Consider the following 72089-nt stretch of genomic DNA (forward strand, 5'->3'; position numbering starts at 1 on the left):
CACCTGACTATGTAGAGGCCACCTTTCATCTCTGGCTCACACTTCAGGTACCTGGAAACCTTACATTTCGTTCACATAGCCCCAGCTTGCTTCTCGTCATTCATCCCAAGGACTGACTCTTCCCTAGGTTTTATATTCTCCCGGGGTCAAAAATTGACAAAGGGCATCTGCATTTTTTCTTCTATCATGGTAGTGGTTTACACCCAATTAGCTAATTCTTGACTATATTATAGAATTTTTAGTTTATAATTCCTGTTAGACTAAAATAAGTCTTCCTTGCAGGGTGGGATAGGCAGTTTCACTGTGGCTTATATACTAGCCTACTTTCAGGGACACTGGAGGAATGCCAGTCTGTTGTTAAGAGTAAATATTGGTCTAGTCCCTTGGGTATCAATGAAGGCTGTCCATTTCTTCCTTGCTTTGCCTTCTACTCATGAGAGCCCCCTTTGTCTCTGCACAATTTACCACAAGTATTCTCCAAAGAAGAAGGAGATAAATAGGTCACGAGGGGCTAGGTTCAGAGATAAAGTGTAAACATCTACCTGTCCATGTTGTGGCGTCTCAACTAGCAGTCTTGTTGCTTGTCTACAAGCTCTCTTTTATTTCTGACAATGTTATCTATGGTCACCTTCAAATCAGTACCCTCTTGTGTGATATTGATCTTTGATGTCAAGTAAACAAGGCTATTTGTTGTGCTGGATTTTGAATCTACTTGAGACATGGTATTTATTTATGTTACCCAGATGTCAAGGAGAGAAACATACCCGAGGGTCTTGCATTATCAATAAGAGAAAATCTGCACAATGTACACAAAATGGATCTCAATAAAACCCATCAATTACAAATTAAGTGAGCAAATACAACCAAGATTCCAGCAGAGGGCAAGTCAATGACGCTTCTAGCAAAATGTTTATATTGAATAGCTCAGGAAGTACCAGTGACTATCTTGGCAAGCAATTCAGCTTTACTGCAGAAACTCCTGTGTAAAATTTACTTTTTAATAAAAATTATCCCTATGTGTTTGGCTTTTTTGTTTCTTGGGACACCATGGACATCAGCATGCAAATAACCTGTAAGAGCAGCAATCTCCTATATGACACCATTTTTTTCTTTGATGACTAGTTTAGCATTTTTAAGGTGTCTGGTCTGGCAAGACTCCTCTGTGAACATTTTCTCAGTTATCATTATCACCTATAGTTCTTTAAATATCAGTCAGTGATGAATTATAATAGTTTTAGGTTTGTGGTTTCTGCTTCCACATTCAGTGTTTCTTCTTCCCACCTATCCATTTTTCATTCTCTATTTCAAGGACTTTTCACCATTTTGATCCACCATATCTTGTTTGTTTGTTCTTCTCCAGCGTGATTCCAGACTGATTTAAAATTGTAGATGTCCTGTATACAATTTATGTGATTTGGAGCAGAAAAGAGTGCCTGTAGCAAATGTGCAATTCTCCTGACATCTTCTGACTGTAGGAGCTTCTGAAAGTACCTGATCTCCCTTGCAGATGCTGATGCCGTAGGTCTGGGGTGGGGTTCAAGTACCTGCCTTTTGTTAAACTTTCTAGGGTATATTTATGAAAAAGCATATTTGGAAAACATGATTGTAATGAATAAAAATCCAATTCAAATTAGGAAACTTGGGTTTCAGTTCAAGCTCAATCACTTAAAGCAAGACACTTACCATCCTTGAACCTCAGTGACTTTTTCTGTAGATGATTCCTACCATCACTCCTAATCATGACAAATAAAATTGATAATGTCTGTGAAGTCAATTACAGCATTACTGAGTATTAATGTCATGTAAATATGAGTTCCCTCTCTTTCCTGAGCCACTCAGATAAAAAGAATCCATTCAGAGAAACACGTAGAAATATTGCCGGTATGAGATCATCTAATCTTAAGTCTTATATAACCCTGCCCTGCCATTGTCACCTAGACAAACATAATTGTCTGCAGTTACATTAATTTTCCCTGATTTGTCTAGTACTTTCTGGGTAGTATACTGCATTAATTTGGATTTCTCTAATTCTGATATGTGATGAGGATTCCATTGTTGTGCTAGGGACACATCTGTCATGCAGCTTCAGACCACACCCATCATGCCTAGACTTGTAGAGGGGAAGTCACCATTTGGAAAACACCAAAAACCAAGACAGACTGAGGTAAACATGGCTCCAGCTCTAACTTAATTTTATTTTTTAAATGTATTTTATTTATTTACTTATTATTTTTTAATGTTTATTTTATTTTATTATTATTATTTTTTTTTTTTGAGAGAGAGAGAGAGAGAGAGAGAGTGAGAGAGAGAGACAGAATCCAAAGCAGACTCCAGGCTCTGAGCTGTCAGCGCAAAGCCTGATAAAGGGCTCGAACGCAAAGACTGCAACATCATGACCTGAGCTGAAGTTGGACGCTTAACCAAGTGAGCCACCCAGGCACCCCATATTTTATTTTATATCTTTATTTTATTTTAATAGAGAGCCAGAAGGGAAACTGTAGTTTCACTTTAAAAGTAAGATTTTGGAAGAGTTCTGATTTTTACCTCGTGTAGTTTTTTGTGTGTGTTTTTTTCAATAATCATTGTGATTCGCCACTATTCAGTTTGCTAAAGTCCTCAATGCTTATTATACATCTTAAGTTTTTATAAGTAAGCCTTTCAAGTTTGTCATAGGTAGGTAATCTGGTGACTATAGAAACTGAATATTTGAAAATCATGTATATACACACATATATGCATACATAACTAAAACACTGGAAGATATAATTGTATCTACCCCAGTGATCTGAATATACAAGACTCACATCCATATATCATATTGTAGCTTTACTCCTCAGGTATTTAAACTCAGTAACTATGTTAATCATCACTTAACTCTGTATTAATATAATTAAATACCAATACTAAATTGATTAATTTGGAACTTTTGTATTTTAAAACTGAGTAATTCTATTTCAGCCTCTCTTTTGTGAAACAAACCTTTTAATTCACTTAAAAAAATCACTAAAGCTATTAATGATATTCATTTGCAACACATCACAAATTGCACTTGTAGAAATAATGTATTTTCTGGCATTTTCTTCTAATTTAAATTAATAGCTAAGCGTATAATCAAGTACTGAGTATAAGGCCTCTATAATAGTTGCTATGGAAAATTCAACTTTGAAAAAAGGATTATTTAGAGTGCTCTAATTAAAAGCTAATGAAGATTAAAATGTTCTTAATTCTTAAATCTATTTGAAGGTCATCCTCCTTCAGAGAGAAGATGAATAAATATCAAAATCAAGCTGCCATTTTAAATAGTAGAGTCATTAAAAAGCAGAGCAAAGCAAAGCAACAAAATTTTTAAGACACTGAAATAGTTTATAATCTGAAAAGTGGAAAAATTAGACTGAATTTCTATGTTGGAGGTATGATAAACATAAAAATATGGCAGATAATTTATTTTTATGAGTAATTAAATTATAAACATATTTTTTTCAAAGCATAAATCAGTCCAGGCTATGGATATAATTATGCTAATAATTATGGAGTTTAAATGTAACTCCAGGAGGATATTTTCTGGAGCTACACTTTCAAATTAATTTATATTATGGGAAAAAATAAATCATATACAGATTCAAATTTTTTCAAATAAAAAGTACTTTATTTCCCAATATTTATGCATTCTTATGTATTAAAGATACATTCATTTAATAAATACATACATACATATATATATATATATATTACTGCTTACATTGTAAGTTAAAGACTGAGTATTAATGTATTCTGTGATACATTTATGTAATACCAATTAGAACCTATACATCATTCAACAGGCTTGAAAAATGGAAACCTGAACAAGGCAAATGGTCTCACAGCAAGGACCCACTGAATTGATGCAGATCGGTTCATTAGCTACCCACCTTGAAAGAGCCATAGGCCCTAACGTGCCAGTTACAACCAGGCACAATTCCGAAGATTACCAAAAATGGGAAAATTCCGTATGTTCCCATACTCCCTCACTCTGCCCTGTAACTATGGCCCCTCACCACTGCCTCATCACCTACATGCTCTCCTTTGCTGTCCTGCCTACCGCTCCCTTGTGGAATATATTCAATAAACTTCTATCTTTTTTGTTCTGCCTTGGGTGAATTATTACACCTCTCACACCACCAACCCCCACCTGATGGGGTTCCCCCACATTCTGTCAATAAAAATTAATTGGAACAAAAATCAGTTCGGTGATTGAAATGAAAAGATTCAAATGAAAATGTACTGCAATTTAGTGGAAACTTGCCTTAGTAGAAATGGAGATTTAAAATTCCAGTGGGTTGGGGCTATTAGGTGGGTCAGTTGGTTAAGCATCTGACTTTGGCTCAGATCGTGATCTCATGGTTCATGAGTTCAAGCCCCATGTCGAGCTCTGTGCTAACAGCTCAGACCCTGGAACCTGCTTCAGATTCTGTGTCTCCCTCTCTCTCTGCTCCTCCGCTGCTCATGCTCTGTCTCCTTCTCTCTCTCTCAAAAATAAATAAACACTAAAAATAATAAAAATCTCTGTTAGGGTAAAATAGAGCTATTGGTAATGTCAGCAAGACATTTTCCCACTATACCCATATCAGCTGCCCATTTCTCCTTTAAATTTTCTGTGCTTATGAGCTTGTGAGCTCTGTCCTTAGAGAATCTACTGTAAAATAAGTTTCTGCTTTTCTTTCAAATCTTTGTGTTCAGTTGTGTTGGCTAGAGGAAGACATGAAGAAAGGGAGTTTCCCTGTCACTTTCTTTAGCCATCATCTGTCTCTTTTTTCCTGAATGTCCCTGTAAACTGTATTACTCTTAACCAGTTGTGGACTTCCTGTTCTCTCTGGAAGATCTCACTTCTTTCTTTACTCAGATCATTTAAGCCATCGGAGATGTAATCAGATGAGTTTGTTTCCTCTTCTTAAAACATCAAAAATAACAATAATGACATCCCTTCCTCTTCCCATTTAGGATTCAGGGTAATAGCTTTCCAATTTACTGTGATGACTTCCTTTTCCCTTCCTGATCCTGAGGGATCTAGCTTTGTCAATTACCTCTGAATTAACTTCATTTTCTTCCTCTTAACTGTCCCTACTCTGCCTCAGCCCAGAACTCAGTTCTTCAGTTTGGCCAAGATTGAATTCAGAGCTAAACTCTCTAGTAGGCAGAAGTTTAACAGCAGCTAAAGAGAGAAGTACACTCTGAAGAGAGAGTGGGCGGGCCCTGGGGTGTCAACTGCTCTGGGGTTAGAGGTGTCTTTTCCTTCTACCTTTGCACAGGTTTTAGGTCATACTAGGGTGGTCTCTGACTGAGGTTGCCTCCAATCATCTAAGGAACACTTCCTACCAGTCTGGAGGGTCAGGAAGGGTCAAAACTGCAATGTAAATGTATTATAATGAAGAAATAAGTTGCTGTAGGGTGGAGGTTATAGCAAAGAATGCATAGGTCCCACTCTCTGGTCTTTTGCTGCTGTTTGGAACTTGGTTTCCGCCCTTTTTATCTTGTTGGCAAGCATTTGTTCCCTGCACATACCTAGCTAGCTGCCTGTTCTATCATAACTCCTCCCAAAACCTATAAATATTTTCAAGCCTCTTTATAAATACAAAAAAAGTAAAAAATGCTTCCTTCTATCCTCCAGTTACTAACTGGCCTCCCTTCATTTTATCTCAGGCAAATTTCTTAGGCGGGATGCTATGGTGTGTTTTCTGACATCAGCTAATTCCCTGACATCAGCTGTCAACAACTCAATTGTGTAGCTAACTGCCTGGAGTTAACAGATCCCTCAGGTCCAGGGCTCAGTCTCACAAGGCTGCCCAGTTTTAGACACCAGTCCCAACCCTTGGGCTGCTCATCACAACATACTTCTGACTGGTATCTTGAGGGGTTTCCACAACCCTCTCCTCGGATTTGATAGTTTAATGGAATGGCTCACAGAGTACAGGAAGGCACTTTGTTTACATTGACTGGTTTATTATAAAGGATGCAAATGAACAGCCAGATGAAGAGATACATAGGGGTGAGGTCTGGAAAGGTCTATCCTACAAGAACTTCTGTCCCTGTGGAGTTAGGGTAAATCACCAACCCCGGTCTCCAAACATCTTGTTCAAGAGTTTTTATAGCCAAATGTCCAGCCCTCCTCCTCTCCCTTGAGGTTGGAGTAGGGGTTGAGAATTCACATTCTCCAGTCTCAATGTGTTTGGTGTTTTCTGATGACCAGCACTATCCAGAGACTAGCTAAGGACTCCACCCTGAGGCAACTCATCCAATAAACTCAAGTGTGATCTGAAAGAACTCCATATGAATAACAAAAGACATTCTTATCAGTCAGGAAATCCTAAGAATTTTAGGAGATTTACAGCAGGAACCAGGGACAAAGATCAAATATGTTTTTTATTATACCACAGATATTTTGCACTTCCTGCAAATTTTTACTTCCTCTTGATTTCTTATTGTAGTAGTTTCTACCCCTCCCATTTCACTGAAACTAGTTAATGGATTTCTTATTCAACAAATTTGGTAGATATTTTTAAATTCTTGTTTTATTGGACCTCCTTCCTACATTTGATGTTATGGATCATCTTCTCCTCATGTGAAGTTTTTTCTTTCTTCCGTAATTTCATGGTCTTTTCCTCCCTTCTCTATCTCTGCATTTCTTGCCTCAGTTGGCTTTCTGGACTTCTTTCCCTCCAGTCCTCCCTTTCTTCTCTAAAATCAGTGATTCTCAGTGCCATTTTGGCATGATTGTGTATCTTATTTAGTTCTAATTTGTTTATTAGTCATATAGTATTACTTTTAATTATGTTACTTGTAGTTGCCAGCATCGTTTTTATACAAAACATTTCAAACATACAAAAAAAGTACATGGAGTAATGTGACAAATGCCATGACTCCCTGACTGAATCAAATACACATTTATCATTTTAAATTATTTACTTCATACAGTAATATCACACTGAAATAGTGCTTCTAAGCTTCATCGTTTTCTTTCTTGTCCTACCAAAATAAAAATAATAATCTAAAGTATATAACCCTTATTCATGCTATTTTTAACTACATATCCATAAATAACATATATTAATTTGCTTACTTTAAAAATTTATTTATTTATTTATTTTTTTATATATGAAATTTATTGTCAAATTGGTTTCCATACAACACCCAGTGCTCATCCCAAAAGGTGCCCTCCTCAACACCCATCACCCACCCTCCCCTCCCTCCCACCCCCTATCAACCCTCATTTTGTTCTCAGTTTTTAACAGTCTCTTATGCTTTGGCTGTCTCCCACTCTAACCTCTTTTTTTTTTTTTCCTTCCCCCCAAAAAATTTAAATAAACTATACTCTGCAGCTGACATTTATATTCAACCTTGTCTTAACAAGATTTAACCTCGGTGAAACATGGAAGTATGGCTACTGCTTTTAGCTGCTGTATGGCATTTCATCATAGGAATAGCTGCAATTTGTATCCATTTTCTTATTCAAAGTCTCTTAAGGCATTTCAGATTTGTAATTATTGTCAAAATTTTGCAACAAACATCCTGGGTAGGTCTCCTTATGAAAACTAATATGTACTGATTTAGGATTTCTAGGTCATACATAGTATGTGCACACCTCCTTCACGTTTATTGAATATTACCAAAATGTTTTCCGTAGTGGTCACATGCACTGTACTACCTCTTCCAGTGTCTACAATAGCCCTTTTTCTCCATCTACACTGACATTTGATATTGGCAGTATAGAGAGAGGGTAAGAGCATATGAAGTTCGAATCTTGGCTCTGACACTTATGAACAATGGGACATTGGCAGGAATCTAACGTCTCTTCCTCTGTTTCTTCTTAAAACGGGAATGGTATAATACTTATCTCATAGAACTACTCTGATGATTACATAATCTAATAAATGTAAAAGGGTTGGGAGGGTACATGGAAAATTGCTGATTAAAGATTAACCATTTTGTTGTTGTTATTGTTGTCAGATAATTTAGGTGAAGAGATTAAATTCTCAAGGTTGTATTCCAAAGTAGTTTGACTTCCAGCTCCAACACTTATTCATTTTAACCTGAGCTTCAATGTTCTTATCTGTAAAAGGGGATTATAATAATCTGAATTCATAGTTTGTGATGATCTAATGAATTAATCTATGAACAAGCATGAAACATCACTTGATGCCTAGTGAGCACTCAATAATCACAACTGGTCGTATTCAATTGATGGAATGATAGGTGTGAAACGGTGTCTTATTTTAATTTGTATTCCCTACCCATAAAGTTGAACATCTTTGCATGCAACTATTGACAGTTTAGGTTTCCTTTTATATGAACTACCCATTGCAGGGAGAATCATATACTTGATCTAAGGACTTGCTGTCATTTCTTCCAGAAATATCTGATTTGATAGTACTCAGTTTAGAAATAAGGAAGGATGTAGGAAAATGCAAGTTATGGCTGAAGATTTTGTTCGTATCTGAATGCACTATATGCTTCTGTGCTACTGTGTACTATACAGAGAGATGTATGTGACCCAGTGAGGTGGCTTCTGTCATACATCAAGATAAGGCCACATGGAGAACTGGTCAAATAAGTAAAACTTACTTGCATTACTCAAAGTATTCTATGATGATTTTAACTCAATTCATTCCTAATAATGACATACATCATTACAGATTCTGTACAGATCAATAGATTCTGTACCTATTTATCATCTTTGCACGTTTCTGTGGGATTATTAGTCTATTTATTTGTAGGAATTATTTACATATTTTGAACAATAGTTATTTGTTATATGCATCTTTCATAGTCTGAGGTTTGTATTTATCTGTCTTCTACCTTAGAAAATATTCAACTTTAATACAGCCAAACTGATCAGGAATGTTGAGAGCTTATCATTTTTCCACCTGGATCTGGATTTCCTTTACTCTATTGATGGTATAAAGATGTCCTCTGGGTTGTTTAATATAATTTTAAAATTTGCCTTCACACTTGTATTACCATTATATGATGGTTTTAAAATTAAATGACACAGCATGCCCAGCACGTATAGGTCCTATGGAACCATAAGCTGGAAGTAGAAGTTGTTACAGCAGATGCTGTCAGGGTTCCTCCTCCACATGCCCCAAAATTTCAGTGTGTTCAAGTTAACTTCTAACTGCAGGTGTCTGCATCTCCGTGCCTACAGGCAAATTTTACTAAATTTGTGGAGTGCCAGTCACAGGGTGTGGCAGGCCCAAAAAACTAGGGACCTAACACCTTCTAGGAGAAGCCCTCTAAAATATGACTCTGAGCAGTGTATTTCTGACTCTCAAGCCTTTAGTTATTTCACTGCCAACCCACACAAGATGGACCAAAGTTTCCTGGCTCCCCTGCCTTTTAAGAGTAGCCTTTTGCCTTTTGTGTAAATCTTCAGTTTCTTGTCCAGCAGCTAGAATAACCATATTTTAGGAATTCATTAGAAGCTACAAATTATCACTCGCCACTCTATTTCTCCTCTACAATATTTTCCTCTCAAATCATGCTCTACTCAGCAGCTGTCCTATGCCTTCAACCACATGATACGAAACTTTATGTGACTTTCCAGTTATCCACAGCAGTTACACTATCTGTAATAATCCACACCACCATAGTCAGAAGCAGAGGCTCCGATGGTTTTTTATTTGTATTCTGTTACTTGAGTCAAATGATATGGGTTGCATACTGCTGGTTCTTAGTTATTTGCTGAAACTTTGTAAAATTATACTGAGTTTTGAAAATAAATATTATATGTTTACTTAATAAAGAAAATGTATTCTCTTCATTTCTTTCTTTTTCTACTGTGTAGCTTAAATATGTATTTGAACTACCCAGTTCTAAGAATGGTCAACTTTTTGCTATGATTGTGGCTTTTTCAATGTTGCCTATGAATTCAGCCATTTTGACTTTATCCATATTTTAAGATAATTTGTTATGCCCAGGCAGGTTGGGGATTGCTATTTTCTCGTTGTTTTTTTTTTTTTTTTTTTTTAAATCAAGGAGTAATGATATATTTATACTTATTAAAAACTAGTAATCATTTTTCCATCTATTCTATTTTCCTTGTATTAATATAGTTCTACCTTGTTCTGGTGTTTTATACTCTTTGGGTTATATATTTTATTATGTCTTTACTTTTACTCTTTCTTTTTCAGTTATGTTGTTGTTGACTCATTCAAAATTACATAGTGACCCTTGCACGTATATTAATTTTTTACTGAAGTCTGAAAGGCATTGTCTCATAACTGGCAGTTAGGTACGTTTATCATTATTCTGATTACGATACATTTGGAATTATTCATAATATTTTTTGTGGGCTTTCCAGTCCATGACTTTTCTTTCCATTTTTCTCTTTTATTTAAATTTATTTAGACTCCCTTGTGTTATTTATTATGTTCTTTCCTTTTCCCTCCTAGTATGACTACTGATATCACTCAGTATCTTTTATTTTTCTCTGTCCCTCTTGCTTTAGAATTGTATTCACATTGATTCGTGCAGTAATTTCCCTGAAAAATGAGTTTAAATTTCCTGCTAATTTTATTTCCCTTTTCTATTAAATCTCAATATAAAAATGCTTTAACTCTCCTGCTTCATCCCAATCCTTCTTTCTTGTTTTTCCATTGACTGTATAGTTTGCATTTGGTTTTAAAGTATTTCTTTGTTCCTGGCACCGGAAGGTTTTTTATGCCATCTTTAAACCTCTTAAATGTGTTGTTAGTCATTGGTATTGCTAAATTATGTAGACTATATAAATTATGTATGTATTTATGGAGACAAATATGCAGAGGCTCTATTTTATCACTGTATCTGACGTGGGATGTGAGCCTCTCTTTTCCTCATTATACTCTTCCATATTGCAAAAAAATATCAATTTAAGAAGTAAATTAGAGAGAACTTAAGGGTACCACGTTAGTGTCATTCTCATTCACTTGAATTCCTAAATGCACTTGAGAAATGTCATCGGTAGTCTAGCTTTACTCAGCAACTAGGGATGGCACATAATCTGAAACCAATTTAATTGTGCCATAATCAACAGGGATCCACACTGCCCTGGGTCCGTTATTAATGGTGCTGGTTCTTCCTATCTCCACACATCTTTGGAACATTTCAGTAAAATCGAGGCATGAGTTTCATGTACAAATGTTTTTTCTCATGTGTATTAGTGTGGAGAATGTTTGGGAATTGTTTTTCTCAGATATTGTTTTTACCTGATTTCATCCTTGGCCCACTTTTCTTCTCTTCCCGCACTCTAATGACCCCCCTGGTATGTGTGATTCACGCTCGTAGTTGTAATCCCATTTCATGGGTTACCCACATAGCTGATCTTCACACTGACAGGTATTTCCACTCGAATATGCCCCGGGTACCTCCGACTAATTAAGGCGCAGATTGAGCAGTTCATCTCTGCACGAAATGCTTTGCCCTTCATAGTTTTTCCATCTTGTCGGTTCCCCAGTCATTATTTGTAAATACCATGTTTGAATTCATGAGCTCTAATTCTGTAATGAAAAATTATATCAAAATACTTTATTTATTTATTTATTTATTTATTTTTTTAAATTTTTTTTTTCAACGTTTATTTATTTTTGGGACAGAGAGAGACAGAGCATGAACGGGGGAGGGGCAGAGAGAGAGGGAGACACAGAATCGGAAACAGGCTCCAGGCTCCGCGCCATCAGCCCAGAGCCCGACGCGGGGCTCGAACTCACGGACCGCGAGATCGTGACCTGGCTGAAGTCGGACGCTTAGCCGACTGCGCCACCCAGGCGCCCCATATCAAAATACTTTAATACTTTGCGTATAGCCAAACCATTATTCAGGGCAGATTTATTTCTTTTGATCTCCTCTTATATTTGTGGATCAAGAAAAACATGTCTTTTTCTCACCTCTTACTAGGTAATGGTAGTGATTGATTTTCCATCCGTTTTTTAAAATTTTAATTTCAATATAGTTAACATACAGTGTTATATTAGTTTCAGGTGTACAATATGGTGACTCGACTATTTCATACACAACCCATTCCATCCTTTTTGTTTGTTTGTTTTTTGAGAGTAGAATAGTGAATTCAAGGGGTCTTCTCATTTTTAACTAGGAACTTAGGAAAAAGAAGACACAGGAAATATATTAAAAGGATGCAAAAACACACCTAAGTTGTTTAACCGTAACTGCAGATATATGAACTAAAATTTGGTAATTTAAAGTATTACTGGGTGGAGTCTGTTTTTGGAGTGTACTTAATTTCCCAATTAGGAATCCCAGATGTTGATCAATGCCATAGTTTAAACTAAATAAAGACAAATTATATCTACGTATGTATGCAGGTAGGTAGGTAGATAGGTATTTATGAGAGAGCACACGCTCGAGCAGGGCAGAGGGAGAGAGAGCATTTTAAGCAGACTCCACACTCAGCACACAGCCGACATGGGGCTCAATCTCGTGACTGTGAGATCACGAGCTGAGCTGAAATCAAGAGTAGCATGCTTAACCCCCTGAGCCACCCAGGTGCTCCACACGTTACATTTCTTGACCGTATTTTTGGATGTTCTGATGGATTTTCATATTATCCTTGGATATAACAGAAACTGAAAAGCAAAATACTTCTTAGAAAAGTATTCTTTCAGAGTCTCTCACTTGTGGTCTCAGCAAACAGATTTGCGTACAACAAATACATATTCAATTATAATGTAAATATGCACTGGGGTGCAGTAGGAATACAGATATACTGCATTTATTATAATAACTGCTCTGTATGTAGCGGTTTGTACAATATGAGCTTTTAAAAGGACTAGTGCTCCTTTCTATGTTCTCTGCAGGGAAAATTTACAGAATGATGCCAGGCAGAGTAATACAAAAGGAAACAGGAAAAAAAAAATGTATTTTAACTAATCGTTTTCCATTGTTTGGATTAAATCAAAAAACTAGGGGGGAGCTTTTTTTTGGGATATAGTTCAGTAAACGTACTGTCTTTCCTTTCCTTGATTTTTCTCATATTTTCTCTCTAATCATACACATCTAAGAATCTGCCCACTGTGTCACCTTTTTAACAAAGCCAACATTTGTCTTAAACTATGTATCCACTTTTGAGCCTAAAGTAATGTTTCAAATTCACTCAATATTTGTTTGAAAAATACATGTTAAACACCTAATGTGTACTAAGGATGGGAACGTGGCAACAGAGATGACAGAGTCCTGGCTTCAGGGAACTCATACAAAAGCTATTAATGGGTAATATGTACCTGGGTAAGAATGTGAAGCCATGATAGATTGGCCAGGAGACTCTTCACAAAAGAGATGACTTTTAAGCCATTCTGAGGGACAAGTGCCATGCACAGAGGAGACATGGCATGTGCTAAGCACTGAGTTGGGACAGACATGTTTATGAAACATGTTACAGTTTTAATAGACAAGCCATTAGAGAAATTCTTTTAAGGACATAAACTAAAAAATTAGCGGTTTGTGTGATTAAAGTCTTATTTTTTGTTTCATCATTTAAAATATTAGATTGATCATAAAAAAAAAAAAACAACCACACTGCTTCAAAATTAAACATGGTCAGTATGTTTCAGAATGAACTGTTTATAGCAGTCCCTTGAAAATGCACGTTGAGCTATGATGATGCATGAGAAAGTGTATTTCAGAGTGGGACTGGATTCATGCAGCGAAGAAAAACAGGACTAGTTATGACAACCGGGTATATGAGGCAAGACACAGAAAGTTACTTCTCAGTGGGCATGTGGGCTGCCTTGGTACGCTTAAAACTTAAAGCAGGGGCGCCTGGGTGGCGCAGTCGGTTAAGCGTCGGACTTCAGCCAGGTCACGATCTCGCGGTCCGTGAGTTCGAGCCCCGCGTCAGGCTCTGGGCTGATGGCTCAGAGCCTGGAGCCTGTTTCCGATTCTGTGCCTCCCTCTCTCTCTGCCCCTCCCCCGTTCATGCTCTGTCTCTCTCTGTCCCAAAAATAAATAAACGTTGGAAAAAAAAAAATTTAAAAAAAAAACTTAAAGCAAAAGTGAGATAACGACACTAATTCTAGGCTCCAACTAGGTGTCAGAAAGGGGTTGTTAAATTTATGTAGCAACCTGGGCAAGACAGACTCAAATGCAGCCAGAAAGGTGAATGACAATATAAGGATAGGATTAGAAAACCAACAGAACTGACGGTATTCGAATCACCAAGCTACGTGATTTCGCAGTGGTGTGGTTTTTGATCTACTGAACTTTTTTGCTCATGCTGTTTCCTTTTCTTGAATGTTCATATAAAAACACCCTGTGTCCCTCAAAGTCAATTCAAATATTGCTTCTCTAGGATCTTTACCAAATCATCACCCTCTCCTCACATTCAAGTGTACATGAAAACAAGCATTTTCATTTTTATCTCTTCCAAAGGAATACACACACACACACACACACACACACACACACACACACACACATATATATTTCCTATGTTAAAAGTTATCATACTATTGGTTATTTAGGGGTAGGAGCATACTCTTTTGAAAATACTGATTTTAGATGAATAAAGTTGATGTGATTATAAAGTTTACTTAAAATTATGAAGGACTTTTAGTAGAAACAATTTAGAATGGAGTAACTAAAAGGGGAATACATGTGTACATATGACTATCAATGTTTCTTTAAAATGATCATGTTCTTGGGGCGCCTGGGTGGCGCAGTCGGTTGGGCGTCCGACTTCAGCCAGGTCACGATCTCACGGTCCGTGAGTTCGAGCCCCGCATCAGGCTCTGGGCTGATGGCTCAGAGCCTGGAGCCTGTTTCCGATTCTGTGTCTCCCTCTCTCTCTGCTCCTCCCCCGTTCATGCTCTGTCTCTCTCTGTCCCAAAAATAAAAAAAAATAAAAATAAAAACGTTGAAAAAAAAATTAAAAAAAAATAAAAAAATAAAAATAAAAATAAAATGATCATGTTCTTTCAGGTAATGTTCTCTTACATTAGATGATATGGCTTAGCTTTAGCTACTGTGTGAGACATGAAGAATCATAACTGATTGAATATTGCTGTCTCTAATTCTGAATCTGTATTATTAATAACCATGCATGTATATAGTTTCTATTCTTTAGAAACATTCATTTATTATCTCAGGACTAAAATTTCTTTTTTGTTTATATAACATTTAATAAGTTATTATACCCCCGTCTCATTGTCGATACTTATCTTCATTTCCTCATTTTATTTTAAAAAAGCTAGCAAGTGGTGGCCCTTTTCGCCACTGTGCAAGGTTTAGGCTACACCTTGCACAGTGAATGATTATATTTAATGATGAGAATGCCAATGACCTGATAGTCACTTACAATTCTTTCTGGTTCGTAACAGAAAAACTTTAAAAGAAGTAAGGATAATTATATCTTTCCCACAGTGTTTGTATTCCTGCATTTAGCATGGCATCTCTGAATTTGACCACATTTTGTTTTATGGCAGTATATTTTTCCAGACTTAAATGGCACATGCTCCTTTTCTCCCTCTGAATTTCCTTAGGTGGCATTTTATAACCATATCTTATAAAATTAACGTACCCATTCATTGATCATGTCACTGACACACAATACTGACTGCAGAGAACTTTTTTAGTTAAGATTAACTTGGATTCTGACCTACCATATCGTTCAGATTTCATGGAGCTAAAAGCACAAGACTCCTCACACACATAATATTTTGATCCTTGTGCACCATGGATCACATCTGAAAGAATATCGTACAACAATGACCTCTTTGTGGATTTAAAGGTCCATTAGCCTAACAGCTATAATTACTCATTTTTATAACTCAGATGATTAGTTAAGGCTGTGAAGGGCACATTGCTTCTAGAGCTAATTAACAGTAATATGATTTCTATCAGGACTGTATCTCTCTAAGATATATGAACAGGGCACACTTTTTATTCTATACTAACAACAACCATTTATCATAGCATTGGTAGAATGTATTATATTAGTATGGTTATACCTGTTGTTTTTATTCTTTGATTCTAATGAAGCATGCATTTATATTATTACTACCTTTGCTAGTATTTTTTTTTGTGCTTTTCCAGTGTGTGTGTGTGTGTGTGTGTGTGTGTGTGTGAGAGAGAGAGAGAGAGAGAGAGACAGAGAGAGACAGAGAGAGAAAGACAGACAGAGAAAGAGAGAGAACTTTCTGAATGTTTTATACCTGAAGTTAGGCAAGTAAGGTGATATTTAGGGAACAAGTGCCAGAACCTAGGATATCTTATATCATGTTTGTTATGCTTTATAACAAACATGCTTTATGGCTTTTAGTAAGTCATTTCAACTCTCTGAAAATAGGTAAAATTAAATGAAAAAAAATGTAGCTTGGGAAAAACAACCCATCCAGATATAGTAATTCACATACTTTCCTTCTGAAAGGGTAAAAGAGGATGGCAAGGAGTGTAAAGATGTCAGAGATGCAGAGCAAATCTGAGACAAAAGAATATAGAGATTGCGATTAGCTTGAAGGAAAAGACCATCATCTTAACTCTACTTACATTCGTAATTGTCACCAAGGTCTATGCCCACAGTAGCTCCACAGGCTGACCACTTTATTATTTTGTGCGGTGAGTCATATTTGTAAACGGTAAATTCCTAGGTAGCAAGATTGTAATAGTTTATAGATTATATTTATTTCTAATTATGCTTAGGAATACAAACCACATTGTTTTGTTTTTTTTTTGTAATTTACAGAGAAACTCATGCATAGTTTCTGTCATTAGAAATAGCAGAAAAGCCTTCCTTTGTAACATTTCTAGAACAATAGGAATTGTAAAAGGCACATAAAAGTATAGTAATCCTTGATGTTGCTAATATATATTTCTATTGTTCTGCAGAGTTAAAGAGATCATTTTGTAAATAGTGTTTGATAGTGCCTTTTGAACAAACCTACAAACTCTACAGAATGTTAAGTAGGTATGATCAGACGGACTTATAAGGAAAAAAAAACCTTTCTCGGTGTATCTGGTATTTCATGCTCTTTTTCAAAACTGAGCCCATTGATATTCCTCCCAAGGATTTTTTTTTCCCTATTCTAAATTCAGTGTAAAGATCAACTGGCTACATTTATGTTTTCTTTTAATCATAATAATTATGTCATTACTTCCTGAAGCCATTCACTCACACACACACACACACACACACACACACACACACACACACACACGCAAACTCATCTAGCTCAGTAGTGTGTGCCTCTGACATAAATAGAATATTCTTGAGTTGTAAATAGTCATACTTTTGTTATCCTTGAATAATTGCATATGCTTCTGAGTCAAAATAGCTAATTCCAGTAAGTGAGGTTCTGGGTGGAAAGCTGTTTAGCAGAACATGAAGGAGAACAACTTAAAAGACCTCATTTAGCACATCATTTAACGTATCTCAACTGGATCAAACCAAACATTTTTCTTGCAAATAACTGACCGAGATCAGTTACATTGTTTATATTGATTATATTGTTGTTGCAGACATGATTTAAGTAAAGTTCTAGTATTCCTTTGTCAACAAAACACTTGGCAGTTATGTGCCATCCTCTGCTATAGTCACGCGTGATACAGTACAAACCCTCCACAGATTCTTATCTTTAGGAATCATACAGTTAAATGATATGAGAGAAAATGCTAAATTTCTGTATTTGTGACAACAGAAAGTATCATGTCCTAACAAGATCTATTATTTTATAGCAAGTTTCTGACAAATAAAACTAGAATAAAGAAAGAAATGTTTTCCCCAGTTTTCAAAAACGTTGCCATAAGGGCTAATGGCAGCCTTATCCACACTCAACTTTTCATTGTATGAAATAATGAGAACAAAGTCATGAATTTGATTCTTTTGTGAATCTATTACTGCCCTTTGATTGCCTTGGGCTTTGGGCAGCTTGGTGTTCTCTACTTTGGATTGCTTTCCCTAACATTTTTAACTTCTGTCTACCGCCAAAGGGCAGCTGTGGCTGACGGTGCCATCCATGGTAAATTCTCACCCAGACTAGTATGTGGACCCTAATAGTGGATTCTCCCCCTCAGGTCACTCTTTGACCTTTTACCCCATGTGGTGAGTTAACAAGATGCCTCTAGGAGCTCTGCAAGTCACTTCTACGGGTCCTCTTAGGCACCTCAATCAGACTCCAGTTTTTGGATGACGACTTGATGAGTAGGTCCCTCCCATGGACTGGGATGGTATTTTTTTGATAGGATCAAGAGATAATAGGCTACCAAAGTAGTGCTGTAATGCTGATTTTGGGGTGACTGATAATTGTTTATATAGACAGGAGCCCTACACAAATAGTTTCCTAAGACCCTGCATATTCTAGCAGGATCTTGATTACTCTAGGGTGCGACCCTGTATGAACCAATTAGGTTTTCACCATTTTTGAACGAGGAATATAATACCAATTTTCTTATAAATAGGTTCTACTAATAGCTCACCACATGTTCTCTTCTTTATTGTAGTATTATTTCTCTTAACTTGCTGTATTATGGTTTATATTGAGTTCTCAGGAGGTGGAAAAAATATATGTGCTTATTTTGCATCTTCAATGAAAAATTACCCCTTTATTCTAGCAATAAAATTATGCTTTTCGCTTAAGTGATTTTTCAGCAAGTTTTTTAACTTTATTTTATTTTATTTTATTTTTTTTGAGAGAGAGAGAGAGAGAACACATGTGCATGCGAACAGAGTTGGGGAGGGTCAGAGGGAGAGGGAGAGACAATCTTGAGCAGTCTCTACATCCTGTGGGGAGCCTGGAGTGGGATTCGATTTCATGCCCTGAATCGAAATCAAGAGTCGGATGCTCTAGTGACTGAGACACCCAGGCACCCCTAGTTTTTATTACCTTCAACAACAACAAAAACATGCCTGATTGTCAGGCTTAAAATGTAAGAAATTAGCAAATTTATTGTGTTTTTTTACAAAGTTTAGTTGTGTTCTCAGAGTCGATTATAACTCAGAGTGAGACACACATTCCAACAGCTAGGTTATCATGGGAATCAGAGCCTGAAATAGTTAAGGTTGTATACGGAAAGAGTGAAACAGGAGGCTGGAGAAAATATATACGTCATATAGTAGACTGTCCCCGCCTTGTATAGAGTGAACTGCAATCCATGTGAAAATATTTGTGGATAGCAAACAAGAAATCAGACGTTGAAGAGGAGTTAAGAAGGGGGAAAAGGACAAAGAAACAAATGGAATCTTCGTGGTGTGTATTTATTATCTCCTAGCTAGATGGAGGATATAGATGACACATCCACAGTACATTTTCATGTGATTCCTTGGACAAGGGGCAGTTTGATGAGATTTGGTCTTTTGAATACCCATATGAATATTAATGTAAGAAATTCATGTGTATTTTGTATTTAAACAGGATGTTTTAGAAATTATTTAATGGTTTTGGTAACATGATTTGAACTGCTGAACTTGACCTAATATTCAATAGGACAAGAATTGCAAGTTACTGGAAGTTTAGATGAAGGTGAGCCTCACATGTTAGAAACTATTATAGTCAAAGGCGAGGAATAAAATATAGTTTAGGAAATAACATTACAAGTGTTTTGTCAAGATAGGATTGTTTCAATGCCAAAGATTTTAAAAAGAGGAACCCTGGAAAATGGTGGAAGGAGCTTAAAAATAAAATGTCAGCAATACAAACACAAATGGGACCAAGCAGGTGATATTTATATAGATACATGTTTTCAACAACTGTCTTTTGGAGGATTCATTGTGCCAAACACTGTGCTAAGCCTGGCAATACAACTATGATGAAGGCAGATCAGATCCTGGCCTAAGGAAATCTACTATCTAGTGAATACATTTCTGGGGCCAAGTAAATTCCAGCATCCCCAAAAAGCTCCATGTTCCTCTTCAGTTCCATATGGGAACATATGTCCTGGATTTCTATCTACCCTATTCAGAACCCTTTTCCTAGTAACACCATGGCATTCTAAAGATAACAAATTTATGATGAGAATAAAACCCGCTCAGGGGAACGCTTGATCCTCGTTATTGGAGTCTATATCTGAGAATTTGCCTATTGGCTAAAATATATTTGTAACTCCCCAATCAATATCTGTGACACTTAAATGGTCATTTGCAGACATGCACAAGCACAGAGAGGTGAACGATGGAGTCTCCCCGGGCTCACATGGGCAGGTGATGTTGAACAAAATGATAATCTTCTTGTTTCAGTTCTCACATCACAACCAAGAATCCTTTTTGCTGTTTAGTGCCATGTTTGTTGTTGTTGTTTGTTTGTTTGTTTTTTGCATTTTTGTGGTTTTTTTTTTCGGTGATTTTGCCGCTAAAATGGCCCCTAAACAGTGCTGAAGTGCTATTTTTTTGTTCTTTTTTCTTAAAATGTTTATTTATTTATTTTGAGAGAGATAGGGAGAGGAAAGGAAGAGAGGGAGAGAGAGAATTCCAAGCAGGCTCCCTCGGTCAGCGCAGAGCCTAATCCCACAAACCACGAGATCATGACCTGAGCTGAAATCAAGAATTGGATGCTCAACTGACTAAGCCACCCAGGCACCCCTGTTTATTGTTCTTTAGCCCAAGAAGGCTGTGATGTGCTTTGCAGAGAGAATGCAACAGGTGTGTTCGATAAGCTTTGTTCAGGCATGAATTATAGTGCTGTCGGCTGTGAGTTCAAGGTTAATGAATCAATATATATTAAGTTTCTTTAAACAGAAACACTCATAAAATCAAGTTATGTATTGGTCATTTGATGGTAGGCTGGCAAGATTCTAACTCTATTTCCCCTAAGAACAATGATTTGGTATGAACTAATTAGTGTTCCTAGTGACTTTAAAGAACATAACTACCACAAATCAATGACATATTGAGTTTTCTTACAGTTCAGATAACTAATATGCAATCACACAATAATTGTATTTGGTACTAATTTATAAGCCCGATTAAATGTTGGTGACATTATTAAGCTTGCTCCCACCGGCAAACTCCCTGCGCAGGGCTATCTGATCCTATTTGAGGCCCTTTCTTCTTTTATCACGATAACTTCTTGACACTTACTTTATCCACACTTTCTGATCTATCTGCTTTCCACATTTTGCCCCCTGTCCCACCCCACTATGGCTGCTTCCTGACAGTGGAAGTAATTCAATTATTGCAGAGACCTTTGGATTTCTCTTTCAGCAGTAGCTCTTTATTTAGTTGTTAAAGTAGTGACTTTCTGCTTCAATTACACAGATTTTATCAACTGTATTTCTATTACTGTCACTATTTCTCTTCTTAATTGCCCTGGCAAAAATCCATGCAAATACTGAAAGTCAGGAATAGCAGGGGTTTCTTCTTTTCTTTTCTTTTCTTTTCTTTTCTTTTGTATACAAACTCACTCCATCAGGGTGCTTTGCAAACACATCTCTGAATATCCACTTTCATTCACGGGAGGGATTTTATAGATCATTTAAAATGGTGGCAAAGGGGGGAAAAAAGGTTATCCGGGTTGTAGTCTAGATGATCTTGTGTCATTATTACTTAAAAACTCTTTATTCTAAGATCGTTTCTTGTCTCTTCCTATAAAACAGCTTGTGGAGATTCTGTAAAACAAAGACATAATTCTATTTAAAAAAAAAAAAAAAAAACAGCTGGAAAAGCCTACAACCCAGAATAAACTGCAGATCATGTAAAACTTTAGGCAACCAAAACAACAAGTTTATAAATTTTGTTTATTTTAAGCTAAGGAGTCATCTGAATATTTGAGAGAAATATAGAACATTTTCTTCCTCTGTTTACTCAGTTTTTTAAAAAAAGTATTTTAGCTTGTAAAGAATATTTTTTTTGTTTTTGTTTTAAGTTAAGAAGAAATTGAAGTCAAAGATACTCAAAATGAAAGTCAGAAAACTGAATGCCTTTAAAATGGTGAACACTCAGATCCAGGCATATTATTTCAAGTACTGGACAATATCGGATATAGTCATGGAACTACATGCCAAGACTCAAGGTCTGACTATACTTTTGAAGAAGTGAAAGGCTGATTGTAGAATATACAGCATAGAAAAACATGTAATAAATTCTCATACAATTCTATAAAATTATCAAATTAAGTGCTGTTTAAGAACTTAGATATGGAAGCCAAAGTTACAAAATTCAACATTCATTAATTTTTGGTAGATTTTAATGAGGCGTTTTTAAGCCTTCTCACTAAATTTAGCAAACTGATACTTACCATTAGCTTAATATATTTGTATTATAACATAGCCTTGTAAGTATACCATATATTGACAGCCTAAGATCCTAAAAGTGGATCCATGATTTTAAAGTTTGGAGAATAGAAGCTTGATTGAAGTATCTCAAAGATGCTGTGGCATACACCCTAATGAATCTCATGGTCTAGAGCAGGGACTGTCAAACTATGGCTACAGACTGAATTCAGCCTATAGCTAGTTTTTGTATACTCTATGAACTAAGAATGTTTTTTACATTTTAAAGAGTTGTAAAGAGAGACACCTGGGTGGCTCAGTCGGTTAAGCACCCAATTCTTGATTTCCACTCGGTTATGATTTCAGGGTTGGTGAGTTCGAGCCCCATGTCATTTTCTGTGATGACAGCATGAAACCTGCTTGGGATTCTCTCTCTCTCTCTCTCTCTCTCTCTCTCTCTCTCTCTGAAAAATAAATAAACATTAAAAAAAAGTTGTAAGGAAAACACATGACAAATATCAGACAGAGATTGTATGTTACTCACAAAGACTAAAATATTTATTATCTGCATCTGACCTTTGACAGAAGAGGATTGCTAACTTCTGGACTAGAAGACAGTTTCTGCTTCTGTGTTTTCAAGAGTCGGTACTTGAACCAGTAGCGTTCTCCTCAATAATATGAAGAAATCTGCAGAGGTATGCTCACTAAATGAGTGGATGGTAAAACCTAGGAGGGCTAGCTTAAAAAAAGAGCAGACCTTAACTTCCACAAACATATACACGCAAGTATACTCACATACCAGCTAGAACAAACACCTACAGTATGGAATTTATTGGCTATTCATATATTAATGAAACATATTAGTAGTTTAAGTGAAAATAGCTTGATGGTTATAAACTTGGATATACTTGGATAGGATAATTTGAAACATTATGCTGTTTGGCTCTCTATCTATCTATCTATCTATTATCTATCAATCTATCTATCTATCTATCATCTATCTGCCAACTAGAATCTAATGATCCATGTGGACAAGAATAATACCATATTAATAATGTATATCTCACATTTTAGCTAGTATACAACCTGGAATATTATTGACATGCAATACTTAGTCATTAAATACATGAATAAATCGGGGCGCCTGGGTGGCGCAGTCGGTTCAGCGTCCGACTTCAGCCAGGTCACGATCTCGCGCTCCGTGAGTTCGAGCCCCGCGTCAGGCTCTGGGCTGATGGCTCAGAGCCTGGAGCCTGTTTCCGATTCTGTGTCTCCCTCTCTCTCTGCCCCTTCCCCGTTCATGCTCTGTCTCTCTCTGTCCCAAAAATAAATAAACGTTGAAAAAAAAATACATGAATAAAGGAGCGAGTATATTAAGGATTCATCTAGCACCATGCCTTATTTAACAAATGCCCAAGATCAAGGGAGTAATGAATAGTCCAATAAGATAAATTGCTGTTTTACTGTATTATGAAAATTATGTGCCTTGCACAAAGCATTATTCCGGAATAAATAAAATTTAAAGTATTTTATTCAGTTAAGGGAAACTCATTATTTGAAGTCATTGATTAACTTGACTTTCCAGAAAGATCTGGGAAGTCCAGGATATGAAAGCAATGGAGGCTATTTATCATATTACTTCAGCTTGAATTCTCTCTAGCATTTTTTGTGAATAGAGGTACTGACACATTTCCAGTTTTTATTAGCCTGGAAAGACTTTATTTTTCCTTCATATTTGAAAGGTACAGAATTCTTGTTTAACAGTTTTGTTCTCTCAGCCCCTTAAACATATTGCCCCATTGCCTTGCAGCCAGCATTGTTTCTAATGAGACAACCACTATTATTTCCTTTTTCTCTGTAGGTAGTGTATGTTTCTACTCATGCTGACTTTAAGACTGTTTAAAATTTTCTTTTGTTTTTAGTAGCTGAAAATAATATACTTCTGTGTATATGTGTGTGTTTTCTATACGCCTTTTTTAGTCTTCTCAGAATACTTGGGTGGGTGGTTTTGTGTCTGTGGTCAATTCAACTAATTTTTAAATTAGAGAATTTCAAGGAAGAGGCTCCTGGGTGACTCAGTTGGTTAAGCATCCGACTTCGGCTCAGGTCATGATCTCGTGGGTTCGTGGGTTCGTGGGTTCGTGGGTTCAAGCCCCGTGTCAGACTCTGTGCTGACAGCTCAGAGCCTGGAGCCTGCTTCAGATTCTGTGTCTCCCTCTTTCTCTACCCCTCGTCCACTTGCACTCTGTCTTTCTCTGTCTCTCAAAAATGAATAAATGTTAAAAAAACCTAAAAATAAAATTTCAAGTAACATTTATGTTATCATATACAGCAAAAAGTATACAGACCATCAATGACTTTTCTCAAAACAAATTCACCTGTATAACTGGGATGCAGATTGGAAAATACAACATTTCTTGCAGGTCAGGAACTCGCTTTATGCCCTTCTGAGGCATTATTCCCCCAAAATTACACTCTACACTCAATTCTTACACCACAGACTTACCTGTTTATGAAGTTTTCATACTTTATATACCTGAAATTGAACTCTTGTTTGTTCACTCTTTTGCTTTACATCATTACTTTTTGTGTATGAAATATTCACGTGTTTTTGCATGTGGCAACATAAAAATTAATATTTTTATTGTAGCACAGTATTACATTTTATGAATACTTTACTACAAATTATTTACCTATTCTTCTGCTACATAGCATTTAGGTTGTGTCCAGTTTTTGACGATTTTATAGTGCTATGTACAGAATGCATGTCTTAGGTATATATCTACATCTATATCGATATCAACATAGGTATTGATATCGCTATAGATATAAATATATACTCAATTCTGTTGACTATCAAGGATTGGAATTGCTGGATCGCAGGTATGCATATGATTTATTTTAGTAGGTATTATCAAATGATTTCCCAGAGTCTTTTCACCAATTTATGTTCATCAGCAGTGTGTGATAATTCTATTTGCTTCATATGCTTCATTTTGAGCTATTTATGTAGATTTATAGTAGTGTCTTGTGATAACCTTAATTTGTTTTGCCCTAAAGTCCAAAAAAAGTTAAACATTTTTTATACGTGTGTCTTTGCCAAATGAGTTCTTTTTCTCTTGTGAAGTGTCTGTCACTCTTTTTTTCCCATTTCCTGTTTTTCTCCTTTTCTAAAAACAAATCAAATTTACATATGTATATAATGTTTTGCCACTAAGTAGTTGAATGTTGTCTTTCTTAAGAGTATATTTTTGAGTAACAGAAAGTTTGAATTTAGTGTAGCCCAATTTATTATTGTTTTTCCCCTCTTGTTTCTAACAATTTTTGTCTACTGATTAAGGATGTTTTGCTACTGCAGCTACAGAAAAACATTTTCCTACATAGTCTTATAGGTTATTGTTTAATTGTTTACATTTAGATTGACAGTCCACCTGAAATTGATGTTTGTAAATATCCAACTGACCTCACCTGATTAACTTCAAGTATTATTCTCCCTTCACTGCCTTGTTGCCTGTGTCATAAGTGACAATGGCCATGAATGGATAGATTTCTTTCTTAACTCTGTTAAGTCTATTGGCCTGCCTTTTTATCCTTACACCAGTTCTACACTTTCTTAACTATAATGGCTTTGTATTTACGATCTTAGTTTGTGTAAAGTGCTTGAAGTTTGTTCTTGGTTACGAAGGTTTAGAAAAACACTACGTATGCATTAAAAATTTTTTTCTTTAATGTTTACTTATTTTTGAGAGAGAGACAGTGTGAGATGGGGAAGGGCAGAGAGAGAGGGAGACACAGAATCTGCAACAGGCTCCAGGCTCTGAGCTCTCAGCACAGAGCCTGATGCGGGGCTGGAACTCACAAACCACATGATCATGACCTGAGCAGAAGTCTGTTGTTTAACCAACTGAGCCACCCAGGCACCCCTACCTATGCATTTTTTGGATCAAGGTGTTTTAAGTCAATGGCAGTCAAATCTAAACAGATCTACTTACAACATAACCCAACACATTTTACCACAAATGAATAGATCATTGTTAATTCTTTATTTCCCATTAAATTCTAATAAACCCTAAAGTCTTTATTAATAACACTGATCGATGAGTTTTATAAAACTCTGTCTCACACATCTACTAGGAAAGTTTGAAGCAAATGACAGGTTTCTAAAGAGTGAGATTTAGGAATAAATGCAAGAATTTTTAACGTTCTCAGGCTTTGATACAGAATCTTCGGAAGATCACAGAGGCTAGGAGGACTCTATACAGCAAGGTAAAAAGGAACAGAAAGGAATAGGAGACACTCTATGGTGTGTGTGAGAGAAAGGCAGATTAATTATAAACCTGCCCTTAGACCTCCCTTAGAAAGTCAGGCTTGGCCGGGACTTTCCACCCTGGGGCATGTGGGTTGAGAGACCTTACACACCCCACATGACAGGGAACAGAATCTGATGGACCATATAAATCAGGGGCCTGGGGTCATTGTTCCATGCTTTAATGGGAGACTCAGGGAAATCTCCTCACTCTCTGGCTTCTAGAAAGAAGCTGATTGTGGGGTGCCTGGATGGCTCAGTTGGTTAAGCGTCTGACTTCGGCTCAGGTCATGATCTCGCGGTCTGTAGGTTCGAGCCCCGCGTCGGGCTCTGTGCTGACAGCTCAGAGCCTGGAGCCTGTTTCAGATTCTGTGTCTCCCTCTTTCTCTGACCCTCCCCTGTTCATGCTCTGTCTCTCTCTGTCTCAAAAATAAATAAAGGTTAAAAAAAATTGAAAAAAAAAAGAAGCTGATTGCTTGCTTTGCATAGAAAGAGCAAGCAGAAATGCCCTTAGGCCAGAAGGTGAGTTCCCACAGTGCTCCTGTTTCTGACACCATGGAAAGCTCTTGGACGGCTCTGGCAAGGCCCATTTCTGGACTATAGTCTCTGTGGAACCTGGAAGTTGAGGTGACCTTGAATCACTTGAGGAGAGAGTGGAAGTGGTGTCCGTGTGTGAGATTCCAAACTCCTTTGGAAATGGGTGCTCAAGAGGAACTTGGTGTTCTCATACTGAGATAAATCTTTAGGGAATTCTTTTTAAAAATCATGCCCTCTGAACACAGTAAAAGTCATATTCTCTAATCCAGTTGAAGCTTTATCTCTGCTACAGATCCTTTCACATTGGTTTACATTTTGCTTCATCGGAAGGAGTTGGACATTTTAGTGTTTCAAAGCTGGCTACTACACTGTGGTCTCCAAAAAGTTTGAGGCGAGTGGAAATTAATTACTCTCCCACAAACTGCTCAACAGATTATAATACAAGCAGGTCCCAAATGAATTCTCTGCCACCCGTGCCGACTTTTATTAATCATGTGTTGATTAGCTGGGAAACACAGAACAGCTCAAACAGTCCGTTCTGTCAGCTTGCGTACATGGCTCTGTCCTTCTGGGTGTCCTGACCCCATCTTAAAAGGTTCACATGAAGCAGACCCTCAGCTTTCCAGAGTTAAGCAGGACTTTATAACCCACCAGAGTTGGCATCGCAAATACAACTAAACCAGCAGCTGGACACAGGACTTTCTGAGAATTAAGCCTCTAGGGCCACCCCCATGGGCTGTCCTGCCTCATTGGATTTTATATCCTGCTGATCCAAGAGTGGGAAACATTTCAAAATATTTTAGCCATTGCACACAATTAGGATACATTTAAATTCGTACAAGAGAACTTGTTTGCAATATTTATCATGCTGGTTATAGAGCATTATTGTCACCTATAAAAACCCATTCTGACATTCATCATGTTAATTTTGTAACTGTTAGGTTGTTGCTCAGATTAAGATACAATACTCTTACAATAGCCATCTCTGACATACAGCCTTTGTGAAATAATGCTAGATACATGCTAGGCCATGTATAGACTATACATTCTTTGTTAACACCCTAGCTGCACAGGATTATATTTTAACCAAAACGACGCCCACATAATACAACACTGTATATGATAAAGTATTTTCAAATAAGTGGTAAATATTGCGGGAACTAATTAGTCTACAATAATCAAACCACAGAAATGTCATTACTTTATTACTTAATATGGAAGGGCAGAGAGGTGCAAAGAGTAATGGGTTGAATAAGGTGTTCAAAACATACAATTATCAAGTTGAACCTATACATTTTGCATTGTAAAAAAATTATATTAAAAAGTGTATCATTAAACTCTGAGACTTTCCCTGAGAGAGTAAACCTATCCTGGGGGAATGGAAGAACACTCTCATTTATGAGGGGAAAAAAAGAAAAAAAAACTGTGAAAGTTCAGTTTTGGTTGTGGTCCACATCATGTCTGACCCTAAAAATGAAAGAACTGGGCCCAAACTTCCTTTTTTTTTCTGCCAGTGTTCTCCTTCTTTATCAGTGGACTTCCTCTAACAGTCCCCTCTACCTGCATTGTCCTTTTGAGTTTCTCCATAGGAGATGAGGCTGACAGACCAAATTCAGGTTTAGAATCCACAGACTCAGCTGTCTCATTCAGCATTCTGAGGCCTCGGTACATAGCATTTTGACATCCCATGCTGCATTTTCCAGTTCTGTTCACACATCAATCTCCACTAATCAAGAGCTGCCCATTGACCCTTTCTTGGGTTTAGGAGTGTGCCTGCCACTGGATCCACTACCATCCATCCTTATTATCAAGACCCTGTGGGAGAGACACTTGCAGCCTTGAGTGAAGGCTTGGAGCTATCTGAGCAGCAAAATCTAGCCTCTTGGGCTCTTGAACTACGGCTTAGGAGGGGGAGCCCAAGCCTCAGAACGGGCACACTCCCTTGGCCCTGGGAATTCCTCTTCCCGTTGGGACAGGGTTCTCTAATGTTTATGAAAGTGCCCTTCTTGCCTTAGACTAAGTACTGTCCCTATATTTTGCTGATTCAATTACCAGGCATACCAGGCTCCCTGCAGTAGCCATTAAAGAAACATTTGAGCAGAAACGGTTTGTAGGCACAACTAACAGGAATGCTTATATAGTTGATGATTTGTCTACCAAAAGTCCCAAAATATAACTTAATTTTATTCAAATGCTCTCATTTTCATTGTATTACTTCAGCTATGTTTTAAAATAGACCTTAAGACACTCATTTCCTAGAAAGTCTTAATATGATCTAGGACTAGGTAGGTAATAAAATTGACAGTCTTCTTTTTGTTAGGAAAGTTTCTTGTTTGATACTTTTTCTATGAAAACATTGATGTGTTCCATAAGCAATTGAAGAGATTTTCAGTTTGTTTGGTCATTTAAGACCTAATTGTTTATATTTGTCAGGCTTAAAATGGTATGTCAAACATAATAACAAGGGCTCCTGGGAGGCTCAGTTGTTAAGCACCTGACTTTGGCTCCAGTCACAATCTCATGGTTTGTGAGTTCGAGCCCCGCATCGGGTAAGCATGAGCCCTGCTTTGGGTGAACCCCACTTCTCTCTCTGTCTGCCTCTCTCCCTCTCTCTTTTTCTCTGTCCCTCCTAGGATTCTCTCTCTCTGCCCCTGGTCCTCCTGCACCCTCTGTCTCAAAAAAGGAAAAGATAATAATCACGAAAATAGTAATAATTATAATAGCAAATGATAGCTAAGAAAGGAAAAAATGAAATAAAGAAAATATTTTAACCATGAAGTAATGATTAACCAAATTCTATAGCCCTGGTTTTTAAAATAATGAAAGGGAACGAATTTTTTTAAAGATAACTTTTAAAAAAAAGATAACTTTTATTCAGTTTAATGCAAATGAGATAAATCATTAGTGTTGGAAATTATGATTTCCCACACTGAGTAGAAAATGACACCGTGATTTTTATAATATATCATAGATGTAAAGAAGTAAATACATGCTTAAATGTTGTTGGGAATCAAAGGTATTTTAAATAGTGTTCTTGTCACTTTTTATTTCAATATTCTCTTGCCTCTTTAGCTCTTTATTCAATTATATTCAAAATAACCTAAAGGATAAGTACTACTATTATCCACACTTTACAGATGAGGAAAATGAGCCACATTATGTAATATAGTTTTTGATAAGGAGTTTCAAATATATTCACTTTCACATCATCTTTCATAATGTATCCTTTACACAATGCTGAAGATTGATATTGTGTATTTAGTTTTTAAATTTTTTTTTCAACGTTTATTTCTTTTTGGGACAGAGAGAGACAGAGCATGAACGGGGGAGGGGCAGAGAGAGAGGGAGACACAAATCGGAAACAGGCTCCAGGCTCTGAGCCATCAGCCCAGAGCCTGACGTGGGGCTTGAACTCACGGACCGCGAGATCGTGACCTGGCTGGAGTCAGACGCTTAACCAACTGCGCCACCCAGGCGCCCCGTAGTTTTTAATTAATAGCATAAAGATCTTTGTTTAAGAAGTGTGTTAATGCCATTCAAATCATTATTGCAGTTCAAATGCAATGTGGAATTAACACTTAATTTGTAAAATAAAGACATAAACTGACCGGAAATAGCATGTCAGCAAAGCGATTTCTAGATGAAAGGTTTTTCCCCCTGCTTTGGCAGAAGTAATTAAAACAGCTTACCACACTAAAAAGAGGGAATATATATATATATATATATATATATATATAATACATATACAATATACACATATTATATATATGTATTATGTATATTATAGAAAGTTTATTTTATTTATTTTGAGAGAGAGCTAAGGAGCATGAGCCAAGATTGGGGAATGGGGTGTGGAAAATCAGAGAAAGAGGGAGAGAGAGAATCCCAAGCAGCCTCCCACTGTCAGCACAGAGCCCGACTGGGGGCTCAAACTCAAGATCAAATAGTGAGATCATGACTTGAACCAAAATCAAGAGTTGGATGCTTAACCGACTGAGCCATCCAGGTGCCCTGGGGATCTACTGTATTTATCATTTCCTGACTTTGTGTGTCTTTTGGGGGAATCTATAAGTAACTCTTTGGAACTTACTCTTAATATCGAGTGGCAAATATATGTTACAAAACAATATATATAGATATGTTAAACATATATATATATATGTATATATATATATATATATATATATATATATATATATGTTAAATACTGTTATAAAATTACTACCAACAATATATAACATTTTCAAAGTCCTTATAACCTTTTAAATACTTGGATATCTATTAACAATTGTAACAGTGTCATCATACTGAAAATTGAAAGGGCCGGCCTACACCAGCCGACTCCATCTTGTTCTGTGTCCTTCACCTTGACCACACCTCCTCCCCTTGAGTAACCCCCCCCCTCACCTGCCTAACAGGACTCGACCCTTCCCCAGGACCCTTCCCCAGCCAATCGGCTGAGGCCATAGCCATTACCTCACCAACTGCCCCAGGCCCCAATAAAACCTTTGTCCTTTTGAAACTCGCTCTCTTTCCCTGGTATCTCACCGCTGCGTCGGTGCAGGTAGGGGATTGAGCTCGAGCTAGCTCGAATAAAGGCTCTTTTGCTTTTGCATCGGACTCAGCTCCCTGGTGGTCTTTGGGGATCACGAATTCTGGGCATAACCAAAATGACTCATCATTCCTATTTAACTTTAATTTTCACTCTCATATACAGTGTGAAAACTAGAGAATTTTCACAACAGCCTCACCTGGGGGACAGATATTATAGAATATTATTTAACTGAATTTCTATACAATTGCTTTAGATAAAATAGAGTAACAGAAGTGATGAGAAGAGACAAAATCTAATTATCTAATAAATTTATTTTCAGGTGAGTGTTCATTTCTTTTTTCTATCCTAAGGTAAATCTGAATTTTTTAACTTTTTTTTTTCCAGAAATTTAATGGAATTTTACTAACCACATAGCAATGTTTCTGGAAGAAAAACACTCACCATCCTAAAATTTTGATGACAAAAACTTTGTCACAAATAAGATATGACAGTAAAATATATATATGTATAAATATGTATAAATTTACATATATAAATATGTATAAATAAATGAAACTTTCCTGTTTAAGCTGAATTGATCATTCTAATTTTATAGACAACTAAGAAAGAAATTTCAACACTTAAGAAACTTAGATGCTAATCACTCCCTTTCTTGAGGAGCTTATTTATGTTTCTTCTGTGTTGTTTTTCTTTTTTTGTTGCAGTCTATAGAGAGTGAGATGTCTTTTACAGAAATGATACCTTGAAGGTGTTTTTTTTAGCACACAGTTTAGTTGCACATAATAGGAAAAGAAAAGCAACAGGATGGGCATGAGGCATATTGTGCCTTCAATTTCAATAAAGTTCAATGGCCAGAAGAACACTTAAAAAATCAAATCATATAAAATATTTAAAGGATTTTGATGCTAACAAGGACTGAAAACGGTGTTGAGGTCAGAGTGAGTGCATTTATATATAATACGATGTTGTAACTGTGCTATTAACATGTTCATGGAGGAATCTTGAAGTTTAAAATAAAACAACAGGGACACCTGGGTGACTCAGTGGGTTAAGCATCTGACTTTGGCTCAGGTGGTGATCTCAAGGTTCCTGAGTTCAAACCCAGAGTGGGGCTCTGTGCTGACAGCTCAGAGCTCTGGAGCTCTGAGCTCAGAGCTTAGAGCCTGCTTCAGATTCTGTGCCCCCCTCTTTTTCTGCCCCCCCTCAACTCATGTGCTGTCTCTCTCTCAAAAATAAAATAAACATTTAAAAAATTAAACAAAACAAAAGAACAGTTGCAGTTCAGTCTCCACATGATCCTATTAAAATTCTAAGTCAAATGAAGTCACTCCTGTGCTCAAAACCTTCCAATGGCTTCCTGTCTCATTCACATTAAAACCAGGTCCTTGGGGCGCCTGGGTAGCTTAGTCGGTTAGGCCTCTGGCTTCAGCTCAGGTCATGATCTCACAGTTCATGAGTTTGGGCCCCGCATCGGGCTCTGTGCTGACAGCTCAGAGCCTGGAGCCTGCTTCAGATTCTGTGTCTCCCTCTCTGTCTGCCCCTCTCCTGCTCATACTCTGTGTCTCACTCTGTCTCTCAAAAAAAAAGTGAATAGATGTTAAAAAAAAAAAAAAAACAAAAAAAACAAAAACAAAAAAACAGGTCCTTGACTGGGCTTTCATCTGCACCTGTCTCTCTGATCTCTCTTTCCCCTTTCTGTCTTCAGCTAAAATAGCCTTCATATATGTCTTTGAACACACTACATCCTCTCAAGCGTCAGGGACTTTGTCCTAATTCCTCTACCTGGAAAGGTTTTGTGTTGATCAGATCAACCTAGAACTCAGTCCCTTATTTCAGTCAATGCCCAGTCCAGAATCTAGAAACCTCTCTAGATAATTCACACACAGGGTGAGATTCGGTGCAAGTACATGGTGATAGAAGAGATGGAAGGGCTTGGAGAACAAGTTGGAGAGAAAATTCCCTAAATATTAAAACCTCTTGCCACCCATGTTAGAGGCAGAATACTGCCTCTGAACCCTCAAAGATGTTTATGTCCTAATTCCTGGAAGCTGTGTATGAGTTATGTGACTATGGTAAGAGGGAATTAAGACTGTAGATAGAATTAAAAATATTAGTCAGCTGACCTTAAAATAATGAGATTAGCTTGGATTATCCAGTTGACAGAATGTGATCACATTTTTTTTTGTAAGTGGAAGAGAGAAGCACAAGACTTAGAGTAGGGAGATCTGAAGATGCTATTCTGCTGGCTTTGAAGACGGAGAAAGGGGTCGGTATTCAAAAATACAGCTTCCCAGAGCTGACCAAAGCAAGGAACCAATTCTGCCCCAGAGCCTCCAGAAGATCACAGCATAGTAACACCTTGCCTTCGGTCTAGTGAGACCTATTTTGGACTTCTGACCTTCAGAAGAAAATACATTAAAAAAATAATCATGAGTAAGAGAAGAAGTAAGAAGTAAGAAAATACCTATGTGTATTTTAAGCCACTAAATTTGAGATAATTTGTTAGAGCAATGGCAGGAAATGAATACAGCACCCTGGGGCTATAAACCCACATATCATTCTGAGCTGGTGGTTGGACAAACCACATAAATTCAGGACCTGTAGTTTTCTTATTCGTTTTGATTATTACAGTTTGGTTCATGGTCACTGGGCTTACACGTACATTTTTAGGGTTTTAACTTTCACCCATATGTTCATGCTTTTTTAATATATTCTCTTATCTTTGAATGCTCTTGAGTATCAAACTTGTCAATCTCTTTTTAGACATTTTTTAGTAGATGTTAATGGCTAACCCAAGCTTATTATATTCAAAATAAGACTTATTATATTCTAAAAAATGATCACTCTCTTTACTCTTCAATATCCCTCAAACAGTCTGGATTCCTCCGTACCCCTTATTTTGGTGAAAGGCCTACCATCACTTGCATTTTAAAATCAAAAGTCAGACTTGTATTCCGACATGTAACAATCATAACCTGCTGGCTATTTTATATCCTAACTGCTTCTTGATCTTTCCCTTTCCTCACCAGCTGCATCACACTGATTCCCACTGCACTCCTTCTGGACACCTTTTTTTTGTCTGGACTATGGCTTTTCTTGTCTCTTATAGTCTCTCCCTTTTTCAGCAAATGCTTTTCATTCTTGCTGGCCTCCATCTTGTAAACAATTTTCTCTTTACGTTTTCATAGGATCTCTCACCTTGTAAGTTCCTCCGTCTAAAGGTAGAATCCAAAAGCCATGATTTCCTAGTCTCGCATGCAGTCGGTATGCAGACAGGTCATCTAGGCTCCACCACTGAGAGACACGTGGACAAGACTCTAGTTCTGGAGACAGTAGTGCAGTGTCTGTCATGCTGTCAGGGGCGGTGGCAGTGGCAGTGGAACAGATTTCAATGCCAGGCTGTTCTTGTGCAGAGTCAGGTTGATAAGCACCATCGGGGGAGGCGTGGCCACCAGCCTAGTTTGTGATGTACTTCTGAGGATTTCTCTGGTAAATGTAATCTCCAGCCTGTTTCTCCAGACATCTCGATGTTTCTATGAGTTAATATCTTTTAGCAAATTGTTTTTCTGGTTAACTAGCCATAAGGGTACTGAATTCTATGTTCTTCTACCTTGTGAGTGGAAGGATCTTTCAATAGGAAAAGCAAATTCCACTGGCAGACCTCATCACTCTTGAGTTCATGCAATGACACACAACGGGATGATGTCCTGGCTTCTCTAAATTGTACACGTGGAACCCTGGTCTGTTGCTCCAGCCTTGGTTTCCGTTACTTCTCATCGGGTGCTCCATGTGAAGTTTTACAAATCCATGATTCTTGCTCCTGATTCTTTCTAAAATATGCACCTCTCCTCCCCCAATCACTAAGTTCATGCTGATTTAAAGCTCAGATCAAGGGGCGCCTGGGTGGCTCAGTCGGTTAAGCTTCCAACATTGGCTCAGTTCATAATCTTGGGGTTTGTGAGTTCCAAGCCCCACATCGGGCTCTGTGCTGACAGCTCAGAGCCTGGAGCCTGCTTAGGATTCTGTGTCTCCCTCTCTCTGCCCCTCCCCCACTTGCACTCTGTCTTTCTGTCCCTCAAGAATAAACATTAAAAAAATAAATAAATAAAACTCAAATCAAGCACCATCTCCAAGGAAGCCTTTGATGTCTTTTCCCCATCCCATTCCGTGGTCCTGTTTGGGGCAAGGTGCCACTTTTCTGTGACCTCACAGTTCATGCGGTTATTTATCATCATACCTTTGTTCATTATATATAATTATCTGTGCCCTGTGTCTCCTCTACTCCTTCTCGAGTTCCTTGATATAGGCTAAAATATCCATTATCAGTTAAATTTGTATATTCTCCACCTAGCTAGCACCTACTCTTTAATATATTAAATATTAAATACACATTTGAGCAATTCTGGAGTGGGTCTAACTGTAATCGATTGGGATTACGCTTATAAATAAAATAGAGGCAAGGATAGGGACAAAGCTGTCTCTTTCCCAAGACAGTGGGATCTAGGAATGCTTACACCTTTCGAGTTGCTTTACGAGAAAGCAGTTCTATGAACAAATACATTTAGAACATATTGCAGAGTGTGTCTCTTATTAGTGATTTATTATATTCGTTGCAATACTAAAGGTTCTGAGAAATGACACAGTATCTAAATGTGGAACTTTATTTCTTCATTTTGTAGCGTTGCATACTAATGAATTGAAGAAATAGGGATACAGGGATACAGGTTGAATGATGGTGTTTAGGTGAACTTCAAGTCAGCAATGCCTCTCGCTATTAGCAGGCCTGTCATTTTTAGAGCTGTGGTGGTGGGAGTCTGTTTTATTATTCCATTTTATTACGCCTTTTCCCAATGTTCAGAAAGCCACGCTTTAAATGTTTTTATACGGAAAAAGAGCATAGAGCTTTTAGCCCTGATCAGAATCAATGATGGCACTGCCACGCCTGAGCAAAAAAATATTTGACAGTAAAATTCTGTCTTCCATCCATTCATTTCAAATTGATCTTTCAAAATTGACCTATGCAGCTGTCAACAACCCTCACGTTAATACTGATTTGACTCAATGTCAAACAAACCAAATAAGCAGGCTTCAGAAGCAGGGGTAAGTCAAGTGAGCAGACGGTAAAATTGACACTCTTAAACAATAATTTGTTTTAAAATGATGAATATCATAATTTTCATGAGTTTATACATTACAGAAGAAGCTATGTGTCTGTAAAATAATTGATTTCTTACCAAAATGGCAACTAGAGCTATTCTTCAGTGTAACTATCTATGGAAGTGTAGCGATTGTATTTGAAATTCTATGGAGAAACAAAGCAAACTTCATACGGTTATTAATTTTGCTCTCTCATAGTAGAGATTGCTAATTGAGGTTTCTCCCATGTCGTTTAATTTTTAGCTGAGGAAACTGGCCACCCAGAACAATATATTTCCCCATTTTTCTTGCAGCTACATGTGAAGAAATGACTATCTTCTGGCCAATGGGACATAAATGGACGTTTTCTGTGTCTGCTTCTTAGGAATTTCCTTAGCAGAACACTAGTTAATCCCTCCTGTATCCTGATACCTGTATTGGAGAGGAACCTTTGCACCATGAGGATAGGGTCACACTATAGATATGGTAAATTAATGAATTGGAAGAATCTAGACTGTTGTAGATTTTTTTCCCCAAACAAATGGGCACAGCAATATTTCAGATCTCAAATGCTGTTCTAAAACCTGTCCCTGTTCCTCTAAAGAGGCAGTATAATTTCCTGTCCACTGGCACCTGTGTAAGATTGTGCTGGCCTCAAAGAACACAGTCTGATAGAAGTGACACTGCAGGACTTGTGTGACTAGGTCATAAAAGGAAATTCAGCTAACGGGGTCTTATTCCCTCATGGGACACATTCCTGTAGGACTCAGCCCCCATGCTATGAGGAAGCACATGCAAAAGAACAGCGTGGAGGGGCGCCTGGGTGGCTCAGTCAGTTAGGCATCCGACTTCAGCTCAGGTCATGATCCCAGGGTTCATGGGTTTGAGTCCCGCATAGGACTCTGTGCTGACAGCTCGGAGCCTGGAGACTGCTTCTGATTCTGTGTCTCCCTCTCTCTCTGCCCCTCCCCTGCTTGTGCTTTGTCTCTCAAAAATAAATAAACATTAAGAAAAAAAGAAAAAGAACAGCATGGAGCGGCACAACTGCCGGATTTATGACTAAGCAAGGTTTCAGATGAATTCAGCCCCCAGACTTGGAATCTTCTGACACTCAACCCAAGAGCAAACACACATCATTCCCCCCGTGACCTATCCAAATGCCTCACTTGCACAACACGAACACAATAAATATCTGGTTTATGCCACTAAATTGTGGGACGATTTTTTTACAGAGCCAGATAAAATTGAAACACTGGATTGCTGGGGATTTTATAGATTAGTGCCTCTATCCAAGACCTGGATTGAATGGCTCTGAGCTTTAATGTGAAAAATAAACAAATATCATGTTTAAGCCACTGTTACTCAGAGTTTTTTTTTTCTTATAAATGAAATTAGTCCAGTTGTTACTTGTGAGTTCCTTCATGCTCATAGTTACAACTGCCATTGTATATCCATTACTGAGATCTCTGTCTTGAACCCAGATCTCACCCATGAGCTCTAGATTTGCATGTTCAACGGCACACTGGTCATCCTCACTTTCATGTCTCACAAGAAGAGTAGACGCAACATATACAATACAAGTCAAACTCATTAACATTTCCACACTCTAATCTTCTTTCTATACTCTACACTTTGGCAAAAGGCATCATCTGACACCCAGTAAATCCAAAACCTCAGTATTTCTCCTTTGCTCTCTCCCATTCATATAATTGTCCAACTGTCCAGAATCAAGTTCTGTTGATTCTGTCTACTAAAATGTTCCCTCCTTCAGCATACATTGCCCATGTCATAGTTCTGTTATTATTTTCTTTCCCACCTTACTCCACGATTCTTTCCCTACGGGGGCTTCCTGCTTATACTATCATCAGTCTAGCCTCCACTGTGATCACATCAGTTCCCTGCTAATAGAGCTCTGACTTACATCCCCCGTTTGATATCTCTTCATAATTATAACGATGGGGAACCAAGAGAATGTAGATAATTCACGTCTGTATCTTCCAAACACCATGTGATGTATTGACCACAGTAGGTAACTTAAGAGTTCTTTGTTTCTCCTTTACAATGCACTATCTAGAAGGCGCTGACTATATCTTTTCCCTCTACAATTTTCTGGTCTAATTTCTTGTGCATTATATGCATTCATATATATTTCTGGAATCAGTGAACTGCTGAACAGCTTATCATTTGCCTAAAATTTTCAAACACCATTTCTCACTGCTCCCCCAGTCCAACAATGAGGAAAGAAGAAGAACTTGCTTCTCTTGCTTACATAATATTTTTCTCTATTAGAAAATTTGCATTTATTGTAATTTACTTATGTAATGGCCCACGCATATGACAGCATCCATTTATCCATTCCAGAACAGAGGGCAGCTTTCCTGTGCAGTTAATGAGGCTTAGGCTTCAGGGCCACTTAATTATATGACCTCTTCTAAAACCATGTATCTATGTTTTCATAAGTTTATTCTTTTTCTTAAAGGTTGTTTCCCAAAGTATATACGTGCCTCACAAAATCTAGATTCATCCCTGTTACAGTCAGAATTTACTAAGTGCCTACTGTGTAACAGAGACTATACTGCATCTTCACAAATACAAGAATAAATGAAATGAATTTAACTCTACATTATTTCTTCAAGACATCAGAATATTTCACTTGCAGGAGGTCATGCTCACTACGTCTCATTGTCACAATCTCTTTTAATGTCTAGTCTCTCTGTCCTCCTATTCATAGAATTGATCCCAAACCCTTAGAAATCTGATCTCAACATACCCTTTTGGCCCAAAAGCCAGCAACTTCCCCACTTCCTAAACACCTCTTTATTCCACTAATTATATGTTCAAGGCAAACTAAACTATTCATTAATAATGCCCTGATTGTCTCTCTGTTCAAGTTATTTTTTTTCTCCTTTCAGCATCCAGTTTTCATAATACTGTCTAAAACAATGGAAGTTTGAGACAATTCACGTTGGCAGGGTTAATTACTACTTCCTTTTCCCTTTAAGCAATTTGATCATACCTTTAGCATGATGTTTGCCCACTGTGTTAGTTAGGAGATACCATTTAGAATTGTATTCAGCTGCTTAAAAACACAACATTGGTAATAGTGACTCTATTAATTATTTTGTTTGCTCATCTAGGTCATTTCTCCTGCCTGCCTTGTGCCCAGGAAGGGTGGGTGGCCTTTACAGACTGCTTCACTCTACCTCCTTCCTCTAGACTCTGCTTGGGTTGAGTCAATGGAGGTACTGGCAGGAAATTGGGATTTGAAAGCAAAGGGTAGAGTGTGTACTCTTTCTTTTACTCCCTGCTAGGCCTCCACAGTGGCTGTTTTCTTCTGCCTGTCACCTCAGATCCTGTTAAGTGACCTTTCTGCTATGGTTCCAGCTCTTGGTTCTTGTCAAGTTCTGGCATCTCCCTCCTCTTGTCACATCAGGCAAAACAGAGGTAATGACTTTCTGCTTTTGCTGGGTCTGGGTGCTTTGTCTACTTTAGTTTCTTCAATCTTGACCTTACCGCTGCAAATAGTCCCTTGTGTTGCATTCATTACATTTTAAAAAATTACCTCTTTGAGTATTACCATCTGTTCCCTGCAAGAATTGGAATCATGTGTGGACCCAGAAGACAGCTTTCAAAATGTACCTGATTATAGGTTTTGTTTTTGTCATGGCAAGTACTTTTTACAGAATGATGAATGCTAGGGGTGACTGGGTGGCTCAACTGGTTAAGTGTCCAAGTCTTGATTTGGGCTCAGGTCATGATTTCACAGTTCATAAGATGGAGCCCCGCGTCTGGCTCTGTGATGACAGAGTGGATCCTGCTTTGGGATTCCCTCTCATCTTTTCTCTCTCTCTCTGCCCTTCCCTACTCTCTGTCAAAAATCAATCAATCAATCAATCAATCAATCTAAAACCATATCTTAAAAGAATGAAGAACGCTAAAATTGAATAAGAGTATTTTTTTCTGAAAAGCATTACCTTATTGATGGTTGGTATTAAATTATTTAGTATCAGCACTTGCATATCCATTCACACCATCAAATTATATCGGGCTTTAGAGAAGTGTGAGATTATGATGTGTCTTTTTTTGGGATGTCATAAACAAGGTTTTTTCATTTAAAAATATTTATCAGGGTTAGTTTCATGAGGAAATTAAATTTTAGAGAAGATTCTGGTGGAAAGCTTGAGTAGGAGTGAGGAGTTGGGTCATAATTCTACTTCTAAGAAATCACTGAAGTTACTTTTTTAAACTCAGTTTCCTCATCCTGAAAATGGGTGGATAGAAGCACTGTGTCTTTGGTTCCTTTCTAAAAAGTTCATAAGTTTGGAATTCTGTAAATAATTTTTGGTTATAAATAATTTTCCTTAGGAAGATTAAATTGATTTTAGGTTCTGAGACTATCACAAATCTCTCCCCACCAACATGGCTTGGGACAAGTCTTTGAAGAACTTCTGTATCACAGGGAGGCATCAGGGTTTGAGATGTTGCCCACAGAAATGCCGTTAGCTCTCTGTGAAGAAAATACAAACATTAGAAAACTCTAAAGTGGTGAAAGGTTGCCTTGAACTTCTAGGTGGAAGAGCTGGATAGACTGGAATAGACCTTTAGAATAACACTTGCTTTTACTTCACATTGCCTTGAGAAGGCCATCATCACTTGTAACTCTAGGTTTGGAATATCATGGCAACAGCCTGTCTAGCTCATGGCACTGGAGCTTATAGATAACTATCAGAGTAACTCAGTGCACTAATGGAAGAGGAGTTGACGCCTTTCAACATTTGTTCCTCATCCTCCAGTCTCCCTCCCCATTAGAGCTTGTTAAATGACAAATAGGGTGTAATACTGTTAAGGCTGAGAGCTTGATGAGAGGAGAATCAGCAAACAGGAATGCTGTCTAGTGTCTTTGTGGGATCTGGGGCTCTGCACCCCATACTTAAATTCAGAGAACAGGAAGACCAGTAACTTGGAGGGTTACTCTTCTAATAAAAAAAAATAAGAGTTGGTATATCTATGGCGAATATAAACTCAGGTTAAAATAACTGAAGAATATTATCCTTTACTTTTTTTTTTTTTTGAGAGAGAGAGAGAAAGAGCACATGTAAACATGTGCATGAGCAAGAGAGGGGCAGAGGGAGAGAGAACATCTCAGGTAGGCTCCACTCTCAGCATAGAGCTCAATGTGAAGCTTAATCCCACGACCCTGTGATCATGACCTGTGATCAAGAGTTGGACGCTCAACCAGCTGAGCCACCCAGGTGTCCCAAGAATATGATTTAAAAAACGGAAGGAAGGAAGGAAGGAAGGAAGGAAGGAAGGAAGGAAGGAAGGAGAAAGAAAGAAAGAAAGAAAGAAAGAAAGAAAGAAAGAAAGAAAGAAGAAAGAAAAGAAAACAGGAAGAAAGAAAGAAAGAAAGAAAGAAAGAAAGAAAGAAAGAAAGACAGACAGACAGTGGTGCTTGGGTGGCTCAGTCTGTAAGTGTCCGACTTCAGCTGAGGTCATGATCTCACAGTATGTGAGTTTGAGCCCCACATAGGGCTCTGCTGTCAGCACCGAGCCCACTTCAGATCCTCTATTTCCCTCTCTCTGCCTCTCCCCCACTTGTGCTGTCTCTCTCTCCCTGAAAAATAAAAACAAACATTAAAAAAAAAAAAAAAAAAACAAAGTACAGCAAACTGGATCACATCTACCATATAAAGCAAAAGCATTAGTTCAGGAAGACCAAGAATTTAAAATATCGCCCTTAATTGACATTGCACAAACAATGAGTCCCAATAGATAAGAAAGGAAATAAATTCAACTCAAGCAAGTTTATGTAAGGATCTTTAAATTGCCAACATCACTATCTGGCACATTACATGTATTAGAAAATAAAGGAAACAGGAGATAAACTTAAATTCTGATCCAGTTTCATTTAATAGTTTGCGGGGCGCCTGGGTAGCGCAGTCGGTTAAGCGTCCGACTTCAGCCAGGTCACGATCTCGCGGTCCGTGAGTTCGAGCCCCGCGTCAGGCTCTGGGCTGATGGCTCAGAGCCTGGAGCCTGTTTCCGATTCTGTGTCTCCCTCTCTCTCTGCCCCTCCCCCGTTCATGCTCTGTCTCTCTCTGTCCCAAAAATAAATAAACGTTGAAAAAAAAATTTAATAGTTCGCCCTTATCTCCTCCAGGTAAGCCCTCTTGATATATAATTATATGATCACCCTGATCCACCCCGTTTGCTTTAAAGCTTGCACTCTTAACCTTTAACCATAATGCACAATAAAACATTGCTTACCTGCAGGAGAACAGTCCATATGTATATGTATATATATGTGTGTGTATATATATATCCTTATTTTTCCTATGCCCTTGTCTTTGTCCCTGGTTCTTTATGACATAGCAGAGCAACCTTTGTTTTTCCTGCTGTATCTATAGCACCTCAAGTTTGTATGCATCCGGTTACTCCAGTTTTAGAAAAGTTAATGTAAATGTGGATGAAGTATATCTAAAAGGATTGACAAAGAGGAACTGAAAGAAATAGGAGTAAGGAGCATCACCATGGAGCTATACCTGATATAGAAGGGAAAAGCAATGCCCTGGAACAGACTTGCACAGTTTCTCCTCAAGCAAGGTGGGCTTGAGCATAAGACTGTAGGTGTTTCCAGACTGTCTCAAAGTGCTCATCCTGGAAAAAAAAAAAGTGCTCATCCCACATTATAGTAATTTAAAGACCACTAGATCAGACATAATGATGGCTCAAGCTCTGTGATTAATGATCCTACAATATTCTCAATGACCTTTGTTCGTGTAAAAGAAAAAATTATATCAGCCCTACAAAATTTGCAGACAAAAATAAGAGGATAAAATGAGTTAATATGTGTACGCATTCTTGAAATAGTTGTATTAAAGTCATAAATGCAACTTTTTTTCTTCTAATAATGGAAGTTTTGATTAAAAGATTTGGATGATAACAGTCATTTTAATGTTGTTCATATTCAATACTTGAGCCTGTGAATGCCAGGACTTTTATCAGAGGACCAGAGCCTCAAAATTGACACAACACTTTATGCAGCTGTTCCTCAAACTTGACAATGGAGTTGCTGCGATCCCTACTATCTTACCTTTCCCCTTTAGACACAATACCTTGTGGAGATGATGGTATATGAATCCAGTGTGCAGTTGGGCATCTCTGGTAGTTGGGGATGGAAAGAAAGGGTGGAATGAATGCTTACAACCATGGGGACCCAAATCCTAGTACATCGCCTTGTCATGTTTTCGATCTGATAGCAATCTTGCTTTTACTCAGCTTTTCTGTCCTGTGTTTCATACGTAAAAGCAAATAACTTACCTCTATGATATTCGGAATGTTGGGTCGGAAGTTTAGTCTTTCAATCACCCTTTGTACTCTGAGCAAAATTGCAGACATCCTTGTCCCAAGTGTGAACTGGCATGAAGAATACAGGGTGATCAGACCAAACCCAAGCAACATCATAAAGAAATGCTTACTTATTTGGGACAGAGATCTGTAATATGACTCACAAAAATGCTATAGTTATATTAAGACAATTATTATATCCGGAACCAATCAGGTCCCTTGAAGTTTGCTAAACAGCTTTGCTGCCACAGATAGTAACAGCATTCATGACTAGTAAGGACAGTATATGTCAATTTTACTCACGCTACCGATATTTAAGGAGCCTATAATGTGTAAGGCAGGTGCTAATAAATTCTGAAGTGTTGTAGTCAATTTTATCTAATGAAAAATTAAGTGGTGATTTTTATTTATTTATTTGTTTGTTTGTTTGTTTGTTTTTAAAGTTTATTTATTTATTTTGAGAGAGACCGAGCATGAGCCAGGGAGGGGCAGAGAGAGAGGAAGAGAGGGAGAATCCCAAGCAGGCTTTGCACTGTCAGTGCAGAGAGCCAGATGCGGGGCTCAAACACACAAAACTGTGACATTATGATCTGAACTGCGATCAAGAGTTGAACGGTCAACTGACTAAGCCACCCAGGTGCCCCAGCGGTGACTTGTATTTATAAATTTAAGTACTTTTAAATGAAGATTAAATCTGTAAAAGTAATTTCACCTACCTGAAATTATCAAAATATTTTAAATTCATTGTTGTATTAAAAATGTGTATTATAATTTGGTGTCAATCTAATATTATTGAGTTTATTTTTACATGTTGTAAGTTCTACCGTATTTGTGTTGTAAGTTATAACATCATATTTGTGCTATGTATATTTTTTCTTGATGCTAACTACCCAAAATACTCCATCTGATAGGTTAAAACTATTTTAAATAAAGCTTTGTCAAATGCTGTTGTCAAGAATGAGACACGATTTGGGACAGTAGAAATAAATTCGTTTAGCAACAGGGGGATGTGAAAGTGATGTAGGAGTCAGTAAATATTTCCACCTCTAGAAACACAGAGGTAGAAAGAAACATTTAGAGAAAGAATATCCTGGAAATAGAAAAAAATGTAATATCTGAGAATCCAAGTAAAACTCAAGGAAAGCTACACAGACTTTTTTTTTCCGAATCTCAGATGAAAATCATACAAAACACATATATTCACATAGTTTCCAGTGCTACAAATGACTTGACAGAGTATATACAGCCCTTAAACCATATGAGGATGGAGTGAAGTAGCTCAGTGGAAATATCTTGGATATAATTTTGTAAGAAATGAGAAATCTCAGCCAAAAATATCTTTTAAATGTTGGCTTGAATCTCTGTGTAACATTGTTTTTGATCAGAGGGAAGATCTTCATTGAACAAAAAATGAGGGTCCCGGTCTTAAGCCTTTCTCTCAGATGCCCTTTGTCAAGAAACCACACTAACTGCTCATGGCTGTTCATATTCTGAAAACATGAGATCTCCGGATCAGAGAACAGATAGTGTGTTACTCACAGAACATTTTAGTGTCAGTTTCGAGGGACCCAATCCTCATGGGATGTGACAGCCTCATGTTACCTGCATGTGCAATGGGGGTGCAATGCAGGAGAGCAATGCTGAAATAATGAGACTGGTTGTGCTATTGGGGGGCATGTCTGCCACATGTCTTTGAGGTTTGAGGATGGAGGGAGGGAGAAGGGGAGGGAAGAGAGAGAGAAGAAAGAGGGAGATAAAGAGAGAGATGTTTGTTCTGGAACATAAACAAATGTCTGGAGCTATAAGGAGGTAGGAGAAAGGGGCTCTCTCTAACTTCACCATGCAAGCAGACATGAAATGCAAGCAACTTGCATTTCTAACTTGAAATGCAAGCAAATGGCTCTGGGGAAGATAAGTCTCGATCTCTTTAGAGTAATTGGCTATCACTCTAGCACTAGCTTTCAAGGCATATTTGCTATTTAATCATCTTTTAACTTTTGCCTCATACAGTATGGACTATGTGCCGAAATATGAAAATTTTCATGGATAACTGTCTCACAGCACATCCCTAGACCAAATCCAAAATTTAAAATTCTTAGCTATTCATCATATCACTTGAAACCTTCTAAATCACATTGTTTAAGACAAGCTTTTTTTTTTCCCTAATGGATACACTCATTACCCATGCTAACATTGCAATCAAAAGGGACATAATAGTTTAGCTTATTAGATTCATCCTAATAGTGGATGTTTCAGAGACTGTGAATTGTGCCTATCTTTAAATAGCTTTCTACTCTGTGCAGGACAATCTACCTGTCTTTCACTTGAACTTTCAGCCTAGTAGAGCTTCAGTGACATGGTTAGAGCCCTTTATTTAAAAATATTAAGCCTCTCTTAATTTCTAGAGAAATAAATAATAAATAAAATATTATAAATAGAAAAATTATCAAATTTATTTAATGAATAACAAATGTTTATTAAATAAATAGCACAATTCAACATTTCAGAGTTATTCACTTGCTTTATCTTAATTTTTGAAACTATAAAACTACAATAGGGAAGGGTACCTGGGTGGCTCAGTCGGTTAAGTGTCCAACTCTTGGTTGGTCTCAGCTCAGGTCATGATCTCATGGTTAGTGAGTTTGAGCCCTGCATCGGGCCCTGTGCTGACAGCACAGAGTCTGCTTGGGATTCTCTCTCTCTGCCCCTCCCCTGCTTGTTCTCTTTCTCTCTCTCTCTCTCTCTCTCTCTCAAATATAAACAAACATTAAAAAATTACTTTTTCTAAGTTAGTAGTGGTGTAGCCACATGGTACTGTTTCTTCAAACTAAAAATGTTTTAGAGGCACCTGGATGGCCTAGTTGGTTACGTATCAGACTCTTGATCTCAGTTCAGGTCATGATCTCCTGGTTTATGGGTTCAGCCTGTGTTAGTCTCTGGCCCTGAGAGAGTGGAACCTGCTTCAGATTCTGGTTCTCTCTCCCTCTCTCTCTGCCCCTTCCTGCTTGCTCTCTCTCTCAAACTAAGTAATTTATTTATTATTATTTTTTAATGTTTCTTTATTTTTGAGAAAGAGAGAGAGAGAGAGAGAGAGAGCATGAGTGAGTGAGGGGCAGAAAGCGAAGGAGACACAGAATCTGAAGTTGGCTCCAGGCTCTGAGCTGTCACAGAGCCTGACATAGGGCTTGAACTCATAAGCTGTGAGGTCATGACCTGAGCCAAAGTCAGAGGCTTAACCGACTGAGCTACCCAGGTGTCCCACAAAATAAATAAATTTTTAAAAACATGTTTTATATTATCTTTCTTTGGTTTTAATTTTAGCACACTATCATCTGAAATTAATACTCCTTATAGTACTTTATTACATTATTTAAGTGAAATAGAGTCAACAGTGATTGCTTTTCTTTTGCAGTTTGTTTGAATGAATTTCCATATATTTCTCTTTTCTCTTTTTTTCCATAAGTCAATCCTCATATGCACACAGAATATCTTCATATCTCCAAAGCTTAAAACAAAAAGAAACATCACAATAAAAACAAAATACAAACCTTTCCACCATTATTCATTTTTCTCTATCATTTTATTCATAAAATTATTGGAATTGTTTTTATTAGTGTAGAGAGAGAACCAGCAGGGGAAGGGCAAGGAGAGAAGGAGAAAGAGAATCTTAAGCAGGCTCCGTGTCCATTGAGGAGTCCGACAGGGGGAGTCTCAATCTCAGGACTCTGAGATCATGACCTGAGCCAAAATCATGAATCAGACGCTTAATGGACTGAGCCACCCAGACACCCCAGTTCTACCCATTTCTTTATTTCTCATTCACCTCGCCTTTCATTTCATATTACCTATTCTATGGAAACTATTTCATGTCAAAGTTACCATAACTTTCTTGTACTAAATCTAGAAAGTACTAAGCATGATTTTTTTAAATTATGTTTTCTCTGTATATCAGAAAATTCAACTGAATTTCTGAACAATTTTCCTATAGGCATCTTTATGGATGATGGAGGAAAAGACTCAAAATATTTAAACAAATTGCAAGTTGAATTATGATCAGTTCTGTGACTATTGATTCTAAGAATTAACACTTTGAATTGTTTCTAGAGGTGGAGATAGGATTTGGAACTCAGCAGGTTGTTAAAGTAACAACAAGGATTTGTTTTTTTCCCTCAAAACAGAGACCATTCATTTAATTAATAAGCACCACTGCATTTTCCTGTTTCACTCAAATATTCTTGACCATACTGACTTCCTTTCTTAGGAAACTAGTGCTCATAAAAGTAATCCTTTGAGAGGAAACAGCAAGAGAAGATTCTAACCATGTGAGAACTTCCCTTGCTAATATGTTGTTGAGCTCAAGCTGGCTTGGTAATAAGGGAAATTCATCTTACTCAAAAAATGCATTTAGTGATTCTTTCTGGTTCACTTGGTCAGATCCTTTATTTTTATCTAAAGTTCAAGTAATTACATTTACCACTACCACTACCAACAGCATTAGGTTATATAATATTTATATAACAGAAGGCATAGAATATTCATATTAGTCTAGAGTCCTTCTATACATATAGAAGGCTTTCTCAACTTATGTTTACTCCGATATGTAAATAGATTATGTTGTCATATTGACAAACTATACGTAACTTCGAATATGGTAAGTCTTATTCCAATTATTTCTAAAAAAAATTTTTATACATGGAAATTTGAATCCCCTTTAAGGTTTCTAAAAATAGAAACTTTGTTACTTTATTCTGATATGATGGATATTCCCTAAGATGGATGGTAAACTTGATTTAACTGTAAATTTCTCTTCTTTTTTCATTGTTAAGATGAACACATAGCTTGCAAGTATAGAAGAATTTTCTTTTTCCTTCTGAGAGTATAAGTCAGTGAATCCAGATCCCTTCATCCCTTCAGGGTTTAGGTGTATTCATTTATTCATTCAAATATTAATTAAGCATCTACTGTGTTCTAGGAATAGTCCTAAGAATGAAGATCCAACAGAGAACAAAACCACAAAATATGCATGACTCTAAGAAGCTTACATTCTCATAGTTGAAAATTGATTAGGAAAAAAAAGGAGGATTTTTTTTATTGAAAAATTATTTATGATACCAAAGGAGTAAAAAAATCTTGATACTCAAAAATATATGATTAATTAATCATATAAAATGTGTTAGAATTATATATCAAATGTAGCAATTCCAAAGACGAAGTTAAATAATTTTGGAAATGAAAATGATCATGATATAATATGAAGAAATAAAGAAAAATAATCCTTGTATGGAAATTACACATACACATACACACTCATAATCAATCAATCTCCATTATTAGCAGATTTCCTACATGCCAATTCACCTACTTGCTAAAATGAATTTGCAACCTAAAATCAATACTCAAAGTGCCTTCTTGGTAATCCCCTGACATGTGCATCTGCAGAGTGGTGAAAAAATTTGAGCTACTGCAGTCAAAATATCCCATGTGAGTTTGATCAAGGTGAAGTTCTGACTTCTTGTCTCCATTCCCATTCTTTCAATAAGCATCCTTTTTGCTATATATTTAGCATTTGTATATATTTATACGTTTTTCTCATTTTGTGCTTTCGGTTGGTGATTTTGGTGTTTAAAATGGCCCACAAGCATATTGCAAACTGTGTCTAGTGTTTCTAAGTGCAAGAAAGCTATGATGTGCCCAATGGAGACAATTTATCTGTTAGATAAGCTTTGTGTGGGAATGAGTTAAAATGCTGCAGGCTGTGAGTTCAATGTTAATGAATCAACAAAATATATGAAATAATTAAGTTTTTTAATTCCAATATAGTGGGCATACAGTAGTTTCAGGTGTACGGTATAGTGATTCAACACTTCCATACATCACCCAGTGCTCATCACACGTGCACTCCTTAATCCCCATCACCCATTTCACCCATCCCCCCACTCCCTCCTGTTTGGTAACCATCGGTTTGTTCTCCATAGTTAAAGAGTCTGTTTCTCGGTTTATTTCTCTCTCTCTCTCTCTCTTCACTTGCTCGTCGTTTTGTTTCTTAATTTCCACATATGGGTGAAATCATATGGTGTTTGTCTTTTTCTGACTTATTTTGCTTAGCATAATACTCTCTAGCTCCATCCTTGTCATTGCAAATGGCAAGATGTCATTCTTTTTATGGCTGAATAATATTCTATTGTATATATACCACATCTTCTTTATTCATTCATTAGTCGATGGACATTTGGGCTGCTTCCATAATTTGGCTATTGTAAATAATGCAGCTATAAACATAGGGATGTGTATATACCTTTGAATTAGTGTTTCTGTAGTTTGGGGGCAAATATCCAGTAGTGTAACTGCTGGATCATAGAGTAGTTTTTTTTTTTTTAATTTTTTTTGGAAACTTCATACTGTTTCCACAGTGTCTACACCAGTTTGCATTCCCACCAACAGTGCAAGAGGGTTCATTTTTTTCCACATTTTTCCCAACACTTGTTTCGTGTGTGTGTGTGTGTGTGTGTGTGTGTGTGTTTTAACCATTCTGACAGGTATGAGATCATATCTTATTGTACTTTTGATTTGCATTTCCTTGATGATGAGTGATATTGAACATCTTTTCATATGTCACTTGGCCATGTGGATATCTTCTTTGGAGAAATGGCTGTTGTGTCTGCTCATTTTTTACTTGGATTATTTGTTTTATGGCTGGTGAGTTTTATAAGTTCTTTATGTATTTTGGATACTAATACTTTATTGTATATGTCATTTGCAAATCTCTTCTCCCATTCCATAGGTTGCCTTTTAGTTTTGTTGATTGTTTCCTTTGCTGTGCAGAAGCTTTTTATTTTAATGTAGTTGCTATAGTTTATTTTTACTTCTGTTTCCCTTGCCTCAGGAGACATATCTAGAAAAATGTTGCTACAGCTGATATCAGAGACATTTCTGCCTGTGCTCTCTTCCAGGATTTTTGAAAAAAAAAATTAAATAGAAACATGCTAAAAACAAGGTTATACATTGATCAGTTGGTGGCAATGTGACCAGAGGTTCGTAAACACTTAACTTTGTGTTTCTTCTAGGGACAGTGGTTCAGCATTTGATCTCAATGTTTCTGGAGACTTTGTAGAACATAAGCACTGCAAATAATAAGGATAAAATATTTTTCCCCTCTGTCTATACTTTTCTCTCTTGATCTCTTAGTATTATATCATTATATTATAGTCATCTTCATTTATAAAATTACTTGGTGTATAATAACAGCAAAGAAACATATAATTTTGCATATATATATAACTACATGTGACTGTATATAACTGCATATAACTGAGTATAAATACATATGACTATATAACTATTTAATGAGATTATAGGCTTGATCTTTGGACCCAGATTGTTTGCATTCAAACCATTACCATTGACAGACTCAGGTGCTCTTGGGTGAGTTATAAAACCTCTTGAGCTTCAGTTTGCCCAACTATAACATACTGTGACAACAGTAGTACCTTCCTTATAAAGCTATTTTGGAGAGGAAATAAGCTAATGCTTGCATATTAATTTGAAATATATATTGAACATGAGGGGAAAATAAATTGGTGGCTATTAGTTGACATATACATGTATATACATCCATAATTCATATTGGCTATCAGACTGTCATAAATTAATAAGTGATAATTATTTTTAAAGTAAAGTTTATTGAGGTATAATTTCATTCAGTAAAATTTACCTTTTTAAATGTAGAGTTCTGTGAGTTTTGACAAAGGCATATGATTATATAACCATACCAACAAGCTAAATATGGAATGTTCTATTACCCCAAAAGTTCTCTTATTCCCTTTTATTCTCTTTTCTTCATTCCCACAATTGACAACCACTGATTGGTTTTCTTTCCCTATAGTGTTGTCTTTTCCAGAATATCATATAAATGAAACCATATGTCATATAAATGAGTTGTAAGTATGCAGCCTTTTGAGTATGGCTCCTTTTACTTATCATAATCAATTTGAGATTCATCAGTATTGTGGTCTGCATCATTGATCAGTCCCTTTCTTCCTGAATAGGAACTTATCATATGGATGTACCACAGTGTCTCTATACATTCACAAGTGGTAGAACATCTGTTGTGTCCGGTTTTGTTTTTGGTGTGTGTGTGTGTGTGTGTGTGTGTGTGTGTGTGTGTGATTTTTCAGTAAAATTTCTGAAGGCATTACTGTGTAAGTTTTTGTATGAACATAAATTTTAATTTACCTTGGACAAATATTTAAGAGTGGGAATTTGGGTCTTTTGAAGTGAATTTTTACCTTTACAAGAAACAGTCAACGTGTTTTCTGAACTGGTGTATTCTTTAGCATTTCCACAAGCGAAGCACACGAGCTCCAGTTGCTCTGATGTTTGTCAGACGTTGCTATTTTTGTTTCTTTTTTTTTTCCAAACTAAAAATTGTGTTGTGGTATTCCAGTGTTGTTTAGTTTGCTTTCCTCCAATGAATAGGGATGTTGAGCATCTTTTTGGGGGCTCGTTTCCCATCCAGGTATCCTTTTTGTGAAATTCTTAATCTTCACATATTTGGAAAATGTATGTCTTACAGGAAAGAGAGACCATCTCTACCTACTCTCTCACCCTTTACCATTCTGGTCTTCAGCACCCTGTGGAGGACCATGAAGAAAAGCCAGTAGAGAGTAGAACCTCTTCTTTGGTCGGCAGCTGCTTGGTGATCTCTAACCCTATCCTCCAACATAGCTCAGACTTGCCCATTTGTAATTTGTTTCTAATCTGGTCTGATTTATTCTCACCTGCTTTTATGGCCCAGCCCCTCTTCCCTCAGTGCTCTGTCACAGGTGGGCCAGTGCCTGCAGCCAGTCTGTCTTTGAGCCAGTCTGCCTCTTGTCCTTGACTTCAGGATACTTGCTTTTTCCTGTGAACCTCAACTCTCAGAGGTTTCACGGAAATTTGTGATTTTGAATTTATTTATTCCTTACTGTTGTTAGCATGGGAGTGACATTCTTTCAAGCTTTTTATATTCTAGGGAGAAGCTAAATTCTCTGGTTATATACATATATGTTTTGTTTTCTAAATTTCTTTAAATGAGCATACATTGCCTTAACGGTAAGAAAAATAAGCAAATAAAATAAATCTTAGGTAATGTTAAATGACATGGCATAATGCATTTAGAATTCATGTTTAAAGATAGTCTCATCTCTTTATTTTAAATTTCCTACATGAGTAATGAAAAACAAAGAAAATATCTTTTGTATCCATTCTTCAAATCTCATTGACATATAAAAAAGCAATTTAGAGTTAAATAATACTATTACTTTAGAAGAAAAACAAAAGCAATGATCTCCTCTTAGTAAAACCATTTTTTGTAATTTTTTAAAATTGTGTTTATATATTTGGAGAGATAGAGAGAGACAGAGCATGAGCAGAGGAGGGGCAGAGAGAGGGAGACGCAGGATCCAAAGCAGGCTCCAGGCTTTGAGCTATCAGCGCAGAGCCAGGGGGCTGGGGGTGGGGTGGGGGGCTTGAACCCACAAGCCATGAGATTTGACCTGAGCCGAAGTCGGACACTTAACTGACTGAGCCACCCAGGTGCCCCAGTAAAACCTTCTTTACTTTGGTTTCTATTATTTGCTCTTTTTTTTAAATTTTATTTTAAAGTTTATTTACTTATTTTTCAGAGAGAAAGAGAAAGCAAACAGAGGAGGAGCAGAGAGAGAGAGAGAGAGAGAGAGAGAGAGAGAGAGAGAATGAGAATCCCAAGAAGGCTCCATGCTATCAGCACAGAGCACGACAGAGGGTTCAATCCCAGGAACTGTAAGATCATGACCTGACCTGAGATCAAGAGTTGGATGCTTAACCAACTGAGCCACCCAGGAGCTCTTTTTAAACCTGGCTTTAGTGGCCTGTAATTACCAGTTAGGAAATCTGTCAAATAATTAAAAAACAATGATAAATGTGTCTCTGATTTCACAGTGTTTCAATCAATAAGGATAAACCTATTTCTAGCTATAGGATATTTATTATACAGCACATATATTAGGCAGTACTTTACAAAATAATAGAAATCAGCACATCAGATGCTGGCAGTAGTATAGAATATATTATAGGATTTTCAATAATAGTTTAATTTGTTGAGAATGAAGTGCTTTTTAAAAATGCAAAATGAAATTCTCACTGTAAAAATAAAATTATTTTGGGGGCACCCTGGGTGGCAGTCGATTAAGCATCTGACTTCAGCTCAGGTCATGATCTCCTGTTTTGTGAGTTCGAGCCCTGGGTCTTGCTCTGTGCTAACAGCTCAGAGCCTGGAGCCTGCTTTGGATTGTGATGCCCTCTCTCTCTCTACCCATCTCCTGCTCATGCTCTTTCTCTCCCTGTCTCAAAAATAAATAAACATTAAAATTTTTTTTAAATAAAATTATTTTTGAAAGTGGTTACTTTATCATGGATTCAGTTTGCACACATCAAAAATAATAAAGATTGCCAGAAATAAAATGAAGACTACCAGAACTAAAAACAGCTTTATAATGAATCTTTTAATTTGTTAGAAAAGGGAATATCAGGGAAGAAATCCACTGTGTAGTTTGTTAAGGAGAAAATTAGAGGGGGCTCCTGGGAGGTTCCGTTGTTTGAGTGTCTGACTTGAGCTTAGGTCATGAGCTCAAGGTTGGTGGGTTTGAGCCCCGCGTCGGGCTCTGTGCTGTCAGCATGGAGCCTGGAGCCTGCTTCATACTTTGTATCTTCCTCTCTCTCTCTCTCTCAAAAATAAAAAAAAAATAATAATAATAAATAAAACACATAATTTTTTTTAAAAAGGAGAAAATTAGAGGAATTTTATTTGATAAGAGAGGAGGTGTCATGATGGTAATGCTGAATAAGAATGCAAAACTAGCACTCTTAATAGTATGAGATATGTGTGTAAGTCTCTACACAGTTAGATGAAATATGTTGTGTTATTCATGATCAAGATACTGTCTTCAGGGGCGCCTGGGTGACTCAGTGGATTAAGCATCTGACTTCGGCTGAGGTCATGATCTTACAGTTCGTGAGGTCAAGCCCCGTGTCGGGCTCTGTGCTGACAGCTCAGAGCCTGGAATCTGCTTCAGATGCTGTGTCTCCCTTTCTCTCTCTGCCCCTCCCCCACTTGCACTCTGTCTCTGTCTCTCTCTTTCTCTCTCTCTCTCAAAAATAAATAAACATTAAAAAAATTAAAAAAAAGATTCTTCAGTTTGTTAGATCCAGTTTGCATCTGGTATCCCAGAATCACCAAAAGTTCACCGTCCTTTATTGGTTTCATCGTTATCAGGCCAATTGTGATGAACTCAACAGCGATTTCTGATATCTACTAGGCACGTTGTTTAGGTGGGACATTTTCCTTTCCACATGATTTTATTTCTGTCTACTTTTCCACAAGGCATTATCAGCAACAAAACCACTGTATTTCCAATAGAAAAATTAGACTGATTAGTTCTAGAAAGTATGAAACTGAGAAAATAAAATCCTTTAACAGGAGTACAGATAATCCGTACAAATTAGAATCATAGAATTTAAATTCCATTACTAGAAGACATTGTCTATTTGAATTCGGATCACGTAAGTTCAAGCATCTCTATCAACTGATTGTAAAAGGTAAATATATGTCCGAGTGAGACTACACTATGTTGTGTTCAAAGGCAACTCCAGGACTCCTAATTAGGATGGTCTTAAAACTCGCGTGGTGATGAAAGGAGGGGCTAGGTTGCATTTATGATAAGTGCTCCGTTCTTATTGAGTTAGTATGTTTATGGCTTTTGAAAATGGCAATAGTGTGTTTTCCTGGGGGGTGGAGGTGGATGGCAGGCGTGGTTGTAATATCCCAAACCATCCCCTGAACACCAGTGGTTACATTTAACTGTGTAGATTTAAACAAAGGATGTAGGTACTCTGTGGACATCTGTTTTCTCTAAATTATATAGTGCATTATTGTTCAAGCAGAAGAAATGGAAAGAGAGGAAAGTTGAATGCCTGAATATCTGAATTGTGTTTTATGCTAGGTAGATTTTTTTCCCCTTGGATTGAAGACGTGAATAAGAATTTTTATACTGGCTTATTGACACACAGAATTAATCTTGTAAATTTCTTTATGGTCCTTGAGAACAAACATCTCTTGATTGAAAGACTCCTTGGTCTCTCCCAGGATCTAATCAGGGTAGTGAATAAGCATCCAGCCACAATAGCTTTCATACATATGATTGTTACATTCACACTTATTTCACAATATGTATTTTTGTGACTGTCAATTATTTGGGATGCAGTCATCCAGGTACAGGAAACCAGTACTAATTAATGCGGTGTTTCATATACTACACAAGAAGAACCATTCTGCTTCTTTCAAAACCCATGCCATTTTGGATAAATTAAAAAATGTCCTTTTCATCTAGAATAATCAGCCTCGGGGGAAACTGAGAAATGTATTAGGCAACTATCACCACAAATGTTAAAAATGTTTTAATTTTTGTAGTTTCTTTAAAAATAGCCATAGTTGGCTTTGACTGTTGTTTTAAAAATGTAAAAATCAATAAAACATTCAACATGCTTTGTTGAGTATGGCCTATTCTGGACATCCGACAGCTGGTGTGATAATTTGCCATCCAACTCAAATAAAGTTCCTTTCACTACTTCACAATATCGCAGCAGCTGCAACTGTTCTAAAGGCCACTTCTTCAAGCAAACTTCAGTTCTCTTCACAGTAAAGTGCTTTTACTTGATTGTAGTGCTTATATGTTAAGGTAGTGATTTTTAGGACCATGCGTATTGCATTATAGCAGAACTAACTGTACATTAATGAGCAAAAAGAAAAAAAAAATGCTCTTTTAGAGCTTACGTCCTAACAGGAAGGTAAAAGGAAATAAATACAACATCACAGCAAACTCTCTAGTGTTACGAGTTGAGAAATGCTTTGAAGGAAAATAACAAGGAAAAGATATGGGAGGCACCAGAGATGGGAGGGTAACAACGTTTAAAATGGAATGATGAGTATAGGACCCACTGTAGCGATTTTTACGCAAATATTTGAAGAAAGCTTTTTGTGGAAGTGTAATTTTTAAAAAAGGTAAATCATGGCTTTCATACAAACATAAAATGCGCATGTGCCAAAGATTGCATTTCAGTTATTAGTTTTTCTTTGCTTTTTTTGAGAGTTTATTTATTTGTTTTGAGAGAGCGAGCATGAGCTGGGGAGAGGCACAGAGGGAGAGGGAGAGAGAGAATCCGAAGAGGTGTCTGTGCTGTTAGGGCTTGGTCCAACTCGGGGCTCAACCCCACAGACCGTGAGATTGTGACCTGAGTGGAAATCAAGAGTCGGGCATGCAACCTAGTGAGCCACCCAGGTGCCCCTCAATTATTAACCAGTGAGCGGATCAGGAAGATGGGCTTATCAAAGAGCATTTTGTAGAGCTTGGGATTTATGGGTGACTTAGTAAATAATGTTAGAATAAACTTATTAGGTTAGATATAAAACTGGCTAATGTCTTCTGGACTGTGAGTCATAACCTTACTAAATCTTCACTAACTCTTTATTAGTCCATAGTCAATAATCAAAAGTAAATCTTGAGTCAAACAAAGGGCATTCCTTCAAATGATCCTTGGGTGGATCTGTTAAATAATGCTCCCCAATGACAGTGAAAGGATCTAATACCCACCTTTTAAATTTTTTTTGCCTTATTTCTAAATTTAAGGGAATTTTCATAAAACCATATGCCAGAATAGTTTTGGCTTTGAGTCAGAGGAAGTCACCAAAGCAAAAACGCTCAAGCAGAAGTTTTCCTTGACAGTTCTATAACTGACAAGTAAGCCATGGTGGATGGAAGGGAGATGAAGGGAGGTGAATTAAAACTTTGTAAGGCCATTAAAAAGATTTTGACTTTTAGATTGAATAAAAGGGGCAGCTGTGAAAGCATCTGATTCAGCAATGAAATCATCTGATATCTAACTTAAAAGAGTCACTCTGGGGCATCTGGGTGGCTCAGTCAGTTAAGCGTCTGACTTCAGCTCAGGTCATGATCTCATGGTTTGTGAGTTTGAGCCCCGCGTCAGGCTCTGTGCTTACAGCTCAGAGCCTGCTTCGGAGTCTGTGTCTCCTCCTCTCTCTGCCCCTCCCCTGCTCACACTCTGTCTCTCTCTGTCTCTCAATAATAAATAAATGCAAAAAAAAAAAAAAAAAAGGTCATTCTGCCTGTTGTCCTGGAGTTACATGTGTAGAGGGGGATTTAGGTGGAGGCAGGAAGACCAGCAAATGTCTATTGCAAAAATCCATGCTTTGGACTCGTGTGGTATTCATGGAGGTAGAAAGAAGTCATCAGAATCTAGATGTTTTTTTTTTTTTTTTTTTTTTTTTTTTAAATTTTTTTTTCAACGTTTATTTATTTTTGGGGACAGAGAGAGACAGAGCATGAACGGGGGAGGGGCAGAGAGAGAGGGAGACACAGAATCGGAAACAGGCTCCAGGCTCCGAGCCATCAGCCCAGAGCCTGACGCGGGGCTGGAACTCACGGACAGCGAGATCGTGACCTGGCTGAAGTTGGACGCTTAACCGACTGCGCCACCCAGGCGCCCCTACATGTGTTTTTGATAGGAGAGAAGGAGAGTTTCCTGAACAATTACATTTGCGGTGTGAGAAAGATGTTTGGACGTAAAGCAACTAGAAGATATGATGTTGTCATTAACTGAGAAGGCTTTGTTTGGAGCAGGTTTAGATTTACACCTGTTAAGTTTGTGTTGAATTCGCCTCAACTTCTTAGCTCAAATTCAGGTGTTTAACTTAGAGTTGAAGAAATGCAAACATCTCTGCAAAAAAAGGAAATACTATATTTAGAGTACTGTACTATATTTACTAAGAAACCTCATGTGTAAGTGGACCCATGCAGTTCAAACACACGTTGTTCACGGGTCAACTGTACATTTTCCCCGTAATGTATGATCTTCATAAATGCACAATGTTACAGGTCTACTTCAGGCATTCTTTTTTTTTTTTTTTCTTTTTTTTTAAATGAAGACAGAGTAATTGCTTATGGAGAGTATGCTAATTGACTACTGTAATGAAATATTAAAGAAAGTTATAAAGGGGGGCACCTGGTTGGCTCAGTCGGTTAAGCGTCTGATTCTTGATTTCAGCTTGGATCATGATCTCATGGTTTGTGAGTTAGAGCCCCACCTCGGGCTCCGCCCTGAGAGTGCAGAGCCTGCTTGGGATTCTCTCTCTCTCCTCTGTCTCTGTCCTTCCCCCACTCACGCTCTTTCTCACAAAATAAGTGAATAAATTAAAAAAAAAATATGAAGAAAAGGCAGACCCAAACCTTGAAGAGGCACTCAGTATCTTCTTCAAACATATTCAGTATGTTGGTAAGTTGTGAGTATACTAGCCCAGGTGTTAAGTGGAAATTTTGGTTTAAATCTGGTCTCTCCTAAAGTGAATATCACTCAGCTGACTGAATATTTGACTCAATCTACCTGTGGCTCAATTTAATTGATAAGGGAACATAAGTTTATGTAATTAATGTTCTCATTCTTTCACATATGGAGAAATGGAATTTTATTATCTATCTATAACTTCCTTATGTATTTGGGCATAGGCTTCAATCGAATTATTTAAAACTTTAAGATAAAAGTTAAGATGATCCAATTATGGATAAACTATGCCCGTATAATACCATGTGAAAATACTTTTTTAAAATTGTGAAAATGAGCAATGCCTATTATTGTCATTATTGCTGTTGTTTCCAGATTCAAATCCTGAAGCCCTCATTTCCTTTGATTTTCTTATCTACTAAACATAGTTCAAACTTGAATCAAATTTTTATTTTCTTACTATTATAAAATTAAACAATTAATTAGAATTAAGTGGAAAAAGAAAAAACGTGCATTTGATCAAATTATGTTTCTAATTTTTCTGTTAAAAGATATTTATTTATTTATTTATTTATTTATTTATTATTTATTTATTCATTTTTAAGGTTTATTTGTTTAATTTGAGAGCGAGAGAGAGCATGCAAGGTGGGGATGAGCAGAGAGAGAGGGAGAGAGAGTCTCCCAAGCAGCTCCCTGCTATCAATTCAGATCCTGATGCAGGGCTTGAACCCTTGGAACCGTGAGATCGTGACCTGAGCCGAAATCAAGAGTCAGACCTTTAACCAACTGAGCCACCTAGGGGCCCCAAAAGATATTTATATGTTCAAGTATCAAATGATATCTGATTAGAAATATCCATTTTATAGATATTTTATTAAAAATTAAGTCTGCATATATAATTATTTATAAGCATTTTCTGTTTGTAATTAATGAGCTAGATTCTGGAAGCATAAGTCAAATGTTTTTATAATAGAAAATAAACTGTGGTTTATGTAAACTATATATTTAGCTTTTCTCTGTGTTCTTTTAATAATTCCATTTTAAGTATTTTGGAGGAAAAGGGACAGAGAATTCTTTAAGCTGTAAATGTATCATGTCAAGATATTTTAAAAGCCTTCTGAGATTCAGGGAGAAAGAACTGTCTTTTTGTCAATCACCAAATAACTAAAGACAGAGGCTTTGTTTGTTTGTTTGAATATTTTTTTTTTTCAACGTTTATTTCTTTTTGGGACAGAGAGAGACAGAGCATGAACGGGGGAGGGGCAGAGAGAGAGGGAGACCAGAATCGGAAACAGGCTCCAGGCTCTGAGCCATCAGCCCAGAGCCTGACGCGGGGCTCGAACTCACGGGCCGCGAGATCGTGACCTGGCTGAAGTCGGACGCTTAACCGACTGCGCCACCCAGGCGCCCCTGTTTGAATATTTTTTTAAGAATATGTTCACATTTTGGCCATAGTTGTAAGATTTCTTCTTTCCATTTTTGATCCAAACCTCTCAGAGTTTACTGTTTTATATGTAAATGCCTTTGTAATATTAGTTACACTTTGCGGATACAGCTCTCGGGAACTTTTTTTCTTTTCTTTTTGCTCTTGTTTGTATTTGTTCTTCCTTCCTTTATTTATTTATTTATTTTTGAGAAAGGTTGTTTTAATTGGTCTTTGCAATATAGAATGCACCATTTACCAATAAATATGCCGATTAACAAAATAAAAGATCTTTGAATGGCCAGTGAACTATCAATGTTTGCATACTTCATCGGTAGCTTAGGAAATAGGCCAAGGTCTTCTGAAATATTATGTGTATTCTATACTTGCCATAATCAAAGTCAATTGGAAACAATGCACTACCTTTTTTTAAAGAAATGACTTCTTTTTATATTAGCAGAAGTTTAAGCTTCAGAGTATGATTATAGCACTAAGCCACATTTTGAAGTCAAAGTAGCTAAATTATTCTAGGCTCTGGAAAATTGCTTCTTTACTATCTCAACGTTAAAAATCAATTTTGTTTGATTATTATCATAGATGTTTGTGATTTGGTATATTACATTCTGCACCATGTCTTAATTCAAGTCTATATAATTAGGGAAGGGAAATGAGATTGAATTTTTTTAATGGCATATTTTATTTACAAGGCAATAGATACTGAATTGCACTGAGTATCTACCATTTTAATCTGCCAAATCTGGACATATTTTTATCTTAAAAAATGATATTCTATCAAAGGTCCATGTGGTATCTTCAGGGATGTAGATAAAGGGGTAAAGATGCAAATGTTTAGAAAAAGGAGATAAAAGATAAGCATCTGTTGGACGGGCTACCTAAGGGACTCATTTATTCATTTTATTATGATGAATCTATTTATTAGATTTGGCATTGTGAAAATATTTGGATTAGTCATCAGAAGACTTAGGTTCCTGCCCCTGGTCTGCCATGGTGAGGTTTAGTTAATAGCAAAAGGTCTGCTTGTTACAAAGAACAGAATCTAGATTTTGGAGCCATTTGGAGCAGAATTTGAAATCGATTCTACCATTGGTTGCCTAACCTTGGCCAAGTTACATAAATTTAATGAATTTCAGTATGGAGATAAAGATGTATTCATTAAATATTTCATGATTGTTTCAAATCTTTCATTTGCAACTGACAAAATAGTTTACATTTAATTTTTTAAAGTTAGAAGAGGAAGAAGGAGGGAGGAAGGAAGGGAGGGAGAAAGAAGGCAGTTTACTGGCTTATGTAACTGATAATTTATGTGTAGACTTGCCTTCCAAACATGCTTTGGTCCAGTAGATTCAAATAATATCAAAGTCAGGCTCTGTTTACCAACACTTCTTGGCTTTCTTTATCTTTATATTCATACTGGCTTCCCTTATGATAGCAAGAATGCAATAGCACCAAATCCCATGCAATTTTGCTACAAGTACTGAAGAAGAGAACAAACTTCACTCTTCCTTAAGTCTCAGTATTAATATTCCTACATCTCTTCAGATCTAATTCATCTTAATCCTCTCTGAACAAATCATTATGTCAAGAAGTAGAGTAAGCTGATTAGATGTAACAAAGCTCGACGTATCCTTGGAGTTGGAGCCAGGATGAATCCTTTGCAAGCCACCTAGCTGATAATGATGGTTTCTCAAAGGAAATATTTTGTGGTAATCCAATGGAACGGATGTAGGAGAATCAACATCAGACATTCCTTTCAAAGATTTCTTTGGAAAATGAAGTGTCTTATTACATCAAAGATGTCTAAACCAAATTAGATGCTCAAAAATGTTAGTTCTATGTACCCAGTTAGAGTGTCAGTGATATTTTTTATAACACAGTGATGTATGACAATATATCCTAATTTAGATACCTACATTAGAAAATAAAATGAATAGCTCTTCTCTAGGTATTTGAAAAGCTATTCCTATGCAATAAATTTATTCTGTCTTAAAATCCAACATGCTCTTTTACATGATAGAGAAAGACATAGAGTTAAAGCTAAGTCTATCTTACTTCAGTCTTACCCCGTCATGAGCACATCCTGGTGTCCTGTTAATTACTGTTAGTATTATAAGTGAATGATGTGTTTTTTTTTCTCAACTTTAAAGGCATTTAGTTGTTGGGTTTTTTTGTTTTGTTTTGTTTTATTTTGTTTTTGTTTTGCTAAAGTAGAGTATGATAGAGAGAGTGCTTAGTAGGCCATTGGTGCTATTCACATGGACCTTATTCAAGCAGAGGAAGAGACATTCTGGACTTAAAATTATGGTTTCTTTTTGATTCTAAAATGATACTTTTCTTTAGAAATTGATCCCACTAATGTTATAGTTCTTTTATGTTTTGCTGTATTAATTACATGTATTCTAGTTATGACTGACAAGCTGTTTATCATTAAAAAAGTTAACCAGGAGAAATATATATTTTCCATGTAAAACTCACGTAAGGATGATATGGGAACCAAAAGTGATAGTAAACAAACATTTGTTTAAAAGGAAATGTTTTTGATATCTTTAAGAGTAAATTTAAAAGCTCCTAAAATCCTTTAAGTTATCATGAGTATTTAGGCATATCTATTTTAAACTAAATTTAGGGCGCCTGGGTGGCGCAGTCGGTTAAGCGTCCGACTTCAGCCAGGTCACGATCTCGCGGTCCGTGAGTTCGAGCCCCGCGTCGGGCTCTGGGCTGATGGCTCAGAGTCTGGAGCCTGTTTCCGATTCTGTGTCTCCCTCTCTCTCTGCCCCTCCCCCGTTCATGCTCTGTCTCTCTCTGTCCCAAAAATAAATAAACGTTGAAAAAAAAAAAAATTTAAAAAAAAAAAAAAAAAAAAAATAAACTAAATTTAGTGCATTTATGAAAATGCTTAATATATTTTCTAGTATGAGAGAAACAGCGCTGGCCAGCAAATGGTAGTAATTAGTCAGTGAAGCAATACCAAAACCCCTGTTATAGACATTTTAGTTTCTTACAGCTTTTCATTGCAAATTTAATTGCCCACATAAAGCTAAATGCTTTGAAATGATCTTCTTAGAACCTTATCAAATAGTTTTATTAAATAATCAATTGTAACCTAGCAATTTTATGGAACGTTGGAAATACTTTCCCATGGAAATCAATTTTAGTAATTTTTTAAAACAGGAAAATCATTTTTCAAGCTACCACTACAGAGATAAAAGCAATAAAACCAAGTTTAGTTTGTTATGGGGATTTACAAGATCCATTGTGTTTATGTGAATATGGATATGTTGACATCTGATTAAATTTGAGCCAGTGGCACAATGCACAAACTATGAGCTCTTCACTTACCTTCATTTACCTACTAGAAGGCAATGGAACATATGGAAAAGCAGTAGAAAATGAACATTTGTCAGATGGATTTCCTTATATGATGGCATGAATGGGAATAATTAAATTTTCTTTCACATTTACCTCCTTGCACTACACCTTTCTTAAGCATTTACAGGGCATTACACATAGAATGCATTTTGAATAAGGTGTTTTTGATGTTCATAGCTTCAGCTATTGATTTGCAATATTTAATATTTTTCAGCAGGAATAATTTTCTAGACAAAATGTAGAAAGAATTCTATGTACTGTATAGAGACCATTTATGTTCTTAATATCACTTTTGAATGATATACACTGAATGATCCAAAGTAGTACATAGCCTTGTGATAGTTTTCAACTACAACAGATTCTTTCTCTTTAGATAGCCAGTGTATATTTGTGTGTCTGTTTTCTCAGCCAAGATGAACATTTTACAGGACCAGTGTTGGAATGCTGTAACTGATTTAAATAGATAGATAGATAGATGATAGATAGATAGATAGATAAACATTTTAAAAATAGGCTGGAAATATTTGGAAATGAGCTCAAAAGAAGTGAGAAAAAGCCTTGAGAGGAATTTTGCCAGGAACAAACAGAAGTGATGCTAAATTATTAAACCTACCCAACAAAAAAACTGATTTCAAAGTATAGGAAGTATCCATAGTGACATATGAAAGGATCTTTGTGCAAACGCTTGCTTAGCCACAGTTAGTAATCAAAAGCTTGTGTTTTGTGTATATGTAGGCAATGATATAACATACGATCATACATGATTGACCACACATTCAGACTTTTTCCTTCAGTATTCCAGTTACATATTTGTGTTGCCTGAGGTCATTTCTCAATGTTTCTCAAGAAAATGTGTCAATTTCAAGCTCTATTCATAGGAACCCTAAAAAGTGAATTACCATATTTCCTAGATACATTTGTGAGTACTATAGGGTCCAGAGCACTTGTGAGAGGTTTTTTTTTTGAGCAATCAGAAATCCTTGTCACTGAAGATTCTCTTTGCACTAGAACAAGAGAAAATTTGAAATGATAATTTATTAATGAAAAGTATTGATTTTTGTGAATAGAGACAGTAGCCTATGTATTTTGTGTAGTAAGTTTCTAGCATCTCATCTGGCATGTAGAACACATTAACGATGGTACTGAATTGTGAAAATAATATTTTAAATTTCATATTCTAAAAGGAAGCAGGAATTAATGCCTTTATTATGGTTGTAGATCAATTGCTTTTGGTGGCTATTGCATTTACGTTTTGACAACCAGTACCATCCTGACCAAAGGCTGAAAGTGAGCAAACAAATTTGCATCATTTTGCTCTTAAGTAAGTTGAATTACACTATGTTGGTATGTCTTTGACTGTCATTTTGATATTGCATGGACATGCTCCGATTTGTTGTTGTTGTTCAAAATAAAATAACATACATATTGTTTTCTAATGATTCATGACTGTATTCTTGTCATTGTTGCTGATGTTCTCTCTCCACATCCTTTCTTTTTCTGTCCCTCTCTTTCTCATTCATCTATGGACTTATGGTAAGGGCAAAATTCCAATTTTTAGAATACCAATCTCAGAAGCCATCTTAGAGATACTCCCCAAGATCTAGCAGGGAAAATTAAGATTTTGGTGCATCAGTGTGTTCTGTATGCCTGGCAGTGCATCATTCTCTGTCTTCAGTGGGAGCCACTGCCTCCATCTTGCCACCTGCTCTAGGCTCTAGACCTTCAGTGAACTTTCAACACTTTAATGTGATGTGCAGGTGATCAAGCATTGGGTGGAACAGTGCAGATGGATCTGATCTTGTGCCCCAGGTATAGTAATTTGGCTCTGACTCCTTGACTTTTAGCGCTGGCAACTGACTTCCGCTTTGTTTTTCAGACTCTACAACTCCATCTACCACCTCACTAGTCCATATCTTCTCATCAGTTTCCACACTTCCTTCATGCCCAGTGGCTTGAAATTAGTAGAATTCCACACGTTTTTGTGAAGTCTTATGAGGTCCTGGGGAGCTGAGTTACCAGTCCTAACCATATGTCCTGAGTTTATTTCAAAGCCATATATCTCACTGTTTAGCACCTAAAACCCCATGCTGCAGACCCTTGACTGTTCTCAATGCACACAGTCTCCTGGAAAGTTCAGTCTGGTCCCTCCAGGACTCTGCAGACCTTAGTACACAACAGAATCACCTGTGTTTGTTAAAGCACAGATTGCTGGACCCTACCATTTAGAATTTCTGGTTCAACAGGTCCAGTTGGGGCGCCTGGGTGGCTCAGTCAGTTGACCTGACTTTGGCTCAGGTCATGATCTCGCGGACTGTGAGTTTGAGCCCTGAGTCAGACTCTGTGCTGACAGCTCAGAGCCTGGAGCGTGTTTCAGATTCTGTGTCTCCCTCTCTCTCTGACCCTCCCCCATTCATGCTCTGTCTCTCTCTGTCTCAAAAAAATAAATAAACATTAAATTTTTTTTTTTTTAAAACATGGGTCCAGTCAAGGCCTGGGAATTTTCATTTTTAACAAGTTACCAGGTGATGCCAAAGCTGCTTGTCAACTCTGAGAACTACTGCTCTATTCTAACTCCTTGGCTTGTTGGCATGTAGTCTGTAGTATCAGTATTGGGTTTTTTGTTTTTGTTTTTGTTTTTGTTTTTGTTTGTTTGTTTGTTTGTTTCATTTCTTCTTAGGTATCTGACAAAAATATCTCTGTGTTACTCTAGCAGTGTACTGAGCATTTAATAAGTTCTTAGTATGTTCCAAGTAGCATAGGAACTACTTATCACTTATTTTAATCCATAAACAAATCTGAAAGATTATCTTTATAGATGGAAAATATGATTCACAGAGATGGTTAGAAAGTTCAACATGGTTACATATGTTGTAAGTGGAAAAATGAGATTAAAAGTCAGGCTGTCTGAGGGCATGTGGGCGGCTCAGTAGGTTAAGTGTCCAACTTTGGCTCAGGTCATGATCTCACAGTTCATGAGTTCCAGCCCTGCACTGGGCTCTGTGCTGGCAGTTTGGAGCCTGCAGCCTGCTGCAGATTCTGTATCTCCTTCTCTCTCTGCCCCTCCCCCATTCTCTCTCTCTCTCTCTCTCTCTCTCTATCTCTCTCTCTCAAATAAAATAAACATTAAAAAAAAAAAGTCAGGTTGTCTGATTCAAACTCTTATGGATTAGAAAAGTTTATGTTATCTTCAGGTACATATAAATGACATTAGAAATTTGCTTTAAACAAAAAAGCTCTGACAGAAGTCAGATTTTTATCATGAAAAATGGTTATTATAATTATTATAATAATGACTATAATTATACATTCATTGTTATGATTATTACAGTTTTATACAAGTTATCTGCAAAAGATCCTTCCCCAGGAGAGAAATGAGTTCATCTGAGCACTGAACAAGATATAAAGAATTTAAAATCAACACCACGGATGCAGAATACCTGAAACGCTAGTTCTGTATCATGAACACTTAACCTATAATCTGATTGATGTGTATCACACTAGCAAGAAACCATATAGTTAGTGAGAGAAAGACATGTGAACGGAATGCTCAAATAAGAGATTGGTGAGGAGGTGTTTCTTGGTGCCTTCAGACAAAGACACTCATCTTTCTAAATAGCTACAATCATAGGATAGGATGTAGGTTGGTCTCTAAGAATAGTTCTTTTATGTCAATTAGAGTTGAAAAAAAAATTGTGTTGTTAAAATCAGCTTGCCCATCTTCGTATTTGCCTAATATGGCATCGGAAGTTATGCATCCATACACTTTTAGAATGCATCCATACACTTCTTCCTGTAAGTCAAAAGCACCATATTGCTTCCAAGATGTTCAAGACAAATGTCAGGAACATGCACTTACCCCTATTTTTTTGTGTTTTAAAGGCACCCTCCCTCCTCTGCTAGTTAAGAGAAGACAGGACCAAAGAGCACAGAGTACACCAGAGAGAGACCTGTTACGGGTTCTTAAAGTTAGTTCCAAAATGTGCCTTGAACAACTTGAAAGATGAATTAACTTTATCTGTGGCCCATTTTGTATGTGATTTCCTTGATCATTATATGATTACTAAGTGCACAAAATATAAGTGATGTTTCCTTTAGACACTTTCTTTGCCAGCCTTGACTCTGCTTACTTGCGACAGATACAAAATTCAAGAAGAATCAGTAGACATTTAAATTGTGATTATACTAATGCTAGTTGAATGTTTCTTAGGAGTTTGGGGTTGAATAACACTTAGCTACAATATACTAGAATACCCTTCCGGATGAATATCAAACTTAATTGAATACTATTTATTCTATCAGCTGCCAGTTCTAAATAACTTAGGAGCCAGTAGTTAAGGCTATTATTTTTGTTAAGATTGAGCATCCCTCACAACTTCTTTCAAATGAGATCTCAAGATAGCCTGAACTTGTGCGGGTAGTCATGTGTAAGAGAAATGTACTTGGAGGAATCGATTGTTTGTTGAGAGAAACTCAGTGAACTATTCAAGCTCAAGTAGAAAACAGGCAGAAATTTGACTTCATTAAGACTGTCTAGAAAGTTAGAAGTTAAGTTAGAGAACTTGAGTAAGATTTTCAAGAATAGATTATGTTACCATGAGTCACTATATACTAAATACATATGATGTATATTTATTCCATTCTCTTCCCAAACAAATAGTGCTGGTTCTGTTACATACTGCCATTTATCTTGAAATTATACCCCGCATGTGACAGAAAAATGGCAGCCGGAAGACAATTTTCTTACAAAAACCTGTGAGAACCAAACAGAAAATAGAGACCCATTTTATGCAATAAGCCTATCTCTATTTAGAGGTAATATTTAATTTATAATCCAAGTTATAGACAAACATGTAAGCTTGGACTCCAAATTTAAGATAAACAGAAGAAAATATTATATATGGACTTATGAAGGGTTCATTCACTTGAGAAATATTCAAAGAAAGCCTTGGTTCCCTTGCTTTCAAAATAACACTGAAGCATTTGTTTTGAGGTTCCAGTTCACAATAAAATTGCTCCCTAATTACTGGGCAACAGTACTGGAGATGGTCTGTTGAAAGTATTACCACACATTTGCCGGGTTAAAAAGAACGTCCAAGCAATCATCACTTCACTAGTAAAGCTAGAAGTGTGGTAAGAATAGTAGCAGCAGTTTCTAAGAAAAGCTGTAAAGTAGCCTTCTTAATTTACTTGTCATAGATCTTCAAACAGGAAACAAAGTCACTTACCTTAAAGAAATCATTTCAGAAGATAAAATACTTTGCTGACCCTAAGTGTTATAAAGCAAGTATGGGGAAGAGGAGAGAAATGTATAGACCTTTGGCTCTACCAGCCTATGAAATAATGTTTTAATGTTTAATCCCATGAATCTATCTATCTATCATCTATCTATCTATCCACCCATCTATCATCTACCTATATATCTGATCTATCTTTCATGCATCCACTCATTATTTTTGTGCTGGGTCACATGCCATTCTGAAGCAGCTAGAAAATGAAAGTCCACACACTCATACGAAATATTTGGGCTTAGAATTGCTTCAGAATTCAGAATGTTTTAGCCTTATTGAAATGAATAAGGCACAAATACCCTCTATTACATACCACTCCTGTCATAGTTGGGGGATGTACCCTACAACCAAATACATTTACTGTGGCAAAATTTATGAATATGTCCACTGTTATATAGCTTCACATCAGTTCAGGTCAGATACTAAATGAGTTCAGGCCAAGCTGAGTTTTTCCACCAAAGGAGTTACCATAAAAATAACCAAACAAAACAAAATGATGGTTTTCAAAGATTTTTGTGTACCAGAAATGTGACAGTGGGAAGGTGGGCTTGTATTTACACTAGGCCCAGATTAATGTAAGAAAAACCTCATGGTTATCCTCATGGCCTCTCTAAATTTCCTATTTTCAAAGTGCCTGAAGATATGTAAAATAATGATGACGTATCTTTTAAATGAAATTGTATAAAATCTGCCAAAAGCACTATTGTAAAGTAAGGATGTGAGTTCAATACGTTGGTATAACTCTAACTACTTTAATAAACGAACCCAGGTCTAAAAATTATGTCTCAGGGAAGTTAATTTTTGCCTTTGTAGGGCCCAAAATAGATATTCCTGCCTGGGGGCACGGGAGATGTCTCTGGCTCTTCCATTCCTTCCATCTTGTGGCTCCGCCAAATTCAACACGATGTTTTCAGTTTTTGTGCTTCTTTGCAACAATCTAGCAGAAAGAAAAAAATGGAAAATGCACTTGTTCTTTTTAACCTCCTTGACCAGGACGTTATTTATGCATGTATATATAAGTATACATAATCAATCTCTCTCTCCATATATATATATATATATATATATATATATATATGATATATATATATCTATCTCATATATATCTATCATATATATATGTATATACACATGTATGTGTATATACACATACATATACATATAATATATATATATGTATGTATATACACACATGTAGTTGCAGATTATTCAGCCTCTTGCTAGTCATAACTCTATGATTAAGGTGGGGGAGCATGAATTTTATTGGACAGTTTGCTGTGTCTCTCATGCTTACATTTTACCAATGGAATGTCATTAATAAATGTAACATCAATGATGCTTATTCATACACTGCTCTCGTAATGAGGACGTTATGGTTGACTGCAATACCCAGAAAACTCCAACTCTCCCTGGAATTCCAGATTATAGAGACTTCCTTAAACAAGAAAAAAGAATACACTATCATTTTCACATCTGTCATTCATCACATCCTTTCTATGTCTATTCAGGAATTACACGGTCTAGAACAAGACCCCTATCACAAGACCAAGATTAGATGAAAATGGAAAGTGTTCCATTGGTGTACGTTAGTATTAGAAATGAAATACAAAAAAAAAAAAAAACCCTCTGAAATGTTTATAAATTAGGTCTTTTTCTTACAATCCAGTTTGGCTCATAGAGGTAGTGGGAAATAGACTCTAGTTGAAAGTAGGAAAGCAGATAGGTATTTAGATTTCTGCTCTCTAGGCCAAAGTCTGGGAAAAGGGAAAGGGCTTAATATTTTAGGTAAATGTAGTGGGGCACTTCTGCCCCAAGTTCATGTGTAAGTCATTGAGGGAAAAAAAACACACACAAACACACGACTCTAACACTAATTTTATTTTCATTTATTTATTTGTAATGTTTTTATTTATTTTTAAGAGAGAGACGGATAAAGCCTGAGTGTGGGAGGATCTGAGAGAGAGGGAGACACAGAATCCGAAGCAGGCTCCAGGCTGCATACTGTCAGCATAGAGCCTGTTGCGGGGCTTGAACCTTTGAGCTGCGAGATCACGACCTAAGCCAAAGTCAGAGGCTTAACTGACTGAGCCACCCAGGAGCCCCATCACTAATTTTAATATAATACTTACCAGTTCTGTCTACATGTTCATATTTAACATGATTGTAGTCATAATATTAAAGTGAAACATTTCCCAAGATTATTTAAAAGCAGTGGACTAAATTTTTTGAGATCATAAACTACATGTTAAATATAAATTGAACAAATAATTACCTACTTAGTCTCTAAAAAAGACAAAGAAATTCAGACTTCTATTGTTCTTTAGATTTAGATATATAATTGCACTTCATGGAGGATCCAGACCAACTATTCACTTTAGAAAGAAATTGTTTTTCAAATATCTTGGACCAACTGTCATTTATCTTCTGCTTAACACAAGATAATGGTGAAATTACTGCCAATTTTACTTATTGCATTGTTATTGATAATACTAAAAATGGTCAATAATAATATTATATTGGAAATGTTTATAAAATGACAAAACTAAATAAAAAGTCATAAAGCATAACCCTTTAGATTTCATT

The sequence above is a fragment of the Puma concolor genome, chromosome C2 (genome assembly GCF_028749965.1).
Source record: "Puma concolor isolate L17-30 chromosome C2, mPumCon1.1.hap2, whole genome shotgun sequence".
Taxonomy (NCBI): Eukaryota; Metazoa; Chordata; class Mammalia; order Carnivora; family Felidae; genus Puma; species Puma concolor.